This window comes from Heteronotia binoei, chromosome 15, assembly GCF_032191835.1.
Source record: "Heteronotia binoei isolate CCM8104 ecotype False Entrance Well chromosome 15, APGP_CSIRO_Hbin_v1, whole genome shotgun sequence".
Classification (NCBI taxonomy): Eukaryota; Metazoa; Chordata; class Lepidosauria; order Squamata; family Gekkonidae; genus Heteronotia; species Heteronotia binoei.
The window spans coordinates 16,709,889-16,762,083 of record NC_083237.1 but is presented as its reverse complement, the minus strand read 5'-3'; the positions used below and the strand labels follow the sequence as shown (position 1 = coordinate 16,762,083).

The 52,195-nt window shown below is 50.2% G+C and overlaps 1 protein-coding gene across 1 annotated transcript; it reads left to right on the top strand.

Annotated features, from left to right (window-relative positions):
* The first annotated feature begins 3,226 nt into the window (after positions 1–3,226).
* Positions 3,227–40,672, top strand: NFATC4 (nuclear factor of activated T cells 4). The gene is made up of 10 exons (XM_060256236.1): positions 3,227–3,340; positions 13,763–14,747; positions 22,138–22,300; positions 27,318–27,517; positions 29,352–29,524; positions 30,857–30,997; positions 32,049–32,104; positions 33,686–33,812; positions 35,387–35,914; positions 40,540–40,672. Exons 1-10 carry the CDS (start codon positions 3,244–3,246, stop codon positions 40,605–40,607), a joined length of 2,538 nt encoding a protein of 845 aa, XP_060112219.1. The 5' UTR covers positions 3,227–3,243; the 3' UTR covers positions 40,608–40,672.
* Positions 40,673–52,195: the final 11,523 nt, after the last annotated feature.

The following is a 52,195-nucleotide window of genomic DNA, read 5'->3' as shown; positions in this document are numbered from 1 at the left end:
GGGTGGGGCTGAGAGGCCTCTCGCAGCAGCTGTCCTTTCATGGACAACTCCTGCGAGAGCTATGGCTGACTCAAGGCCATCCCAGCAGCTGCAAGTGGAGGAGTGGGGAATCACATCCGGTTCTCCCAGATAAGAGTCTGCACATTTAACCTCACCAAACTGGCTCTCGCAACTGGTGTGGTAAGTGGCTGGAGTGTGGGATGACCTGGGATGACCACCTTTGAGTCCCTTGCTCCACCACTGAAAAGTCTGCCAGGTGACCTAAGGGCTCTTACCATCTCTCAGCCTCACTTACCCTCAAAGGTCAAAGTTCAGTGACACCTTTAAGACCAACACCTTTAATTCTGGGTACTTCTGAAGTATGCATGCACACAAAAGCTTAGGCCAGACACCAAAGTGGGTGGGTCTTCGAGGTGCCACTGGACTGCTACACATGTCAATTGCAATCTCTGTTTCAGGAAACAGAGATTGCAATTGGCATGCATTGATCCCTGTTCGAATTATATTTACTGTGGCTCCAGAAGCAATAACAACAGGAAAGCTTTTTGCTGAAACACAACCAACGGCACCCATTGCGAAGTAGACTTTTTGGGGGGAGTGTGAAGTACCCTGTATTCCACTTTTGAGTGGTTACCAGTGACATGTGATGATTATTATTAATGCTGATGCATGTTTGTTGACTCAATAGAGTATGCATACACACTAGATGTGTGAAAGTATTATTATTATCTGGTGATTTTCATTGGCATTTTCCTTTGGAGAAGATGGCTGCTTTGAAGGGTGGACTCTATGGCAGGGGAGTCAAACATCCAGTTCGAGGGTCGAATCAGGCCCTGGAGGGCTCCAATCAGGCCCTGAGCAACTGGCTGTCATCTGCTTCCTTCTCCCTCTCTCTTGCTTCCTTCTGCATAAGAGCTTGCTTTGCAAGGCTTGCTCAATCACACAGGAACTACAGAGCAAAGCCTCTGTTTTCTCCATTGACTGAGGCTCCTCCTTTGGGGAGGAACAGCTTGCTTTGACAGGCTCTCTCAATTGCACAGCAGAGCTACTGAGCCAAGACTCTCTTCCTTCTATTGGCTGAGGCTCCCCCTCCCAGCCCCCTGGGGAAGGAAAGAAAGAGCCAGAGCTTCCTTTGCCCAGTTCCCTGGTTCCCATGGGAGAAATACAAAGAAAGCATCTTTAAGACCAATGAGTGCTAACATTTTAAGCATGTTTTCAGTTTAAAAAAAAAAGTGTTTGTCTGTGTTCTTTATAAAATGTATATCTCTGCTACCTAATCTTAAATGGGTATACACATGGCCCAACCCGACATGGCCCAGCCCAACAAGATCTCATTTATGTCAGATCCAGCCCTCTCAACAAATGAGTTTGACACCCCTGGCATTGTCCCATGCTGAGGCCCCACCCTAAACCCCACCCTCTCCCAGATCCAGCCTCTAAGTCTCCAGGGATTTCCCAACACAGACCTATCAACCCTGTTCTCTTGCTTCAGACTAACATATGAAGCTGCCTTATACGGAATCTTGGTCCATCCAAGTCAGTCTTGTCTACTCAGACTGGCAGCCGCTCTCCAGGATCTCAAGCTGAGGTTTTTCACGCCTACTTGCCTGGACCCTTTTTACTTGGAGATGCTGGAAATTGAACCTGGGACCTTCTGCTTACCAAGCAGATGCTCTACCACTGAGCCACCGTCCCTCACCTGACTGGCAGCGGCTCTCCAGGGTCTCATGCTGAGGTTTTCCACGCCTATTTGCTTGGACCCTTTTAGTTGGAGATGCCGGGGATTGAACCTGGGACCTTCTGCTTCCCAAACAGATGCTCTGCCTGCTCGCCTGAATTGACCCTCAAAGGGTCGTCGTGGGAATTGAGCAAAGGAACGGGGAACAATATGAAAAGCCACTCGGGGATCCCCCTAGTCAAGGAGAAAAGGGGGATTTATTTTTTTTTAAAGACATAATAAAATAAACTTGGTGCCTCCTCCCCAAATGGTGTTGCCCTTTGCCCTCCCTAGCAATTGGCACAGAACAAAATAAAAATAATAACTGTTGCCAAACATCACCAGGGCGGCATTAAAAAAGAATTAAGCGTGGTTAAAAGAAACAAGGAAACTAATTAATACCTCATTCCTGCCCGCTGGCGTGCCCTGGCCAGAGGTAGTGTCACTTCCAGACATCTTGAAGCGGCATCTCCCTTTCCTGCAAATTAACCTGCTGAAGTCTACAGCAGGGGTGGCCAAACTTGGGCTCAGGGGCCACATGTGGCTCTTTCACATATATTGCGTGGCCATTGTCTGGCTCAGAAAAGATAGTTGTTTCTTTTCAATCACTTCTCCAAATTTCCCCAAACCAGCAGCTTGGAGAATGCATTTAAAGGTAAAGTTGCTTTCTTTCCACCTCTCCCTTCTCTTCCTTCCTTCCCTCAAGCATCTGACGCTCACATCTTGTGGCTCTCAAACATCTGATGTTTACTCTTATGGGGCTCTTGCGTTAAGCAAATTTGGGCACCCCGGGTCTAGAGCATCCCTCCTGCTAAAGCAGCCTCCGCTCCCCCTAAGAGCTGCCGAATTGCACCATCTCCCGCCCCCACGCATTTGTCGTATGGCTGGGCTGCCCCACTCCTCCTTGCCCTAAATGGCAGCGTGCGTAATGCCGGCATTCACGTGGCTCTTGCAGCGCGCACGGCCATTATCCATCTATTATTATTATTTGCCATTTGCGCCCCGCGCCTTTAAGCGCCTGCCTGGGCGTGGCCAACCCTCCCGAGCAGGCAGACCAAGGGGAGGCGGGTCTCCTTAGGCAGGCTTCCAATGGGCTTCAAGTAGATTGTTCCATTTGGGAGAAACGGGAGGGACCGAGGTTCCTTCCTGGGGGCGCGGGGGAAAATGGAACCGCCCAGGAGCCCCCGTTCTTTCCCCCCTTCTGGGTGGGTGTGTCTTCGTGTGACATAGGGGCAGGGCTTGGCCTTTTGCGACAGCCAATCAGCAGGGAGAGGGGGAGCGGGAGGGGGGCGTTTGGAGGAGAGGGAAAAGTTTGTTTGGGAAAGTTTGGGTTTTAAAAAAAAAATTAGTAAAGAGAGGAGGGGGGAAAAGTGGAAGGCAGAAAGAGGCATTGAGTTAGAAGGGGGGAATCTGGGGAGAAGTCCCCCCTCCCCGGCTTGCTCTTCATCCTGGAATAAGGGGGTAAAAGAATTATTTGCTCCCCCCCCCCTTCTTGACTGCATTCCCCCCCCCCTCCCCCAGAAAAAATGGGGGCTTCAAACTGTGAAGATGAAGATTTGGAATTTAAGCTGATTTTTGGAGAAGAGGAGAAGGAATCCCCTGCCATGGAGGTCCCCTTGGAAGGTGAGGGGCTTTGCCTTGGGGGGGGGGGCTTATTTTTCGGCTGGGACGGGGCTCTGTTTTAAGTTATTCTGAAAGGAGGGGGATGGAGAGTCTCTCTTTCAAGAAAGCATGTGTGTGAGATAGCCCCCCCTTTTTAGGATGAGGGGTGGGTGGGAGATGGCATGAAAGATTCCACCATTCTGCAGTGCATGGGGGGGGGGGGAGGGAAGAGAGGGTTGTCTGTGACTAAGGATCGTAAAACCAGCCACAAGAGTTGATAAGAATATTCGCAAAAAGGTTGGTTGTTTATTTATTTATTTAATTCCACTTTTATCCCGCCCTCCCCGCCGAGGCGGGCTCAGGGCGGCTCACACAGACATGCGTGTGCGTGATTCAACATAATAGTATAGCATTAAAACCATCAAACATAGAGTAAAAGAGACATAAAATACATTTTAAAAAAAATGTTTCAGTGCCATGATCTTACATTTTCCAATTTTATAATTCTCTGCATAGCAGATCTTAAGTTCTCCTCTCTGCAGCTGCTGTACAGGAGATTGTTGGTGGTGGTTCACATGTTGCTATAAACTGTAGTGGCCAACAGCCTAGTTCACAAATGCCTGGTGGAAGAGTGCCATCTTACAGGCCCTACAGAACTGTATGGGCTCTCGCAGGGCCCTGACCTCTTCTGGCAACTCATTCCACCAGCTTGGGGCCACTACAGAGAAGGCTCTGGCTCTAGTTGACATGAGCCTGTCCTCCTTAGGGCCAGAGATTGTAAGTAGATTTTGTGATATGCACCGAAGTGCTCTCCGGGAAACGTGGGGAAAGGCGGTCCCTCAGGTTGTAAGAGCGGCTTGCTTCTTCTCATGGTGCCTTTAACAGCACATGGGAGAAAGATGCAGTTTTAGGGTTACCAGATGTCCTTTTTTTTGGTGTTTGCCTTCTTTTGAGTTCTTTAAAAAAAATGATGAAAATGCCCCCTTTTGGGGGGTTGGAAGATTTAGGAATGTTCCTAGTTAGTAGCAATTGCCACAGTTTAAACAATAGGAGAGATTTGTCATAGTGATCACTTGTTTCAAATAGTCGGGAAATAGATCTTTTTTCGTTTCTTTTTCAAAATCTTGTAACCCAGTCCAGTTTACATGAGTTTCGCGTGTTGACCAAAGTTTGTGTTTGCAAGTTTATGGAACCCACAGAACTTCATGCAGAAGGTAAATTGTAGCTTTGGCTTCCCCAGGATTGATAACTGACTATCTTTATGCTATATCGCAGAGGTGGCCAAACTTACTTAATGTAAGAGCCACAGAGAATAAACATCAGATGTTTGAGAGCCTAAAGACAAGAACGTCAGATGTTTGAGAGCCGGAAGGAAGGAAGGAAGGAAGGGAGAGGTGGGAAGAAAGCAACTTTAAATGCATTCTCCAAGACCCTGGCTGGCTAGGCTTGGAGAAGTGTTTTAAAGAGAGAAATGCCTTCTCCAAGCCGGCCAACAGGGCGGTGGGGGCTTTGAGAGCCACATAATATGTGTAAAAGAGCCACAGTTTGGCCACCCCTGCTATATAATAATGATACATTTTTTAAAAGTAACCAAAAATAGAGGCGATGTAGGTTTGTGTTGGAGTGAGGATCCAGGGGGGAAAAAGAGTCGCAGCTCTGCACTTGCACAAGGTTAAACCACAATCCTCTAACCCTGGCCTTGTCGATTGTGAACGGAGATTTGGCCTGCCTCGTAGGTCTTTTGTGAAGCTGATGTGCGTATGTGTGTGAAGAACTGTGAGCAAAGAGGAACAGTGTTCTTCCATAGTTAGGAAGATGATTCCCCGCCCTGCTAACTCGAGTAACCTAGAAAAACATAGATGGGCGGAGTAAAGACGGCTGGAGAACCAGTAATGAACTTCAGGTAGAGTGCGTTTTTTTGCCTAGAACTCATTTTGCCAAATACAATCTTCAAGTGCACATTGCTTCACCTGAGGTAGGCCACAGGTGATGCAATGTGCACTTGAAGATTGTATCTGGCAAAATGGGTTCTAGTCCGTGAAATTTTAGGATGGAATAGAAAAGCGGTTTATTTTTAAGATACCGCAGGCCTGTGAGCCTTTTAAAACACGAGTTCCTGGACAGTCAAAACTGGGTTGTGGTTACTTCATTAATACACACAAGGAGGATGAGGCAGGTTAGGAGGCAGTGTTCCCTTTAAGCTGAGTTAGTGTGAGCCAGCTCACAGGTTTTTAGCTTCCAGCTCACGCATTTTTGTCTTAGCTCACAACTTTAACGCCAGTAGCTCACAAAGTAGAATTTTTGCTCACAAGACTCCACACCTTAGGGAGAGCATTGCTAGGAGGTACCCTTGGTTATTGCTGGCCAAAATCTGTGGTAGTCTAACAGGTTTGGTAATAGGGTAACCTCTTGTGACAACTATGTTTTTTAATGATAGATGGTGTGTTCTTAAGGACTAGCACCAAAGGCATAATTTGGTTCTTTCCTTTCTTCTCATCAGTTCTGACTATCCAAAACACTTCTCTTTTCTTGCATTTCTCTCAGGCAGTTGTTGTTCTTATTTTTTTTTTTTTTGCTATCTTCCCCAAAAGCTGACTCCACCTCCTGAAAATCAAATATATTAATTCAGAGAAATTTCCAGAAGGACAGGCTGTTGGAGCAAAAGTAACCTTTAAAAAACAACATTTGTGGGGACACAAGCTTCCACGAGTCGAAATCTGTTTTCTCAGAAGTGGTCCCCTCGGAAGAGCTTAAAACACAAAAGGTCGCATCTGGTATTCGAAGCCTGGCTTTCCAAAATAGAAAAGTGTGGTTTGCGTGACACACATATTTGAAAAATAGACGGCCCAGAGGGGCGCCCTGCTTTTTTGTGATCTGATTTATGACTCCAGCCCCATCTCGGCATCCACAGTGGGAACGTTCATGGCCCCCGTTACTTGGGGAAGAGGACACGTTCTTCCAAACGCATCCGTAGGGCCCGAATAAATCCACATTCTGGCCGAGACCGATTCTTGGAGGGAGCTGGCAGCCCCAGAGGCGAAGGTAGGAAACTGGGTTCGTTTCCAGAGAGAAAGGTCAAACCGTCTCTGGGCAGGCGGTGTCTGGTTCGAATGAAATCCAGATGGGGAAGCAAAGTAGGCCTCGGGATCCCGCTGCATCCAGCCCTTCCAGACTGGCCTTGGTCCAAGCCCTTCCATCCGTGGTGGAGGGGGCGGGGAGGCGTGGCGGCAAGGGGGGGGGGGCACGTCTCTTGCCCGCCTCTCACATACGGTTTCAACTATCTCCCTTGCAACACTGCCATTTTCCCTTTCGTCCTTGGCCCAGGCCCCGTTTCCTTGACAACGGGGGTCCCTGCCAGTGGAGCCTGGGGCTTTGGGAAATGGCCCTATAATTGGGTTCAGATGGTGGCCCCTCCTAATCCCGGGCTTGTCTCTGGCCCACAAAACAGGGTGGAGGCCCAGAGAGGGCTTGGCTAAGCTCGAAGGAAGCTTTCTGAGCCCCCCTTCGCTTGCCAAAAAAACCTTCCCGGATCCTTAAGGTAGAGGAGGAGGCCTGGAATCTTGCTCCTGGCGTAGCCCGTGAATGGAACCGGAACAGGGGGGGCAGAGGGTGGCCCCCTTCCTCCCTGTGGAGCCAAGGATGCACAAGCCCTTACTGTGTTGGACTGCGGGCCCGGTGTCCTGCTTCTGACAGAGGCTAGACTGATTTTCGTTGATTTCTTCATTGTGTTTTTAGCCCACCCTTCCGCCAAGCAGTTCACTTGTATTTATTTACTTCATCGATGCCCTGCTTTTCTTCCTAGTGGGGATCCAAAGCATTTATCCTCACAACAGCCTTGTGAGGTAGATGAGGTCAGGCCAAGAGGATGTGACTGGCTCAAGCGGACCCAGATCGCTTCCATGCCAGAATGGGGATTCACAGGGCTTTTTTTTTTTTTGTACCAGGAGCTCCTTTGCATACAAGGCCACACCCCTCTTATGTAGCCAATCCTCCAAGAGTTTACAGGGCTCTTAGTCCAGGGTCTACTGTAAGGTCTTGGAGGATTGGCTGCATCGGAGGGGGGGGTGGCCTAATATGCAAAAGAGTTCCTGCCACAGAAAAAGCCCAGGGGATTTGAACCTGGATCGCCGAGATCCTAGTCCTTCACTGCAATCACTACAGCACACTAGCTCAGTATGACACTGCAGTATCATATGTGATTCTTCCTTCCGCCATTTTGTCCTTACAACACCCTTGTGGGATAGATTAGGCAGACAGACCATGGCTGGCCCAAAGACAACTGCCAAGCTTCATAAGTGAAGGGCGGATTTGAACTCAGTTCTCCCCAACCCTAGCGCTTTAACCAGTATGCCCACTGGCCGTAATTGGTTTTATGCTGCTGAGAAGCTCAGAAGCAGGCCCTGATGCCAGCTGTCCTTTCCAGTTGCATATCGCTCAATGCCTGCCGCTTGGAGGTATATTGCCTCCGGACATGGAAGTTTTGCTTTAGCGAGGATAGATTCATTTCTCTGGGTTACTCCAGTCCAGGGGTGGCCAAACTTGCTTAATGTAAGAGCCACATAGAATAAACTTCAGATGTTTTAGAGCTACGAGACACGAATGTCAGATGTTTGAGAGCAGGAAGGGAGGCAAATAGATGGGAAGAGAGGGAGAGGTGTGGAAAGGAAGCAACTTTAAATGCATTCTCCAAGTCGCTCGTTGACTGCCTCGACTTGGAGAAGTGATTTAAAGAGACAAAGGCCTTCTCCAAGCCGGCAAACGGGGCGGTGGGGGCTTTGAGAGTTGCACAATATGTGTGAAAGAGCCACATGTGGCTTTTGAGCCACAGTTTGGCCACCCCTGCTCCAGTTTCAGCTGGGAGGTTTGAGTTTCACCCTCCCCCCAAAAGGGATAAGTTGAGGAAGTAAATTATGAAGATGTTCATGGTAGTATTGTAACCCTAATAAAATGAATCATACAATCATCGAGTTGGAAGGGACCTCTGGGGTCATCTAGTCCAACTCCCTGAACAATGCAGGGAATTTACAACTACCTCCCCCCACCCCACCCCCAATGGCACCTGCTCCATGCCCAGAAGATGGCCAAAACCAAAAACAAGCAAACCAAAAAACCCCTCCAGAATCCCTAGCAATAATAGCCTGGAGAGGAATTGCTGCAAATGGCGTTTCCCTGGAGGTGTAAGAAAAGGCCACGAGCATAAAGCACCTTTGCGACCTTTATCACATTCGCAACGAAAAGAGAATTGACCATCGTGAATGATGACACGTTTATTGTTAACTGGGGAGGTAACGGCAAGCAAGCACTGATGCAACCCTTCATGCATTCGCAACAAAAAGGGAATTGACCATCGTGAATGATAACGTGTTTATTGTTAACTGCAGGGCTTTTTATGTAGCAGGAGCTCCTTTGCATATTAGGCCACGCACCCCTGATGTAGCCAATCCCCCTGGAGCTTACAGTAGGCCCTGCACTAAGAGCCCTGTAAGCTCTTGGAGGATTGGCTACATCAGGGGGTGTGGCTTAATATGCAATGGAGCTCCTGCTACAGAAAAAGCTCTGGTTAACTGATAGGGTTGCCAAGTCCAATTTAAGAAATATCTGGGGACTTTGGGGGTGGAGCCAAGATACTTTGGGGGTGGAGCCAGGAGACATTAGGGGTGGAGCCAAGACCAAGGCTTTGACAAGCATAACTGAACTTCAAAGGGAGTTTTGGGCATCACATTTAAAAGGACGGCACACCTTTGCCTTCCTTCCATAGGAAATAATGAAGGATAGGGGCACCTTCTTTTGGGGCTCATAGATTTGGACCCCCTGGTCCAATCGTTTTGAAACATGGGGGATATTTTGGGGAGAGGCAGTAGACGCTGTACTGAAAATTTGGTGCCTCTACCTCAAAACACAGCCCCCGCAGAGCCCCAGATACCCACGGATCAATTCTCCATGATTTTCTTTGGGAATAAATCTCCATAGGGAATAACAGAGTTCCCAGCAGACATTTCCCTCCCCCCCCCCGCTTTCTGATGACCCTGAAGCGGGGGGAGGGCCTCCAAACCGGGGGATCCCCTGCCCCCACCTGGGGATGGGCAACCCTTGTTTATTCATATACTTGTTTGGTTTCTCCCTTCTCAGCCAAGGGAGTGCCAAAATCGAAGCAGTAGACACTGTTTTTATTTAGCCTTGACATGGATAGTCCAGGCTAGCCCGGTCTTGTGTCGGATCTCAGAAGCTACGGAGGGCGAGCGCTGGTCCGTACTTGGAAGGGAGACCTCCAAGGAATACCAGGCGTGTGACGCGAAGACAGGCAATGGTGAAGCCCCTCTGAAGGTCTCTGGCCTTGAAAACCCTGCAGGGACGCCGTTGAGTCAGCTGTAACTTGACAGCTCTTTCCACCACAGCATCCTGTGAAGGGGATGAGTTTTGACCTCAAACGATCTGCTTCAGGGCTTTTTTTGTAGCAGGAACTTCTTTGCCTATTAGGCCGCACCCCCTGATGTAGCCAATCCCCCTGGAGCTTACAGTCAGGGCCGGCTCGCCCACTAGGCAAACTAGGCGCTTGCCTAGGGCGCCAGGAGGGTAGGGGCGCTGACTTGGGCTCCTCCCGGTGCCTCAGGCAAGTGCCTAGTTTGGCCACCGCCCACCCCCTCCTTTCCCTTCTCGGCCCTTTGGCTGCCTCCCCCCACCGGTGCGATCAGAGTGCGCCACACCTGGGCCCTGCCAGCCGCGATGCAGTGTGCATCTTATCTTTCAAAGAACACACCAGAGGAGGCTTGGCTCCCGCTCCCTTCCAGTTCTGGAAAGGAGGGGGGAGAAGCCTCTAGTGAGCTCTTTGAAAGAAAAGATACACACTGTGTTGCAGCCGGTATGGCCCAGGCAGGCACGCTCTGATCACGCAGGGGAGAGGGGAAGGGAGGGGGCGGGCACCGCCCTGTGCCTCGGCGTGCTCGGGGTTGTGTGTGCGAAGCTGCAGGGGGGGGGCAGCAGTGGGGGTGCCTGCCTGCAGTGCCAAGCGCCCTTGGGCCAGTGCAGCTTACAGTAGGCCCTGTACTAAGAGCCCTGTAAGCTCCAGAAGGATTGGCTACATCAGGGGAGTGGGGCCTAATATGCAAAGGAGCTCCTACTAAAAAAAAAAAAAAAAGCCTCCTCTGCTTCAGACTTTATGTCTGCGGATGACTGAGTAGATAACAGGCAATTTCCTGCCTTTCTGCTTGAGTTTGTGAAGAGGGGTGAATCCTTGGAGCCTCCCTCTCAAGGCTGTTGTGCAGACAATTGAGGAAATGAGGGTGAAATGCTTTGTGCACTCCAAGACACCCTTACAGAGGGCGTTTATGGATCTCCCCTGATTCCTTTCTGGCTCGCCATCCTCTTCCTTCATCCTACCTTCTGGGGGATGCCAGTTTTCTCATCGTGCCTCTCCACAAGCATGCGGTCTGTGAATTTCCCGATGTGTTTTCCTGCCCCAGCCACGAGGCGAATCATGGATGCTTGTTCACACTGGATGGCGAGTTCGGAAAAGACCAGGGTTGGGTTGCAGGAGCTTCAGGCTGCCGCTAGGGGGAGTCGTGAGTAAGGGGGCAAGCTGAGCTATGACAGGGTGGGCGCCATTGGGGCGCAAGGCGGGGGACCACCCGCTGCTGAGAGAGCAGCTGGCAAAAATGGGGTAAGCAAAAAGGACGGTAAATTAGAAGCAGGTTTTGGGGGGAGGAGAGGGGGAGGAAGGAAGTCAGAGCAAGGGAGAGCAGGGAACACATCGACTTTCATCTCTCCCTCTCTTTTTGTTTGTTTAACTTTGTTGGTCCAAATATTTGTTTTTTCTAGGAGAAAGAATCTCGTCCCTATTTACTTTTTATCTTGCCGCTAGTCACTTTTTAAACTGACGTTCAGATCTCTCTGATGGGGCAGGAATGCTCTGACCGGCTTCTTTGAATGGACGGAATTGTCATTTGGGGGAGGGGGGGCGGGAAGAGGAAGGGCACGAAGCTGGATCTTTCCAGGATCCCTTAGGGGCAAGAGTGGAATTCTAGCAGGAGCTCCTTTGCATATTTGGCCACACACCCCTGATGCAGCCAATCCTGCTGGAGCTTACAAAAAAAGAGCCTTGTAAAAGTTCTTGGAGGTTTGGCTACATCAGAGGCGTGTGAACATATATGAACATATGAAGCTGCCTTATACTGAATCAGACTCTTGGTCCATCAAAGTCAGTCTTGTCTTCTCAGACTGGCAGCGGCTCTCCAGGGTCTCAGGCTGAGGTTTTTCATACCTATTTGCCTGGACCCTTTTTTGGAGATGCCAGGGATTGAACCTGGTCCCTTCTGCTTCCCAAGCAGATGCTCTACCACTGAGCCACCGTCCCTCCCAATATCGCCTAATATGCAAAGGAGCTCTTGCCAGGATTCCACCTCTGTTTACGGGTAATCCCACTCGAAATCCTCACCGTTTGGGAGGATAGTTAAAGGAGGCCTCTTAGCCATCGCTTGCTTGAATGCCTCCCGTGAGCAGACACGTTCTCCGAAGTGGTTACCTCGATTTCCTGCTTCTTTCCGCATGCCCTTAATTCCTAGTGTGGCGAGACAGGAGCATAAGAGCTGCCGGGCCTTTTTGTGGACTAGGAACTTGATTTATTTTAAGGCTCTGAGGCGGACCAGCTAGGGTCGCCAAGTCCAAGGAATATCTGGGGACTTTGAGGGTGGAGCCAGGAGCCATTGGGAGTGGAGCCAGGAGCAAGGTATGTATTATTAAGATTCTTTATGTAATTTTTGAATTGCAAGATTTGCTAGCGATTTTTAATATTTCGTTCACGCAGCTCATAGACGCCTCATGTGAAACAGGGCAATTAGCGCATCCCTGTTGCGTCCTTTTTGCCTTGCTGCTTCCATCTTTTCCACTGGCTAGAAGTGGATTTGGAGCACTGGACTCTGTTCTACTCGACGGCTCATTATACCGCATCCCGGATTTTGAAACTGAAAGAGAGAGTATTTGAACTGCACATGGGAGTGGTTCCGACTTGCGCTTTATTGATGTTCTTTATATGTGTGTTTTGACTAGACGTAACTTTTCATTCTATAAATCCTTTATATTATTGTGGTTTCTCTTGACGTGGATGCCTTTGGCTGTATACCTATCCCACCTGGGGATTGGCAACCCTGTGGACCGCTGAGCGACCCCTCCTGGGAAGTTACTACTTGTCAAGGCAAGGTGGAGAGGTAGAGGGCAAATTAGAGCATAAACTTATCATTTTGTGCCAAGTCGACAGAACGGGGCACATTAGTGATGGATTTTGTTGAATATCATGGTGTAGAGTGGTAAGTTGCAGTATCGCAGTCCAAAAAATAGGTGGTGGAGCTTATTAGCGAAGCTCATTAGCGTATGCCGCCCTCCCACCAGCCAAAAGCAACCCTAATGCAAGAAAGGAGAGCCCCAGGCGAGCGTTAAATTAGAAGCATTTCTCAGATCATTTATCCCTTCACCAGCTTACGATTCCGCACTCAACAGAAGCCTAGTGTCCAGATCACATGAAGCGATGGTATTGTTTCACTTTGCTCTGGTTAGACTTCGCCTAGAGTATTGTGTTCGGTTTTGGGCACCGCAATTTAAGAAAGATATAGACAAGCTGGAAGGTGTCCAGAGGAGGGCAACAGAAATGGTGAGGGGTCTGGAGACCAAGTCCTATGAAGAAAGGCTGAAGGAGCTGGGTATGTTTAGCCTGGAGAGGAGACAACTGAGAAATTATATGATAACCATCTTCAACTCCTTGAAGGTCTGTCATATAGAGGATGGCACGAAGTTGTTTTCTATTGCCCCAGAATCAACAGGTTGAAATTAAATCAATATAGCTTTCAACTAAACATTAGGGAGAACTTCCTGGCAGTTAATGGAGTTCCTCAAGTAGAACAGGCTTCTTCCTTGGGAGGTGGTGGGCTCTCCTTCCTTGGAAGTTTTTAAACAGAGGCTAGATGGCCATCTGAGAGCAATGCTGATCTTGTGAATTTAGGGGAAGGTGTTTGTCAATTTCTTGCATTGTGCAGGGGGCTGGACTAGATGACCCTCGAGGTCCCTTATACAGATCATGGGAAGGAGGACAGGAAGGTTTGCATCAGTGCTTAATTTTCATTGCCCTTTCTTACATGCCCAGGGAAATGCTAATTGCCACTTTGGGGTCAGGCGGCAATTTTTCTCCAGGCAGTTTGGCCAACTTCTGGGCATGGAGCAAGTGTCACTGGGTATGTGGGGGTATTTGTGAATTTCCTGCATTGTGTAAGGGATTGCACTAGATGACCTTGGGGGTCCCTTCCAACTCTGTGATGCTATGCTTTCTTTCCTAGCAATGTATCTTATAGCTTTTTTATATATATAAATAGAGTTGTATGTGAAGTTTGGGAATAGGGGTTCATAAACCTTTGCCATCAATCGACAAAAAAATTAAATGGTCTTTTTTTTTTTTTACAGATCTAGAAGCAGACAGCCTCCCCGTCTATTGCTCACTGACGTTGGGGGACCCCCCTCCCTACGCTTCACCTCTGGGCATCCCATGCCCGCTGCACCCAGGGGGAGGACGAGCTGGCATGCACTCTCCCCCTCCCCGTCCGGCTGACTTAGATGGAGACACTTTTGAGAGTCAGCCGGCACGGCGCGTGCGTCTCGGAGGCTCTCGGGTGCTCGAGTGCCCGAGCATACAAATCACTACCATTTCCCCGGGCCGACGGACTGAGGAAGACGACTGGGACTCTTCGCCGCGTGATTATCTCCTCCTAGAGGCCTTTGGAGGATACCGCGAGGCACCGCCGGCGTCCGGCTTCTTCACCCCTAGCCCTGCCAGCAGCGGTAGCGCCTCCCCATGGAGCTTTTTTTCGGATGACGAGGCACCCACGGGGGATGACGTGGAACACGAACTGAACGAAGCTGCAGCGCGGTTTGCCCTCACGTCTCCCTTGGGCTCCCCGCGGGGTTCCCCCAAGCCCTGGTCATCTGCCGATGAGTCATGGCCGATCTACGGCTCCAGTTATTCTCCGAGCCGGGGGACGGAGGACGGGTGGATGCTTTTGGGCCCACGCCCGGCTTCTCCCTGTGGCAAGCGGCGCTACTCCAGCTCGGAAACACACTCGTCTGCGTCCCCTTGTCTGTCTCGGCGGGGGAGCCTCGGGGAGGAGGCCCCGGGGGAATCCGTGGAGGCAGGGGGCGATCCAGCCCCCTTTAACTGCGCCGGCACTCGACCGGCAGAGAGCATTCCCCAAAAAGCCCGGAAGACCTCAACAGAGCAGACCGTGGCTCTGACCCGGAAAGAAGAAGGGAGCTGCAATGGAGAGGATGGGGGGAGTACCCCTGGGGGCTTTGGACTCAGCATGGCACGTAAAGAAGGGATGGATTACCTGGCTGTACCTTCTCCATTAGCTTGGTCTAAGGCCCGTATTGGAGGCCACAGTCCTGTGTTCAGGTAAATGGAAACGGAGGCACCTCCAATAGAGAGGAGCGATGTTGGCTTCTAGTTTCTCCTTCGGAATGTAAAAATGGCCATCGTGGCTCAATAGTTCAGGCTTCTTCGTCTGTGTTCACACATGCATGAGAACCAGCGTGTAGATCGGGGTGGCCAAACTCGCTTAACGTAAGAGCCACATAGAATAAACATCTAATGTTTGAGAGCCACAAAACACGAACCTCAGACGTCTGAGGGCAGGAGGGCGGGAAGGAAGGAAGGAAAATAGAGGGGAGGGTAGAAAGCAACTTTAAATGCATTCTCCAAGCTGCTTGCTGGCTAGGCTTGGCAAGCGATTTAAAGAGACAAATGCCTTCTCCAAGCCAACTGATGGGGTGCACAATATGTGTGAAAGAGCCACATGGGGCTCCTGAGCTTCAGTTTGGCCACCCCTGGTGTAGAAGGAAGGAACTCTGAATTACTTTTGCTTTATCGTTCTCTCACAGGGGTCTCCGGTTGGTGCCTGTGGGCATCTCAGCACCCGCTGACCCCTTCCCTGCTGCCCGCCAAGGGTTTATAGAAAGCCGGTGGGGACAGGTGGGCCTTTTGCCCAGCAAGGTTTCTGATTGGCTATTAGAGATTTGTCAGGCTGTTCACATTTTTCACATTGATGCTTTGGCAGCAGCCGTCACCACAGCACAAGGATCTTTGCTGGGTGACTGAGGGTAAGCTGGGGCAGCCGTAGCGTAGCCGGCTCCGCCTCCTGCGGCGGCCATTTTGTCTCCACACCCACCAAACAGTGTCAGAATTCCTTAGATGCCTGCCGGCTCAAGAAGGTTGGAGACCCCTGTACTCTTTCATGTGTCAATCCGTCTATGGGCTGGCTGTTTCCATTTCCGTTTATTCCGTTACGCCTCCGCCTCCTCCAGTCTTCACCTCCCATATCCAAAAATGCGTATGCTTTCTCGCTCTCTCACACACATTACCTCTCTGGGGACCTTGGCAGCTGGACTAAGGGGGCCGAGAGGAAGTCATCACTCCACTCCCTCCGGCGTCTCTGTAGCCAGGAAATGGGAGATAGATCGCCTCTCATTGGACCCATCATTCTCGCTGCCGCCTCCTATCGCCCTTCCCATCAGGAAGGGAGAGACCATCCCAGAGGCCCTTGAGGCATCACAGCTTTCTGGTGGGAAGGTTGCCTAGAGGGGGAGAAGCCGCCTCCCCTGGAGATTCCCTTTCCCTCAGGAAGTGGGAGGCCCCTATGACGTTGCAGGAGCCTCTAGGGCCGTCTCCCTTTCCCTCGTGGGAGTGGATAGGCCAAGGTCTCCGGTTGCTCATGGGCCTCGGTTCCTTGGCTTCTGGCCTGCCATCGTGACCCCTGGCACCACCCCTACAGAGAGGTTTGGCTTGGCTGCCCTTGAGATTCTGCCTGTCCCTTTGAAGAGCTTGGAACCAGAACGCCAGAGGAACTGAAGAAGACAACTGCAGATTTATACCTCGCCCTTCTCTCTGAATCAGAGACTCAGAGCAGCTTACAATCTCCTTTCTCTTCTTCCCCCACAACAGACCCCCTGTGAGGTGGGTGGGGCTGAGAGAGCTCTCCCAGAAGCTGCCCTTTCAAGGACAACACTGCAAGAACTATGGCTGACCCAAGGCCATTCCAGCAGCTGTAAGTGGAGGAATGGGGAATCAAACCCGGTTCTCCCTGAGAAAAGTCTGGACACTTAACCACTACATCAAGCTGGCTCTCCTTCAGAGCTGAAGGAGGAGTATGGTGACCGGTTCTTTGCCTGCTCTTCTGTCGGTTGTAGCAGGAGGGAGGGATTGTGGCAGTAAGTTTGTCATCCTCTAGGTGGGGCCTGAAGCAGTTTTCCCTCTAAGCTGAGTTAGTGTGAGCTAGCTCACAGGGGGTTTTTTGCCTCCGGCTCACACATTTTTGCCTTAGCTCAGGAAAAACAGCCCCAGAGCAAACTAATCGATGCAGTAACTCACAAAGTAGAATTTTGGCTCACAAGACTCCACAGCTTATAGGGAGCATTGGCTTGAACATCTCTAGTGTTACAACAGTCTCCTGACCACAGTTCCCTTGAAGAAAATGGCTGCTTTGGAGGGTAGATTCAGCGGCCTTACACCCAGCTGAGGTCCTTCCCCTCCCCAAACCGTGACCTTCCCTGGCTCCAGGCCCAAATCTCCAGAGATCTCCCATGCCAGCGTTGGCAACCTTACATGGCAGGCAGGAAGAAGATGGTCCAAGACAGGGGTGGAATTCTGTCAAGAGCTCCTTTGCTGATTAGGCCACATACCCCTGATGCAGCCAATCCTCCAAGAGCTTACAAGGCTCTTTTTGGTAAGCTCTTGGAACACTGGCTACATCAGGGGTGTGTGGCCTAATATGCAAAGGAGCCCCTGCTAGAATGCCAAGCTCTTGGAGGATTGGCTACATCAGGGGTGTGTGGCCTAATAGGCAAAGGAGCCCCTGCTAGAATTCCAAGCTCTTGGAGGACTGGCTACATCAAGGAGGTGTGGCCTAATAGGCAAAGGAGCTCCTGCTAGAATTCCAAGCTCTTGGAACACTGGCTACATCAGGGGTGTGTGGCCTAATATGCAAAGGAGCCCCTGCTAGAATTCCAAGCTCTTGGAGGACTGGCTACATCAGGGGGTGTGGCCTAATAGGCAAAGGAGCCCCTGCTAGAATTCCAAGCTCTTGGAACACTGGCTACATCAGGGGTGTGTGGCCTAATATGCAAAGGAGCCCCTGCTAGAATTCCAAGCTCTTGGAGGACTGGCTACATCAAGGAGGTGTGGCCTAATATGCAAAGGAGCCCCTGCTAGAATTCCAAGCTCTTGGAACACTGGCTACATCAGGGGTGTGTGGCCTAATATGCAAAGGAGCCCCTGCTAGAATTCCAAGCTCTTGGAGGACTGGCTACATCAAGGAGGTGTGGCCTAATATGCAAAGGAGCTCCTGCTAGAATTCCACCCCTGGTCCAAGAACAGCAGCGGCTTCATACTACCCCTTTTGACTTCCCTGTTGTTAAAGGTAAAGGTAGTCCGCTGTGCAAGCACTGAGTCATGACTGACCCGTGGGGTGATGTCACATGATGACATTTTCTTGGCAGGCTTTTTGTTACGGGCATTAAAGAGAGACGTATTCTCTGCAGAAGCATCTAATGCCTGTTTAGTCTACACAGGGGTGGCCAAACCGGCTACCCTCGAGGGGGAAAAGCCAACTCCCTTGGAGATTCCCCTTCCCTCAGGAAGTGGGAGGCCCCTTTGACGTTGTCATGGGTGCTGGGGACCCTGCAGAAGAAGCTGAGCCTGCAGAAGAAACTGTGCCACTGCCACCTGCACCAGTGCCCCTGCCTCCTGCTGGAGAAGACCCAAGCCCCCCCCCCCACCTCGCCCTCTTGGGTGGCTCGTGTGCGTGACCGCCTTCGTCAGGACCTCAGGGATCGGAGGAGGGCGGCACGCTCATGAGCAAGACGCTCCCTGAGCCCTGAGTTCTAAAAGGATCCTGGACCCTCTAGGAGTGAGGATGCTTGAGTCTCAGCAGGATCCTGGCCGCCCTCTGACCCAGCAATTAGTCCAAATGGGCAACAGACAGCAGAGGGCTATATAGCTGTGGGCTTTGGGAGAAGGCTTTGTGGAAGCAACTAGTCACTTACCTGACGTTCTAGCATCCACTTCGGCTTCTGACTTTGGCTTCTGAACCTCTGACCTGCGATACCTGGACTGTGATTTGGTTTTGGTGCTTTGAACCCTCTTTGCTCACCAGCTACAGACCTTGGACTGCCCCTGGATTTCGCCTGGCCTGGCCCCAGCTCGTGACAGACGTTGCAGGAGCCTCTGGGGCCGTCTCCTTTTCCCTCGTGGGAGTGGATAGGCCAAGGCCTCCAGCCTAGGCAACCTTCCGAGCCACAGTTTGGCCACCCCTGTGTTAGACTAAAGAGACCTTGGTCTATCCACATGTGGCTCTTTCACGCAGGCTGTGCAGCTCTCCAAGCCCCACTGCCCCATCAGCCGGCTTGGAGAAGGCATTTGTCTCTTTTAATTACGTTGTCAAGCCAAACCAGCCGGCAGCTTGGGGAATGCATTTAAAGTTGCTTTCTTTCCACCTCTCCCCCAATTATTTGCTTTCCTTCCTTCCTTGCGGCTCTCAAACCTCTGACGTTCACGTCTTGTGGCGCTCAAACATCTGGCATTTATTCTATGTGGCTCTTACATTAAGCAAGTTTGGCCACCCCATCTAACATTCCCCATGGGGGTGCAAACTCAAGCGTTGTCATGTTGTAGCCGATACGGTGATCCCACCGGGTTTTCAAGTTAAGAGGTATCCAGAGGTGGTTTGCTGTTGCCTGCCTCTGCATAGCAACTCTGGGCTTCCTTGGTGGTTTCTCGTCCAAATACAAACCAGGGCAGAGCTAACATGAGCTAACAAGACCAGGGCAGCCTGGGCCATCCAGCTCAGGGCTTAACTGTTGCTTATAGTAGGGGTGGCCCATCTACAGCTTGGGGGCCACACGTGGCTCTTTCACACATATTGCGTGGCTCTCGAACCACAGGGTTGGGTGGAGTAGAACCCCACCCCATTGGCTGGCAGCTTGGAGAGTGCATTTAAAGTTGCTTTCTTTCCACCTCTCCCCCTACCTACTTGCTTTCTTTCCACCTTCCAGTTTGGTGTAGTGGTTCAGTGTGCAAACTCTTATCTGGGAGAACCGGGTTTGATTCCCCACTCCTCCGCTTGCAGCTGCTGGAATGGCCTTGGGTCAGTCATCAGCTCTTGCAGAGTTGTCCTTGAAAGGGCAAATTCTGTGAGGGCTCTCTCAGCCCCACCTACCTCACATGGTGTCTGTTGTGGGGGGAGGTAAAGGAGTTTGTGACCGCTCTGAGACTCTCAGATTCAGAGTATAGGATGGGATATAAATTCAATATCTTCTTCTTCCTTCCATATCGCGGCTCTCAAGTATCTGGCGTTCATGTCTTGCGGCTCTCAAACATCTGATGTTTATTCTATGTGGCAAAAGGTTTCGTCTGCCTTAAGCAAGTTTGGCCACCCCTGGTTTATAGCAACCGGCTATCCTTTTCCCCCAACTGCCAGTTTTGCCGCCCTGCCCATCTATTCCTCACTCCCTCACATCTGAACTCCTCTCATCCAAATGTGCCAACCTCATCTGGAGACGCTGCCCATTCGAGGCAGGGTGGAGGAGCAGCTTTGCATATCACCTTCCTAACCTTCACACAGCCCGGTCGGAATTTGCCAGCTGCGCTGTAAGCTCTTTGGTTTGGTTGCCAGAGGTTGTATAAAAACAAGTTGTCAAGTCGGACCAGGCAGAAGGGCTGGTGTCTCCGGTTACACATGCCAGACCCCGGCTCTGCCCGCCTTCCACGCTGGGGATGGCCGAGAGGGGGGCGGGAGTGGGCATAAACATCCCCTGGCGCCTTCCCTCTTAAGGTAAGCAGTTGATTCAGAAGGCTCTCTCTCGCCGTCCACACCGTTTGCCGACACAATTCATAATTCCGAAATCCATAGCTTGTACCAACCCTCTGACCTTTACTATAGTTAGTTCATGTCATGAATTACCTTGTAGAATGAGTCTTATCAGACCTCGGAGCAAACTGGTCTTTTGTTAGATTGCATCTTTGGTAACTTTGGAGGTGACTGAGGTGGGGGGGTTCTATTCCAGGAGGTTTCCAAAGCTGGTGGGGGGCGGGATATTGGGAATTAAGAGGAGCCTTATGAGAGCTGAGCTGCCAGACTAAGCAACTGAAAGGCTTATGCCCAGGGTTATTTTGTAGCAGGAACATATTAGTCCACACACCCCTACAGGGCCTACTGTAAGCTCCAGAAGGATTGGCTACATTAGGTCTAATAGACGAAGGAGTTCCTGCTACGATAAAAAGCCCTGGCTATGGGTTTGTTCCCTCTAAGCTGCAGAGTTTTGTGAGCAAAAATTCTACTTTGTGAGCTATCGGTATTAAAGATGTGAGCTCCTGCATAAGTTATTGTGCTCTTGGGCCAAGAGAAAAATGTGTGAGCTGGAGGCTAAAAATCGGCAAGCTAGCTCACGCTAACTCAGCTTAGAGAGAACGCTAGGGTTGCCAAGTCCAATTTAAGAAATATCTGGGGACTTTGAGGGTGGAGCCAGGAGACATTAGGGGTGAAGCCAAGATCAAGGCTGTGACAAGCATAATTGAACTCCAAAGGGAGTTCTGGCCATCACATTTAAAGGGACGGCACACCTTTTCAATGCCTTCCTTCCATAGGAAATAATGAAGGATAGGGGCACCTTCTTTTGGGGGTCATAGAATTGGACTCCCTGGTCCAATCTTTTTGAAACTTGGGGGGTATTTTGGGGAGAGGCACTAGATGCTGTACCAAAAATTTGGTGCTTCTAACTCAAAAAACAGCCCCCCCCCAAAGCCCCAGATACCCACGGATCAGATCTCCATTATTTTCTATGGGAATAAATCTCCATAAGGAATAACAGAGTTCCCAGCAGACATTTCCCTCCCCTCCCCCGCTTTCTGACGACCCTGAAGCGGGGGGAGGGCCTCAAAACCGGGGGATCCCCTGCCCCCACCTGGGGATTGGCAACCCTAGAGAACGCTGGCAAGTACTCCCTCGAAGCTGTGGAGTCTTGTGAGCCGAAATTCTACTACTGCTACTGCTGGCATGAAAGCTGTGAGCTGTTGCGTAAATTAGTTTGCTCCGGGGCCATTTTTCCTGAGCTCAGACAAAAATGCATGAGCCGAAGGCTAAAAAAAGCCGTGAGCTAGCTCACACTGATTGGAGCCCCGTGGCGCAGAGTGGTAAAGCTGCAGTCCAAGCTCTGCTCACGACCTGAGTTCGATCCTGGCAGAAGCTGGGTTCAGATAGCCGGCTCAAGGCTGACTCAGCCTTCCGTCCTTACGAGGTCGGTAAAATGAGTAGTCCCCAGCCTGCTGGGGGTAAAGTGTAGATGACTGGAGAAGGCAACGGCAAACCACCCTGTAAAAAGTCTTCCAAGAAAACATTTGTTATGTGCAGGGCTTTTTTTTTTTTTTTTAGCAGGAATGCAATTCCGGCTGGCTTGGCATCAGGGGGTGTGGCCTAATATGCCAATGAGCTTCTGCTGAGCTTTTCCTGCAAGAAAGCCCTGTGCTAAACAATGGGGATGTCAGGGGGCGTGGCCTAATCCGAAAATGAGTTCCTGCTTGTCTGTTTCTACAAAAAAGGCCCTGGTTATGTGACATCACCCCATGAGTTGGTAACGACTTGTGCTTGCACAGGGGACTGCCTTTACCCTTTTTAGTTCACGCTGACTCAGCTTAGAGGGAACACTGGTTATGACCGACCTGATCGGCTGGGATGGGGTGTAGGTGGGAGGCTGACGGGTGTGTAATTAAACAATTCTTCTCTTCGCCTTCCCAGGTCTTCTGCTCTTCCGCCTCTGGACTGGCCCCTCCCCAGTCAATACGAGCAGTACGAACTGAAGATCGAAGTGCAGCCTCGGACGCATCACCGAGCCCATTACGAGACCGAGGGCAGCCGGGGCGCGGTGAAGGCCACTCCAGGAGGGCACCCTGTGGTGAAGGTACAGAACCAGAGCTGGCGCAAGACAGGGGTTAAGAGTTTGTAAATTCCCAGTTTGCATTTTCCCCAACTTGCAAAGCTGTTTCCTGCAAGATAGCAGAGCGTTGGGGTGGCGTGCACAAAGTCGCCTGCGCGCTCCTTGGCATCATGGGTTACGCATCAGGTGTCGGGAATGACCTTTCAGCCACTGCCAGTGTTAGAGGAGATAACGCAGCGCTTGACGGAGCAGTGGTCTAACTTGACATAAGAGTAAAGTTATCACCTTCGGGGTGTGGCCAGAGTTCTCCTGGAATGACAACATCTCTAGACTACAGAAAGTCCCTGGACTTTCCCTGGAGGAAAAGTTAGGGTATACTTTTATACCATAGAGCAGGGGTGGCCAAACTGGCTTAATTTAAAAGCCACATAGAATAAATGTCAAATGTTTGAGAGCTGCAAGACATGAACATGGAAGGAAGGAAGGAAGGCAAACAGATGGAGAAGGGAGAGGTGGAAAGAAAGCAACTTTGAAGATATGAAGAAGATACTGGATTTATATCCTGCCCTCCACCCCGAAGAGCCTCAGAGTGGCTCACAATCTCCTTTACCTTCCTCCCCCACAACAGACACCCTGTGAGGTAGATGAAGATACTGGATTTATACCCCGCCCTCCACTCCAAAGAGTCTCAGAGCGGCTCACAATCTCCTTTACCTTCCTCCCCCACAACAGACACCCTGTGAGGTAGATGAAGATATTGGATTTATACCCCGCCCTCCACTCCAAAGAGTCTCAGAGCGGCTCACAATCTCCATTACCTCCTCCCCCACAACAGACACCCTGTGAGGAAGATGAAGATATTGGATTTATACCCCGCCCTCCACTCCAAAGAGTCTCTGAGCGGCTCACAATCTTCTTTACCTTCCTCCCCCACAACAGACACCCTGTGAGGTAGATGAAGATATTGGATTTATACCCCGCCCTCCACTCCAAAGAGTCTCCGAGCGGCTCACAATCTTCTTTACCTTCCTCCCCCACAACAGACACCCCGTGAGGTAGATGAAGATACTGGATTTATATCCCGCCCTCCACTCTGAAGAGCCTCAGAGCGGCTCACAATCTCCTTTACCTTCCTCCCCCACAACAGACACCCTGTGAGGTGGGTGGGGCTGGAGAGGGCTCTCCCAGCAGCTGCCCTTTCAAGGACAACCTCTGCCAGGGCTGTGGCTGACCCAAGGCCATGCTAGCAGGTGCAAGTGGAGGAGTGGGGAATCAAACCCGGTTCTCCCAGATAAGAGTCCGCACACTTAACCACTACACCAAACTGACTCTCCAGTTTGGTGTAATAGTTAAATTTTAACTTTAAATGCAGTCTCCAGGAGGCCAAGATGATGCCGTTGGTGGAACTTGTGCCGGTCGATCCCATAACTTAATTGTGTATCTTTTTTTTTCCCTTGAGAATCTTGGATGATCTGGTTCCTGTTGATCTGGGATTGGGTACAGGACTGCCAGTCCTAGGCTGAGAATTCCCGGAAATCTTAAGGGGAAAGCCTGAGGAAGACAGAGTTTGGGGAGAGGAGGGAACTTGACAGAGAGGCCACCCTCCAAAGCAGCTGTTTTCTCCGAAGGAATTGATCTCTGTAGTCAAAACCAGTTGCAGTTCCAGCAGATCTGAAGGCTAGGACGACCACCTCTGGGTTGGGAAATACCTGGAGGTTTTGGGGGTGGAACCTGAGGAGGGTGGGGTTGGGGGAAGGGAGGGTCTAATGGGACATAAACACCATGGAGTCCGCCTTCCAAATTGGCCATTTGCTCCAGGTGAACAGAGCTGTCACATCAAGAACAGTTCTAATAGCGTGAGATCTCCAGCTACCACTTTGAGTTTGGCAACCCGACTAGGCCCCATTTGGAAATTAGCAACCCTAGTTGGGTGGAGTAGAAATTCTTTTCCCTCAATGCCATTCATAGTAGTTGTGGCAGATGTGCCAAGAATACTTCTGAGCGTGTGTGGAGTGCCTTTCTATTGGCACGGCATAAACCGCAGCTTCAAAGGGAGAATGCCGGCTGGGCTCTCCGCGTTGTATTTTTAAGCACAGTCCTGTGCTTTTCTTTAGGTTTTAGCCAGCGCCAGGCTCTGGCCCCTGCCTCTCAACATGGTTTATTGGCTTCCTGGATGCTCTTCTTTCCACCTATTTTCTCTCCCCCCCCCCACCTCCGCCTTTCCCCAAACTCTATTCCAAATCTATTTTTACTTGGCATTTCCAGCCAGACAGATCCAACCGGGAAGTTTTTCAGGGGAGGTGGTGGCTTTCAAGCTTCTCTCCAAAAAATGCGAAAGATGAAAATTATTCCCACTTCAAAGGCTCGCGTTACTGTGCGAAAAAAGACTCCAAATGTCACAGACTTCATCCCCCAAAAAGTGAAATAGTTGCCTACCAAAACTAGATTTCTGCGTTTAAATAAAGGTTTTCAAATGTGAATGCGTGGGCGACATTTGGCCAGCTTGCCTGTCAAAGGAAGGTGCAGCGCAAGTCTTTTACGAGAGATGTTGTGGGAAAGGGTGGGGAATTGTGGGGAAAGGATGGTAGTGGGCTTGCCAACTCCGGGTAGGGAAAATCCTAGAGATTTGGGGTCAAAACAAAGAAGAAGATGAAGAAGATATTGGATTTATATCCTGCCCTATACTCTGAATCTCAGAGTCTCAGTGCAGCTCTCAATCTCTTTTCCCTTCCTCCCCCACAACAGACACCCTGTGAGGTGGGTGGGGCTGAGAGAGCTCTTACAGCAACTGCCCTTTCAAGGACAACTCCTACGAGAGCTATGGCTGACCCAAGGCCATTCCAGCAGGTGCAAGTGGAGGAGTGGGGAATCAAACCCAGTTCTTCCAGATAAGAGTCCACGCACTTAACCACTATACCAAACTGGCTCTCAGAAAGGCAAGACTTGGGAAGGAGAGGGTGTAATGATGCACAGGCCACCCTAAGATTAATTCCCCTCTGGCCACCATTGGGGTGGGTGGTGGGGTTGCCAGCTCCAGGTTGGGAAATACCTGGAGATTTGGGGGTGGTGCCTGGGGAGGGCAGGGTCTTCAGTGGGGGAAAGTGTCATCGATACCACCCTCAAAAGCATCCATTTTCTCCCGAGGACCTGATCTCTGTACTCCAGAGATGAGTTGCAATCAGGGTTTACGATAGGCCCTGTAATAAGAGCCCTATAAGTCTTGAAGGATTGGCTACATAAGAGGGGTGTGGCCTAATATGCAAAGGAGTTCCTGCTACCAAAAGAGCCCTGGTTGTAATTCCAGGAGATCGCCTTGAGGCCGGCATCTGTCGTCCACCCTCCAAGGCAGCAGTTTTCACCAGGGGAACCGATCTCTGTAGTCTGGAGATCAGTTGGAATTTTGGGAGGTTCCAGGCCCTACCTGGAGGTTGGCAACCCTAAGTGGTGGGAAGGTGTTGCCGCTTTGACAGGCCCCTAACAAAAGTAGCTCCCATCCGCGCCTGGCTGCAGCAGACACTGAAAGGAGCCTTGTGACTACTCAAGGGCCTCACAGATCAATGGCGACTGAAGCTCTCGTGCGGCCTTTTGTGGGTAATTCTCACTTCTTCAGACATCGTGGACTTCGGTCCACAGCAGTTCATGCCACAAGATATCTGAGAGCCTGTTAAAGTCCTGCAGCCCATCTTCACAGTTCTGGGTGTCTCCCGATTCAAGGCAATTACAAATGTGTGAGTTCTGGACGCAGCTCTTGCAGTGTACTTCAGACAAGAAGACTGAAATCTTCCTCTCCCCACTAGAAAAGGCCGGGGTTTGTGTGTGTGTGTGTGCCTCATCCTCCTTCCCTACCACATTCCCCTGTAACTGGGATCTTGGGTCTGCTCTTTCTCACGCTCTCTTCCTAGCACCACAGGGCTGCTTTCCTTCTGCAGCCATTCCTCTGCGTCACTCATTGTGAATGGTAAAGGAGGGGGCCACACGAGGGAAATTCCACCACAAATGCTATCTGGCAAATTCCCTTTTTTCTTCTCAAAGGAAGGTCCCTCTCCTGCATTTTAACTTGTCCCCTCCTTTCTCACTCCCCATCCCCCCCCCTCCGCTTCCCTGAAACCTGGCAGATCCGTATGGGCCTAAAGGCTGCTTCTCTTGACTGCTGTAGCCCTTTCTAGAATGTTCCGTCTTCCACAACGTGAGAAGAGGAGGTTAAACAAAAATAGGGTGTATTTCCCTTTAAGAGTCAAATTGACAACAGCTGGCAGTCTCAGCGTCTGATGGAAAACATCTGGGCCGCCTTGAGGCAAGACCACCGAATGGTTGACGTCTCCAGCTGCGGCAGCCCTTGCCAGAGAGAGTTCCGGATAAGAAAGCAGCAGCGGTAGTGATGGTAGTGGGAAATAGGGACGGGCCGATATACAGGAAACACCGGTATGACATCATTATTTCGGAGAATGGAAGTCCAATCCGGAGGTCTACAAAAACAGGGCTTAATCTTCTCTCCCAGAATCTATTTCAGATTTTTGAGCCTGGCCCCAAGAGAACTGCACGTGAGCGCATGATTACATTTCTTGACATTCCAGGGTTCCACAGCTGGACATTCCAGGGTTCCACAGCTGGATCAGCAACTTAATACTGTTTCTATGGCTGCATAGCCCTGCCTGATACACACAGTTCCGTGACTGTCTCCAGGCTGCCCGCTTGTAGTGAAATGTGAAAGACTTCTCCCTCTCTTTCCTCCATTGTCTCTTTTCGACCATAAACTCCTTGGGACAGGCAGCTGTCGGTTTTTGTCTGTCACACACCACCTCTCTGATGGAGCATAAGCAATTAATAAAAAACAGGATTGAAAAAAAATCTGTCCCCTGTCAGCTTTTACCAGTCATTCTTAAGAAATATTTGTTGTGTGGAGGAGGGACAGATTGGGAGAAGAACGGCATCGCAGTTTCTCATATCCACAGGTGAATCTGAAAAACTATTCTGTAGTTAAACCCGTTAAAAGATTAAGGACTAGAAGCTTATCGCGGTCCTTTCTTCTCTCCTGCGCAAGCTCTCAGGCTACGATGAGAAACCTCTGACCTTGCAAATGTTCATCGGCACGGCGGATGAACGGAATCTGCGGCCCCACGCCTTTTACCAGGTGCACCGCATCACTGGCAAGATGGTTGCCACCACCAGCTACGAATCCATCATCAGCGGCACCAAAGTCCTGGAGATGTCCCTGCTGCCTGAGAACAACATGGCTGCCAAGTAAGAGTTGACCAGGGGATTGGCATGCCGTTTGCTCACCGTTCATGGGCAAACTCCTTCCCACGGTCACAATCCATTTGCTTTAAGAAGCTGAGCTGGAGGGGGGGAAAATGACTAGAAAATGATCTCCCTAGAAACACTCTAGGAATTTCCCCATGTCTCTATGTGTCTTGACATTCTTGGGTTCCACAGCTGGATCTTTCCCCTCAGCAACTTTAACATAGATATTAGGGGAAATTCCTTCCCTTGGCCACAAGTCGTTGCCCTTAAGAAATTGAGCTGGAGAAAAAAAAATGGCCAGAAAATGGTCTCCCTAGAGACACTCTAGGAATTTCCCCATGTCTCTATGGACTTAAACATAGACATTAAGGGAAATTCCTAGAGCATCACTCAGAAGTGACTTCATAATGTCCCCGAACTCTGCCCAGGCAACTGCACTCAACATCCCCCAGCATGTGCTGAGGAAGTGCTGGCAACCCTACCAGGGTTGGGGGAATCTCCCCAGCGTGGAATGTATAGCATACATCTAACCATGCAGCGACATTAGGCACGTTATGAGTGTGCGTAAGCTGTGAATTAACACTGAGTGCACTCAACAGGGAATTGTGGCCAGTCTTGTCTCTTTGAGGAGCGTGTCTCCATGTCTTTCTGTAATATCCAATTGACTCTTTGATGTGTTACACTTAACAAAACCTTAGTTGCGCACATGGAAGCGTCATGAGTCTCCATGAAGATAAGCCAGGAAAACACAGAGGTTCGATTCGCGTCTGCACGCTATGTTTTTATCCTGCCCTTTCTCCAAGGACCTCTGTTCATCGCTTTCCCTTTTTCAATTTTATCCTCACGACAGCTCTGCGAAGTAGGTGAGACTGGGCGAAATTACAGATTGCCTAGAGACCTTCGGGACTCAGTGGGGTAATTCGGTGCTCTGTAACCATTTTGCAGCACATCTGTTCCTTCCCCATAGTTTCATGCCAGGCCACTCCTAATTTAATGGTTTTAAATAATTCCTACAAATGCTTTGGGGTTTAGAGTTCTGGGGGGGGGGGGTTGTTTTTACAAAAATATGTTGCAATATTTTCAAAGCTGTCCAAGTTCGTTTTCAAAAGCAAAGCATGACATTTGGGGGAAGAATAGAACTTGACATTTGAGGGGGAGGAAATGAATTCTGAAGTGTGTTCGGTTTTTGTATTTGCGTCTAATTATGCTTCATCTCCGAACTGGATTCCTGATTTGGCAGGAGATCTGAGTTGATGATGGATGGGTTGGTTCTAAATGTGTCACTCCGAGAATCCACTTCTGTTAGGAACATAAGAGAAGCCATATTGGATCAGGCCAATGGCCCATCCAGTCCAACACTCTGTGTCACATAAGAACATAAGAGAAGCCATGTTGGATCAGGCCAATGGCCCATCCAATCCAACACTCTGTGTCACATAAGAACACAAGAGAAGCCATGTTGGATCAGGCCAATGGCCCATCCAGTCCAACACTCTGTGTCACATAAGAACATAAGAGAAGCCATGTTGGATCAGGCCAATGGCCCATCCAGTCCAACACTCTGTGTCACAGTGGCCAAAAAGCCCAGGTGCCCTCAGGAGGTCCACCAGTGGGACCAGGACACTAGAAGCCCTCCTACTGCCCTCCCATCACCAAGAATACAGAGCATCACTTGCCCCAGACAGAGAGTTCCATCTATATCATGTGGCTACTAGCCACTGATGGACCTCTGCTCCAGATGCTGATCCAGTCTCTTGTTCAATATGTTGTCCATCTCTTGGTGGTCCCCCCACCAAGCCTTGTCGAATCTCAACTTTCTCCTTTCCCTCCCCAGCATTGACTGCGCGGGGATCCTGAAGCTGCGGAATTCAGACATTGAGCTTCGGAAGGGGGAGACAGACATCGGGCGCAAGAACACACGGGTCCGCCTGGTCTTCCGGGTCCACGTGCCCCAAGGCAACGGCAAAGTGGTCTCCATCCAGACTGCCTCAGTTCCTATTGAATGCTGTGAGTTGGGGGGTCAGAGGCGGAAGAGAGGGAGGTGGTTTTGGCTCTGCTGATGCCTTCTCATGAATCCAAAGATGGCTGCTGTTGTGTCAAACCCCCCCCCCCGCAAAGTGAGCCAGGCTACTAATGGAGCTTCCCCGTCAGGAGCACATTCAGCCTGTGCTGAGAGCACTGCACTGCCTGCCTGTTGCATACCAAATCCGTTTCAAAGTCCTGGTATTAACCTTCAAAGCCCTATATGGCCTAGGACCTACCTATCTGCGGGACCGCCTTGCCCCACATGTTCCCCAGAGAGCTCTGCAATCAAGCTCTCAAAATCTTCCCGCTGTCCCTGAGCTAAAGGAGGCTAGGCTCAACTCCATCAGAGCAAGAGCCTTCTTGGTTGCAGCCCCAATACTTCTTTGGAACACCCTTCCAGAAGCCATCAGGGGCCTGCGGGATTTATCGCCGTTCCGCAGGGCCTGCAAGGCTGAACTGTTTCAGATGGCATATAACATCTAATGGGAGAGGGCTGCCACCACATCTGGATCCATAGCGCTTTGATTACTAACTGCCCGGGATCTGAGTGCGTGAGAAAGAAAATATTGCATGACCCGCCTGAAGTAGCACCATTGTCGTTTATCTGATTGTTTTTATTGTTTTAATATTGTTTTTGTTTACTGTCTGTTTTATGCTGTCAGCCGCCTTGAGTCTGTACGGAATGGGCGGGATATAAATATCATGTAAATAAATAAAAATGGTTGAGGAACACGCACAATCCCATACAAAGTCATATGAACGTATGAAGCTGCCTTCTACTGAATCAGACCCTTGGCCCGTCGAAGTCAGTACTGTCTACTCAGACTGGCAACAGCTCCCCAGGGTCTCAAGCGGAGGTTTTTCACGCCTATTTGCCTGAGCCCTTTTTAGTTGGAGAAGCCAGGGGATTGGACCTGGGACCTTCTGCTTACCAAGCAGATGCTCTACCACTGAGCCACCGTCCCTCCCCAAAAATATAACTAGTCCTCATTTTGCGGAGGAGCTCACAGGAGAGTGGAGCTCTGGAATGTCTAAATTTTATTGTGCTCTTTCTCTCTCCCCCTCCCCCCCCAAAAATACTTGCTTCTGGGCTCAGACCTAGCCAGCAGCAGCGCTAAATATAGAGCTCTTTGTAACAAAGTCTGGGACTATGCCAGGTCGTTGTTGAGCACTTGGTGAATAAACTGCACCTAGCATAGAGCTTGGTCTCCGCTTGGTCCTTCGCAAGTTGCTCTTTAATAAACGCACATAATGCTGTCTCTCTCTCTCGCTCTCTCTCCTTATTCCCTGTTCCTGTCCCTTGTTTGCTTCCAGCCCAGCGCTCTGCTCAAGAGCTCCCCCAGGTGGAAAGCTACAGCCTCAGCGCATGCTCCATACACGGGGGCGAGGAGATGGCGATTACCGGTGCCAACTTCCTGCCTGAGTCCAAAGTTGTCTTCATTGAGCGAGGCCCTGGTAAGTGAACCGGCATTAACTTGTGGCAACAGTCACCAGTTTGGCCTTAGACGCTTTGGCACGAGTTAAGAGTTGGAGTGTCCGTCGAGCTTCCCCATTACTTGACTGACAGCATTGCAACTGATAGTGTCCGCCTGAGATACTGATGCCGTTGTGATGTGTCAAGAAAGGAGCTGCGACTGAGGAGGGGAGTAGCATTGCCGTGTCCCTGGGGCTCACAGGTATTTGCTGCCCTGTGGTGCCAACCTGCTGTGTCAAGCCTCCGTCCCCCACAACCCCCATAGTTGGTATAAGCACAGGAGTTGCCACTGTTGAAGGGCAGAGTGACCCGTCCTGGGGAAAGGCCTCTTCAACCCCACCCCCCCTGCCCTTCTATCTCAGCCTCTTCAGCACAGCCAGCTTGATTTGCAGGTCCTTCCCTAGTGACAGCTTCAACAGAGGTGATGGACAACTCAGTTTTGCCTCACCATACCTATGCTGGCGTAAAGAATGGAGCCACCGTGTGCAGTGGCACGATATCACTCGTTATTGGTTATCGGAGGCCGAAAATGGGTCTGCTGTTTCTGGCATGACTTTCCTGTAACCTTCCGAGAGCCAGCTGGTAGGTTTTAGCCTGAGACATCAAGACCCATTCTTAAACTGGCGGAAGATTTGCCGCTTAAGGGGCAGAGAGAGGCTCCGATATCACTTCCTGTGTTACCTGGAAATGACCTCACTGTGTTGCTGGGAATGCTTTAGCATTCGGCCCAAACTGTGGTTGAACCACAATGTCCCTGGGAACACCCTGACGTCACTTCCAGTCTGGTTGGAAGCGACATCTGTGCATGGGGCACCGGCCATTGCCTCCCCGTCCCACCCCCACCCCCCCACCCCCATTTTTCTCCTGCTGAGCAGCAATGGGAAAGGTCTTCTGGAGGCGGGAGATCCCCTGCCTTCCGTGGGATCTTGACAACCCTGCCCGTTCTCTTTTCTCGCCATCCTGATCCTCCACTCACTGTGCTGCCTCTGGGCCCCTCCTATCTGTGGTCGCTCAGTCTCTTTTTGATTTCAGATGGAAAGCTCCAGTGGGAAGAGGAAGCGAGCATTAATCGGTTGAAAAGCACGGAGGTGAGGATCCCAGATGGGGATTCCCCCCCCCATCCCATCCCAATGCAATGTGTTTTATTTCTCTTTGAAAATGAGCACGCTGTGTTTTCTTTGCTCTCTCTCTCTCTCAATGTCTTTTTCCAGTTGCTGTAGAGCAGGGGTGGCCAACGGTAGCTCTCCAGATGTTTTTTGCCTACAACTCACATCAGCCCCAGCCAGCATGGCCAATGGCCGGGGCTGATGGGAGCCGTAGGCAAAAAACATCTGGAGAGCTCTAGAGCAGGGGTGGCCAAACTACACGTGGCTCTTTCACACACATTGTGTGGCTCTCAAAGCCCCCCCTGCAAACAGCTTGGAGAAAGCATTTCACTCTTTAAGTCGTTTCGCCGAGCCAGCCGGCAGTTTAGAGAATGCATTTAAAGTTGTTTTCTTTCCACCTCTCCTTCCCCTCCATCTATTTGCTATCCTTCCTTCTTGTCTTGTGGCTCTCAAACACCTGACATTTGTTCTGTGCGGCTCTTGCATTAAGCAAGTTTGGTCACGCCTTCTCTAGAGATTACCATTGTCTTAGCTTTCTCTTAGGCAATGACCGAAATGTCACACCGACTGTTGCCCAATATATATCTGCGGCTCTGAGATTTCAGGACAATGCTCAGCTTGAGTTTAGATAACTGTCTTGGAACCCGCGACGCCTTCTTTGAGTGAGATGCTTATAATCAAGGCTTTTTTTGAGCAGGAACTCACAGGAACACAGTCCCGGTTAACTAAGCATATGGGAGCGTGGCCTAATATGCAATAGAGTTTGTGTCGGGCTTTTCTCGCAAAAAAAACTCTGTGCGAACCAATGGTGGTGTCAGGGGTGTGGCCTAATATGCAAATGAGTCCCTGCTGGACCCTTTCTACAAAAAAGCCCTGATTTGTAACGTAGTCGCTTTCTTGATTAGTCATTCATTTCTTTTCGTGTTAAAGTCTGTAGGAGTGTTTACTATGTTTTTTTTTCTTTTCTCCTGCTTTATTTTAGAAATCTATGTCTTATGTATATTTTTGTTCCACTTCAATGCGTTTGAGTTACGTAGGTGGTGGAAAGTGCCATCAAGTCACAGCTGTGGGTGAGGCCAAGAGGCGTTCAGAGGTGGTTTGCTATTGCTTGCCCTCCCCGTCACGATCCTCATATTCCTTGGAGGTCTCACCTCCGAATACTAGCCAGGGCTGACCCTATTTAGCTTCCAAGATCTGGCAAGATGGGGCCAGCCTCGGCTATCAGGATAGGGCTGAGTGACATGGACATGCCTGGTAACCAGTGTTCTGTCTAAACTGTGAAGTCTTGTGAGCAAAATTTCTACTTTGTGAGCCACTGGCGTTAAAGTTGTGAGCGACTGCATGAATCAGTTTGCTCTAGAGCTATTTTTCCTCAGCTGAGCCAAAATGGTGTGAGTCGGAGGCTAAAAAATTGTGAGCTAGCTCACACTAATTCAGCTTAGAGGGAACATTGCTTAACACGAGGAGCGGCTTCTGGGGCTACAGACGTGCAAAAGAAGGGAATATGGCCAGTGAGGCTGGCTGAGGACTTTGAAGAGCAGGATGTCTCATTCTCTGCTGCAGATCTCACTGACCCTCACAGTCCCAGAATACAACAACAAGCGAGTGTCGCGGCCGGTTCAGACGTACTTCTACGTTTCGAACGGACGACGGAAAAGGAGTCCCGCTCAGGCCTTCAAATACTTACCTGGTATGTAAAGGCACAAACCAGGGGCAGGGAAGAAACGCGGGGGTCATTAATGTAGGGTTGCCGGGCAGCAACTGGTGGGAGAGCTGTGCGTGGGGTTATTGTGGGGTGGGCACAGAACTAGGTGCGATGTCACGTGACTTCCCAAAGAAAAACAGAAAATGACATATGATGGCTGAAAGATGTGATTGGAAGTCTTGTGGTTAAACCAGAGTTTCCAGTGATTCCTAGAGCTACCAGGAAAATCCCTAGAGCTACTGGAAAATCTATGGTTTTTTCATAGAGCTTCAGGTGACTCCTAGAGTAATCCTGTGTTATTTGCATTGTTGTTGTTTTTTACTGAAAGGGATGGTGTAGGTTCCCCCCCCCCTTTTAATTTTTTTTTTCTTTTACTTTTTCTCCCACCGCCACCCTCGGGGGAATGGGAACCCTACATTAATTTAATTTTGCTGATCCCGCTTCCTTCTCTGTTTCTCCTGTTTAAAACAATTTATTGTAATATACTGTAATGACATATAATCATTTGTCATTAAATGTCGATACACATATATAACATTTTCTCCATCCCACCCCCCCTTTTGTGGCCCCCAGCAGTGCATGCCCCCTGATCAAACGTCCCCGTATTTTTAATCTAATTTGTTATAAGGTAATAAGCTCTGTCCATTAGAAGAAGAAGAAGAAGATATTGGATTTATATCCCGCCCTCCACTCCGAAGAGTCTCAGAGCGGCTCACAATCTCCTTTACCTTCCTCCCCCACAACAAATAATAATAATAATAATAATAACTTTTAATTTCTATCCCGCCCTCCCCGCCAAAGCAGGCTCAGGGCGGCTTACAACATAAAATACATTATACATCAGATTACATAAATTGCAAATAAAATCCAAGTTAAGACAAATTACAAGTTAAAATTTACAAATTACAATGGTGCTAAAACATTCGATCTTCAATAATTCCATAAAATTCAGTAACCAAGAGCAATTTTTTTAGAGGCATTTCCTAGTTTATCATTGGTTGAAGGCTAGTTTATAGAGGTGGGTCTTACAGGCCCTGCGGAACTGTTCCAAACTCCGCAGGGCCCGCACCTCTACCGGGAGTTGATTCCACAGCAGTGGAGCAGCAATAGAGAAGGCCCTATCTCGGGTGGCCTTCAATCTGGCCTCCCTTGGCCCAGGGACGGTCAGCTGGTTTTTTCCAGCCGACCGCAATGCTCTTTGGGGCTCATATGGGGAGAGACGGTCCTTCAGGTAGGCAGGTCCTCGGCCATATAGGGCTTTAAAGGTGATAACCAGCACCTTGTAACGAACTCGGTATCCCACTGTGAGGTGGGTGGGGCTGGAGAGGGCTCTCCCAGCAGCTGCCCTTTCAAGGACAACCTCTGCCAGAGCTATGGCTGACCCAAGGCCATTCCAGCAGATGCAAGTGGAGGAGTGGGGAATCAAACCCGGTTCTCCCAGATAAGAGTCCGCACACTTAACCACTACACCAAACTGGCTCTCATTAGAAAATCTTTCTCCGAAAAAACTCAAAAGTTATAATCCCTCTTCATATTATTTCTTCTCTGTTTCTCTATAGTGATCTTCAAGGAAGAACCCCTTCCGGATTCACCACTCCGTAGTTTCCCCCCTGCCTCTCAAAGCGCCCCATTCCTTTCACAGTCCCTCCAGAGCTCCATGGATTTCTCTCCTTCTAGACCTCCCTTTCCTTATTGCCCAGACCGCTCCCCGCCCTGTTCCCCCTACAGTCCAGACTGGGGCCCTTGCTCATTTCCTACCCCTCCCCATTACAGCCCTTCCTTCCGTTTCCCGTCCAGTGAGGCCTATCAGGGCAACCACCTCTCTGTGCCCCTCCTCGCTCCGGGAGACCTGCCCCACTTCCTTCCTTTGGATTGCCACCCTCCTAATTTCCAGTCCCTCAGTCCTCAACTCAGCCCTCAGCCCCCAGGGCACAGAGAAGCCCACGGTGATGACAAGACTCCTGAGTGGACAGATCTTGAGCTTGAGCCTGTGGAGCTGAACACCAAAGACATGGAGAAATCGGGATTTGGCGGCAGTGGCGGCTTCCGGGCTAACCTGCCTGTCCATGGGATCACGCTGGAGGAAGGTAAAGCAGGAGTCGGGCATTTTGCTTCTAATATAATAAATATTAATTTCAGGGGTCAAGAATCATATATTAAAAACAGAAACCTTTTTTGAGAGGAGAGTTTTTCCCCAGTATCAATCAGTCTAGGGATGCCCGTCTCCAGGCGGGGACTGGAATTGCAGCTCTAGAGTACAGAGATCAGTTCCCCTGGAGAAAAGGGATGCTTTGGAGGGTGGACTCTATAGCAGGGGTGGCCAGCGGTAGCTCTCTAGATGTTTTTTGCCTACAACTCCCATCAGCCCCAGCCAGCATGGCCAATGGCTGGGGCTGATGGGAGTTGTAGGCAAAAAACATCTGGAAAGCTACCGTTGGCCACCCCTGCTCTATAGCATTGTGCCTGACTGGGGTCCCGGTCCTCCCCAGGCTCCATCCCCAAATATCCAGGAGTTTTCCAACCTGGAACTGGCAACCCTACCCCCCATCCCCCACTGGTGGCCAGGGAGAAGAAGATTTATTTATTTATTTATTTAGGATTTATATCCCGCCTTTCCCACAAGTGGCTCAGGGCGGCTTCCAAAAATTGGTCAACATAAAATTAAACACTTTTAAATATATAGGCAATTAAATATTTAAAACAGTTAAAACCTTAAAACCAATAAACATTCCAGTTTCATATAAAACAGACGTCTGGCAAGCTACATTGAGTTCTCATCTTAGCTAGATGTAGGCTAACCGGAAGAGGGTCGTCTTACAGGCCCTGCGGAACTGAACAAGGTCCCGCAGGGCCCTCACCTCCTCCGGCAGCTGGTTCCACCATGTAGGGGCCATAACGGAGAAGGCCCTTTCTCTGGTGGATTTCAAGCGGGCTTCTTTTGGCCCAGGGATAGTGAGGAGGTTTTGTGTTCCCGACCTCAGTGCTCTCTGGGGAACATGTGGGGAGAGATGGTCCTTCAGGTAGGCAGGTCCCAGGCCATATAGGGCTTTAAAGGTAATAACCAGCACCTTGTACCGGACTCGGTATATCACTGGAAGCCAGTGCAGGGTCCAAAGACCAGGCCGAATGTGTCCCCACTTTGGGAGACCCAATAACAGCCGGGCCGCGGCATTCTGCACCAGCTGTAATTTCTGAGTTCGGGACAGGGGCAGCCCCATGTAGAGGGCATTGCAGTAGTCCAACCTCGAGGTGACCGTAGCATGGATCACTGTTGCTAGGTCGTCGCGCTCCAGGAATGGGGCCAGCTGCCTTGCCCGCCTAAGATGAAAGAACGCGGACTTGGCAGCTGCTGCTATTTGAGCCTCCATCTTTAGGGAAGGCTCCAATAGCACCCCCAAGCTCCTGACCCTGTCCGCCGCTATCAGCGGCGCACCGTCAAAAACTGGTAGGGGGAATCCCCAACCCCCCAGGCCGCGGCGACCCAAGCAAACGACCTCTGTCTTCGCCAGATTTAGCTTCAGCCCACTCAGTCTGAGCCACTCAGCCACGGCCTGTAGTGCCCGTTCGAGATTTTCCGGGGCGCAGACCGGCCGGCCGTCCATCAGTAGATAGAGCTGGGTGTCATCAGCATACTGGTGACACCCTAGCCCGTACCTTCGGGCAATCTGGGCAAGAGGCCGCATGTAGATGTTAAATAACATCGGGGAGAGAACCGCCCCTTGGGGCACACCACAATCGAGTGTGCACATCCAGAATAGTTCCCCCCCAATTGCGACCCTTTGTCCCCGACCTTCCAGGAAAGAGGAAAGCCACTGTAAGGCCAACCCCTGAATCCCTGCGTCGGCAAGGCGGCACGTCAGTAGCCGATGGTCGACCGTGTCGAATGCAGCCGACAGGTCTAACAGCATCAGCACCACCGAGCCGCCCCGATCCAGATGCCGTTGAAGGTCATCCACTAGGGCGACCAACACCGTCTCTGTCCCATGTCCTGGGCGAAAGCCGGACTGAAATGGGTCTAGGACGGAAGCGTCCTCCAGGAAAGTCTGTAACTGCATCGCCACTGCCCTCTCAATAAGTTTGCCCAAAAAGGGCAAATTTGAGACCGGCCGATAGTGTGCCAATTGGGCCGGATCTAAAGATGGTTTTTTTTAGGAGGGGACGGACCACAGCCTCTTTGAGCGGCGATGGAAAATGCCCTTCCGTCAGGGATCTATTTATGATATCCCGTATAGGATATCTGAGATCCCTCTGGCAGGATTTAATAAGCCAGGAAGGGCATGGGTCCAATTTACAAGTTGTTGGGCGAGCCGATAAGAGAATCCTGTCAACTTCCTCCAGGCTGAGGGGGCTAAAGCCATCCAGAGTATAATCCGAAGACAGGCTCGGGGCCTCGGTTTCGCTGACTGTCTCAAAACTGGCAGGTGGTTCGGGGCGGAGTGACGCGATTTTATCCACAAAAAATTTCGCAAAAGCCTCACAGCCTATTTCCAATTCAATAGAATTTGGTCTGCCTTGCGGCAGCGTTGTAAGTTCTCTAATTATGTCAAACAATTGTGCCGGGCGCGAAGTTGCGGACGCAATCTTAGCCGCAAAGAATACTTTCTTTGCGGATTTGATTGCCATCTCATAGGCCTTCAAACTCTCTCTATAAGATGTTCGGGTCACTTCGTCTCGAGTACGCCGCCATTGCCTCTCCAGTCGTCCCCGCTTTTGTTGCCGCAGCCCCTGGTTGAACCAGGGCGACGGCTTCGGGCGGGGGCTGAGAGAGATTTGACAGAAGCCGCCCTTTCAAGGACAACCTCTGCCAGAGCTATGGCGGACCCAAGGCCATTCTAGCAGGTGCAAGTGGGGGAATCAAACCCGGTTCTACCAGATAGGAGTCCGCACACTTAACCACTATACCAGACTGGCTCTCCTATTGAATAGAGACTATTGAATATCCTATTGAATAGAGACTATTCAAACGAAGTTTGGCTATATTCCTGATGAGTAGAGTAGCAGGTTTACATCTCCTGTATTACTGTCTGGTGCATTTTTATCCCAGTCTTGGAGCTTGGAGTGTCTTTGGTGGTGGTAGTGGTTCTTCTTCTTCTCAAAAGCTGTATGTGTGTGTGTGTGTTTGTGTGTGTGTGTAGTTGGCTCTGCCTCCTATGCGGGACATTTTGTAGCTGATTCCATCTCCAATGGCTGCCATTCTGTGATTGCACCCACTACAACGTGTGGGGTTGTCCGCCCCCAGTTGGGAGTAAAAATAAATGTATAAAGGAAATCCCATGTAAATAACTAAACCACCTTCTATAAATATTAATGTATTATGTTGATATTGTTAAAAGTAATACCTTATACAAGAATGTAAAGTGCTACCTCAAGGAATATCTGTGTGCTTATTTGAAAACTATAATTCGTATCGTAGAAACTTTTACATTGAGTCATTTAACCGTGTAACATCTTAGAAGTTTAAATGTTTAGTCACTTTAGTGAGAGCCAGTTTGGTGTAGCGGTTAAGTGTGCGGACTCTTATCTATGAGAACCGGGTTCGATTCCCCACTCCTCCACTTGCACCTGCTGGGATGGCCTTGGGTCAGCCATAACTCTCGCAAGAGTTGTCCTTGAAAGGGCATCTGCTATGAGAGCCTTCTCAGCCCCACCCACTTCACAGGGTGCCTGTTGTGGAGGGAGAAGATATAGGAGATTGTAAGCTGCTCTGAGTCTCTGATTCAGAGAGAAGGGCGGGGTATAAATCTGCAATTCTTCTTCTTTACAATGGAACATAAAGGCCTCAGTTGCCGAAGTTCCAAACGTATCACAAATTTGCTGGCTTCCTCAGAGGTAGCTAATGCCACAAACTGCCTTACCAAAAAGTCATAAAAGCTTGCCCAAGCCACCTGGGTGTCCTATTATATCAGGATGCGATTCATTATTGGGACCACTTTCTAAATATTTGGATTCGTTCCTTAAACCAGTTGTGAAAAATATGTCATCACATATACAAGATTCTTGTGGTATATCCCAGGGGTGGCCAACGGTAGCTCTCCAGATGTTTGTTGCCTACAATTGCCATCAGCCCCAGCCATTGGCCATGCTGGCTGGGGCTGATGGGAGTTGTAGGCAAAAAACATCTGGAGAGCTACCGTTGGCCACCCCTGGGATATACAATATACTTGTCTATATCACAAGCATCTTTTGGGTTTTGAGCAACTTGTGCATTGAGCAGCTTGTGATGCAATTAAGTTTGTGGCAACCAACCAACACTGTTCTCCAGCTTGTGACCACTGGAAATTTTGCTGTCAAGTGCTATGGATGGACCTCAACTCCATGAACGTGCCCACTCCTTTTTCAAAAGCCATCTCAGCTGTCGTCTTTGGAGGCCATGGCTTGGTTCATGCACACAGTTGGAGGAGGGTGGCAGAGAACAAACTGTGCCGCTTCCAACCTCAGGGGGGGAATCACTTGCTACCCAATATTCCAGGCCTGCAGACAGATGTGCCCAAATGAACCATTAAAGGTGTGGGGCTGGCCAGCCGTTCTTCTCTGCTTATGGGAGGGTGGGGCAGGGTAAACTGGTAGCAAAGCTCTTTTCCAGGTCCATTTCCCCCCCTTCCCGGTATGCCCTGGCATACACCACAGGTGCAAGGCAGAATTTTCCCAAGCTTCCTTAGGCTAGAAGTTTTGATGTCTTAGTTTACATCTCTTAACTGTTTCCTCTCCTCAGTGACCGAGATAATCGGCAGGGACCTGAGTGACTTCCCCAAGCCGTCCTGCGAAGGAGGGCACAGCTGAGAAACTGCCCCATCCCACAGCGCCCCGGATCCTCCCAGCCAATCGGAGGCTCAGCTCAGGCAGGCGACCTGGAGAAAGTTGTCAACAGCGAGAATGGCTTTGAGCGACATATTCTCTCATTTGAGGGAATCTCATATTGACCCGTCTGCCATCGAGTTTCCTGCCTATCGCCCCCCCCCCCCCCGTATTTTTATCCTTGCTTCTTTTCCTTCTCTCAAGGTTTCTGTAAGGACGTAACTCAAAAGTGGATGAAAGCAATGGTACATCCTGCAGTTTTTAATATCCTCCAAGGACTTCCTGCTAGAAGCCTCCGGAGATAAACGGGAATCTGATTGAAGACCAGCACTGCCTGTTCGCATCCTGAGCAGTGGAATCCTTCCTCTGTTCATCAGATCTCTTTTTCATGCTCTCGATGCTAGTGCATATGGCAGGATCCCGCGACAATGAGTTCCACTGGTTCTCTTGCTCTGCTCGGCCATCGAAATGAGACCATCTGGTCGACAGTAAATTGTGCCTGTCTGATCCAGGGGTCCCCAATCTAGGTGCCGGCTAGGTATTTAGATAAAGTGGGCGGAGCCAAGGGAGGCTTTTGCCCAGCAGGGTTTCTGATTGGCCACCAAAGATTTGATTGGCTGTGCGAGTTTTTTTTTTTTTTAAACATTGCTTCGGCACCAGCTGCCCCCACAGCCCAAGGATCTTCACTGCATGACCGAGGGGAAGGGGTGGCTGCTGTTCTGCGGCTGGCTCCGCCTCCTGGAGCAGCCATTTTGTGGCTGCACCCACCGCACTGTGTGAGAATTCCAAAAGTGCCAAAGGCTCAAGAAGGTTGGAGAACCCAAGGTTGGAAACCCCTGACGTAATCTTTCTTCTCCATCTGTCCAACCTTCCTTATCTCCCTCTCCCCCCCCCAAAAAAAAGTCACCGTGTTATCGAGTTTGTTCCCATCGAGACCCTATTTCCTTTGCCTTCTCTTCTGTGCTGCAGAAGGCGTCCAGGTGCTTCTCACCCCTGTATTCTAGATGGTTGGTTCCTAATGGCAGCACGAGAGAGGCATGAGAAACGAGATTTGTGCTTTGGCAAATTGCATCCTCAGTATGAAGATCAGGAACAGCAGAACATAGGGCTTTTTTTGTAGCAGGAATTCCCTTGCGTATTAGTCCACACCCTCCTGATGCAGCCAATCCTCCTGGAGCTTACAGTAGGTCCTGGAAGCTCTTGGAGGATTGGCTACATCAGGGGGTGTGGCCTAATATGCAAAGGAGTTCCTGCTACTAAAAAAAAGCCCTGAGAGTAGCATCTCCGTTGCTATCAGCCAAGCAGAGCTTTAGGGGAGTGCTGGGCACGCTCCAGAGCTGCGGGCTTCAGCCTTTACAAACCCACGACTCACCTTTTGAACCTTCCTGTGATGTGCTTGCGGGGCATCACAGCAGGGCTTTTTTTGTAGCAGGAACTCCTTTGCATATTAGGCCACACACCCCTAATGTAGGCAATCCTCCAAGAGCTTACAGGGCTCTTAGTACAGGGCCTACTGTAAGCTCCAGGAGGATTGGCTACATCAGGGGTGTGTGGCCTAATATGCAAAGGAGTTCCTGCTACAAAAAAAAGCCCTGCGTCAAAGGAAGCCACAGACACGCTACCTGCAGTGTTTCCCTGACAGATGCTCCGACTTCGCCAAGGTGCCAGCTCTGCGTGGAGAAGGCAGAAAGCTTGACACCAAGGGATCCCTTTGTATTTTGCCTCTATTAATGTCTCCCCATCCTTCATCTCTGCCGTGTTCTGTGGTGCAAAGAGCCTTCTGAGGAACATTCGCAGTCAATTCCGCGTTTCCCAATAGCCAGCCATCTCCCTCCAGTCCAGAAATGGTTTGGAATCGGGTCCCTGCTGAAGAAACTGCCATTGTGTTTGCAGGGGCTGCTTCTACCAGAGGTAGAAGGATGATACAGTGTGATAGGTTTTTTTGCATTACTGATTGTATTTTGTGGTTCTAAGTGAGAAGGCGGTGGGGTTGGCGTGTCTCTAGAAGACACAGTGCAGGGTGATTGTTGCTGGAGCTAATTGGAGGTGCTAGTCCTCGTGGACACTGCTTTTATTAGAGTTCAATGCAAGAGATAGGTTTCACCAGGCCTATGTGTATATACATACCACGGGTGCTTCAGGGTGAAAAGACGACTAACCTTTTTTTAAAAAAGCAGCAGAGCTGCTTTTGAAACATGGTGCCAAATCTATGTGGGTTTTTCCCCCTCCAGGGCTGAGCTCTGGAGAAGAAAAAGGTTCGGCAAACTGAACGGCAGAAGCTGGCTTTGAGCAGCGCTGATTGGCTGGTACCTGTGACGTCGCCAGTAGACCTTCCCTCAAGCAGATTTTTGCACATTGTAAAAGGTTTCTTTTTTATTAAGGCGATGAATGAACAGGTAAAAGTACGTGCAGCACCTTTTTACAAATGTAAAAGGTGAGCCGCCCTCTTATAGCATGGAGGGAAGACTATGAGTGACAGCCTAACCTACCTTTGACACGCTGATTCTGAAGTTGGAGGGAATCCGAACTCAGCGCTGCCGCTGAAGATTCTGCCACGAATTCTCTCTTTTTAACCTTTCTCTTGGCCCTGAGTTTCTCGGCTTTTATATATGTATATATATATTTTAAAATAACCAGTTTTTTAGCCCTTAAACCTGAGGAAATAAGCTTGAAAATATATGGTGGGGGAAAACTCAGAAGCCATAGCTGGCCTGAACAGGAATTCCAGTGACCAGAGGCCCTCAGTTGTTCCCAGGAGTCCACGGTAAAAGGTTCGAATAAGGCAGAAAGGACCGGATGTATGGGACTGGTGCATCAAGCACACAAGTTGCCACATTTCAACTTTTCTGGGCTTTCAGTCAGGATGACCTCGACGAGGAACTTTTCATTAAGTTGGTTCTGCTAGGGTTGCCAACCTCCAGGTGGAGCCTGGAACATAAGAACATAAGAGAAGCCATGTTAGATCAGGCCAATGGCCCATCCAGTCCAGCACTCTGGGTCACATAAGAACATAAGAGGAGCCATGTTGGATCAGGCCAGTGGCCCATCCAGTCCAACACTCGGTGTCACATAAGAACATAAGGGAAGCCATGTTGGATCAGGCCAGTGGCCCATCCAGTCCAACACTCAGTGTCACATAAGAACATAAGAGAAGCCATGTTGGATCAGGCCAATGTCCCATCCAGTCCAGCACTCTGTGTCACATAAGAACATAAGAGAAGCCACGTTAGATCAGGCCAATGGCCCATCCAGTCCAACACTCTATGTCACATAAGAACATAAGAGAAGCCACGTTAGATCAGGCCAGTGGCCCATCCAGTCCAACACTCTGTGTCACATAAGAACATAAGAGAAGCCATGTTGGATCAGGCCAATGGCCCATCCAGTCCAGCACTCTGTGTCACTTAAGAACATAAGAGAAGCCATGTTAGATCAGGCCAATGGCCCATCCAGTCCAACACTCTGTCACACAGTGGCCAAAAAAATTATACACACACACACGCACATACACACTGTGGCTAATAGCCACTGATGGACCTCTGCTCCATATTTTTATCTAACCCCCTCTTGAAGGTGGCTATGCTTGTGGCCGCCACCACCTCCTGTGGCAGTGAATTCCACATGTTAATCACCCTTTGCGTGAAGAAGTACTTCCTTCTATCTGTTTTAACCTGTCTGCTCAGCAATTTCATCGAATGCCCACGAGTTCTTGTATTGTGAGAAAGGGAGAAAAGTACTTCTTTCTCTACTTTCTCCATCCCATGCATTATCTTGTAAACCTCTATCATGTTATCCCGCAGTCGATGTTTCTCCAAGCTAAAGAGCCCCAAGCGTTTCAACCTTTCTTCGTAGGGAATTTTACATGTGATCTCCAGGTACAATGATCAGTTCCCCTAGAGCAGAGGTGGCCAAATTGTGGCTTTTTCACACATAACTGTCTGGTTCTCAAAGCCGCCACTCCCCCACAGGCCAGCTTGGAGAAGGCATTTGTCTCTTTAAATCACTTCACCAAGCTAGCTGGGGGCTTGGAGAATGCATATAAAGTTAAAGTTGCTATCTTTCCATTTCTCCCTCCCCATTTTCTTCCTCCCTCCCTCAAACATCTGCCATTCTTGTGGCTCTCAAATATCTCATGTTTATTCTATGTGGCTCTTATGTTTGGCCACCACCGCCCTAGAGAAAATGTCTGCTTTTTAGGAGGGGGATTACATGGAACTGCATCCCCATTCAGCTTCCTTTCTTTTCCAAACTTCACCCTCCCCAGCTTCCACCCCTCCTGCCATCTCCAGGAATTTCCCAAGCTGAAGTTGGCAACCCTAGGAAATGAGCCTCTAGCTAACTGCCTCTGCGAACTAGCCACATCCTGTTAAAAACTCCCAGTTGGGAATTGAGTACACAGGTGAGGTACCAGCTAGTTTTATAGCTCCCTTCCCCGGAATTCTTCTGTGAGAGGCTTGTAAATTAAAGATAGGGAAGGATGAAAAGGGAATGAAATGTGTCACGGTGGTGGAGAAGTACTGGGAAGGGTGCACAGAAGGCTGTGCCCCTCCCCACCACACACATTTTGGTCCTTGGGGGGGGGGGGAATTTGAGGCTCAGGAATGAAAATTACGTGTGTGGGGAAACAATGAGTTCTGTAATCTTGATGGAAGGCGGAGTTGGTGTTTATATTTTTTGGGATAAATATATGTGGGGGGGGGTTCTTTTTTTTTAATTAAATGCATAAAATGTAAAGAAAATAACACTTCTTGTGCAACTGTGTGTCACTTTTTGTGTGTGGTTTGGAGACCTCTTAGAAAACGGGAAGTTTCTACAAAGGATTTGGAGAAATGTGGAAGTAATCTTTCATTTGGATATGTTTGTTTGTATGTGTGTGTGTGAGAGAGAGAGTTAAACTTCTTCCAGCCCTGTTACTCATCACCATCTTAATATAGAGCAGCCTCCAATTTTTCTCTTTCCTGACAGTGCTAGCTGAGCTGTTGTGAGGTCTTAGAATGCTTCTAAACATTCTAACCTCTGTAGGTGAAGAATGAGGGTGAAACTGATACAATGATATTTAAAAGCCACACACTCATGTTTATTTTTTTTTTCATTGTCCCCTTCCTCCGAGGAATGCAGGGCAGCATATGTACCGCCCCCCACCCCCCTGCTTTCTATCCTTATGCTTGTGAGATTGCTTGGTGTGAGAAAGTGACTTCCCTAAACTCATCCAGTAAACTGCATGCAGTGTGGTAGTTCTGAACTCATATTTTATAGTACTGCGCAGAGTGGTAAAGCTGCAGTACTGCAGTCCTAAGCTCTGCTCACGACCTGAGTTCGATCCCGGCGGAAGCTGGGTTCAGACAGCCGGTTCGAGGTTGACTCAGCCCTTCCTTCTGAGGTCGGTAAAATGAGTCCCCAGCTTGCTGGGGGCGGGGAGTGTAGATGTCTGGCGAAGGCAGTGGCAAACCACCTCGTGAAAAGTCTGCCATGAAAATGTTGTGAAAGCAACGTCACCCCAGAGTCAGAAATCATTGGTACTTGCATAGGGGACTATACCTTTTTGGGTGGGTTGGGTGGAATTTTCCAGATGTGCTATTGTTACCCAGTTTGCTGAAGTGTCCAATCTTATTTATTTATTATTCCTATATGCCACCCTATCCCATGGTGAGCTCAGAGTGGCTTACAACATAAATAAAATACAATACGGGTAAAATGGGGGTATGTTAAGGGTGGCTTATGTGGGATGGAACATACATGCAGTGCCTACGTGGACAAGGACTTTTGCGTTGGCTGTGCCAGAGATTGGGTGTGAGGACTGCCAATCCCCAGTTGAGGCCAGGGGATCTTCTGGTTGGGAGGTCCCGCCCCTCCCCTTCAGGAGGGGAAGGATGTCTACTGAACACTCCATTATACTCTGTGGAGACCAGTCCTCATAGGGTATAACAGAGGATAGATCTGTGGGTCTCTGGGGCTTTGTGGGGTTTGTTTTTTTGAAGTAGAAGCACCCAGTTTTCAGCATAGTGTCTGGTGCTTCTCAAAAAAAAAAAATCCAAGTTTCAAAAAGATTGGACCATGGGGGTCCAATTCTGTGAGCCCCCAAAACAGGTGCCCTCATCCTCCATTATTTCTAATGGAAGGCATTTCAAAGGCGCCAGAACCCCCTTCAGGGTTCAATCGTGTGTGTCACAACCTTGCTCCTGGCTCCACTCTCAAAGTCTGCTGGCTCCACCCCCAAAGTCCCTAGGTATTTCCTAAGTTGGAACTGGCAACCCTAGAGCCAGTCATAGAATCTGATAACCAAGGCAGCTGTTCTGTCTGATATGAACAGCTATGTGGCTGGAGGGAGGGAAGTGTGTGAGAAAGAATGAGTGAGTGTGTGGTAATAATTGCAGTGCCGTGGTTAGTTAGAGTATCAGACTTGCATTTGGGAGACGCAGGCTGGAATCCCCACGCTCTGTCCTGGAGGCTTGCTGGTTGACCCCAGCAAGGTTCCCTTTGGTGACCATGGTTTGTGGCCGCTCATGAACCTCTCCTCCACACATCTGGCTAATCCCCTTCTAGAGCCATCTTTGCTAGTGGCCATCACTACATCCACTTAAGGCTGACATATTCTTCCTGGCCGCCAGCAGACGATGGGCTGGTTACGGTTGCCAGCTCAAGGCTGGGAAACTTTAGGGGAGTTGGGGGCGGAGCTAAGGAGGAAAGGGACCTCAGTGAGGTACTATGCCACAGATCCCACCCTCCAAAGCAGCCATTTTCTCCAGGGGAACTGTTCTCTGAAATCTGGAATTCTGGAGGATCCCCAGGCCTCACCTGGAGGCTGGCATGCCTGCTCCCTGGGAGGAATAAATTATTGATCAGAACAAAGCGCATATCTAGCCTGGTCTGATGTGCAGATCTATTTAGGGCTCCAAGTTCCTGCTGAGGGCAGAGGATCCCCCGGTTTGGCAGGCCCCAACCCACCGGCAGGGAGCAGGCCGCTGGGGGCGGGATCCTTGCCCCCCAAAGAGTCCCATTGCCACATGGCATGTGGCACCTGGAAGTGATGTATCGCGCTGGGCATGTTGCACGGGGATGCTCTGAATTTGTAGGAAACTCGATGGTTGGTTTCCCCCCAAATTGCTAGAGTGTCTCTGTGCAAAGCCATAGCATTTCCTGCAAATTCCTAGAGCATCCCTGCGCAATGTGCCCTGCATGATACATCACTTCCGGGCGACGTCACTGGTGTGTGTGCAAAAAAGTCCCCTGCTAGCAGCTGTGGGGGACTTGGAACCCATAGGGTCTCCAAGTCCAATTCAAGAAATATCTGGGGACTTTGGGGGTGGAGCCGGGAGATATTAGGGGTGGAGCCAAGATCAAGGCTGTGACAAACGTAATTGAACTCTAAAGGGAGTTCTGGCCATCACATTTAAAAGGACAGCACACCTTTTCAATGCCTTCCTTCCATAGGAAACAATGGATAGGGGCACCTTCTTTTGGGGCTCATAGAATTGGACCCCCTGGTTCAATCATTTTGAAACTTGGGGGATATTTTGGGGAGAGGCACTAGATGCTGTACTGAAAATTTGGTACTTCTACCCCAAAAAACAGCCCCCCCAGAGCCCCAGATACCCATGGATAAATTCTCCATTATTTTCTATGGGAATAAATCTCCATAGGGAGTAATAAAGTCCCCAGAAGACATTTCCCTCCCCTCCCTCCGCTTTCTGATGACCCTGAAGAGGGGGGAGGGCCTCCAAACCGGGGGATCCCCTGCCCCCACCTGGGGATTGGCAACCCTAGATCTATTAGACACACTGACACATACCCAGGAACGAATCGGCCTCTCCACTCCCTCTGTGATATCTTCAGCGAAGCCATTGAGCCTTTTCAAGTCCATGTGAAAAGTTAGACATTTGACTGCTGAAGCCGTTCCTCCCACCTCAAAAAGCAAAATCAGTGGCTGGTGGTGGCACTCCGGGCCAGATACACTGCCTCTGAAGATGGGGCTTCCGCTCTCCGGCTGTATCTCCTTTTGCCCTAGGCTTGCCAATCCCCAGGTCCCAGCGGGGGTTCTTCCGCTTTCCCAGGCTGCTTCCTGCCTCCAGTCAGCTGGCCGGCAGGGGGAAGCCCCACCCCCAGAGGACCATGTGCCTTTGAACCTCTGGAGGCTTCAGACTCCGATTAAAAGGCTTCCTCTTGGGATGGGGTGTCTGTGTTGCTTTGAAGAAGCTGGCAGCACCTCGTGAGTAGAGAGGCCAATCCCCTGCTTCAGACTCGTTTCGGGGGCTCTGGGGGAGCTGTTTTTTGAGGTCGAGGCACCAAATTTTCAGTATAGTATCTAGTGCCTCTCCCCAAGTTTCAAAACGATTGGACCAGGGGGTCCAATTCTATGAGCCCCAAAAGAAGGTGCCCCTATCCTTCATTATTTCCTATGGAGGGAAGGGATTTAAAAAGGTGTGCTGTCCCTTTAAATGTGATGGCCAGAACTCTCTTGGAGTTCAATGATGCTTGTCACACCCTTGTTCCTGGCTCTGCCCCAATGTCTCCTGGCTCCACCCCCAAAGTCTCCTGGCTCCACCCCCAAAGTCCCCAGATATTTCTTGAATTGGACTTGGCAACCCTATTTTGCGCAGCCTTCTTCACCCCTGCTTTTGTCACAAGCAGGATCCTCCCAGAAAGGGGGAGGGTGCGGAGAGGAAATTGAGAAGAGAAGCAAAGAGATTGTGAAAGAGAAAGCCGGCAGAGGGATCTCCTCCTGCCAGCGCTGGGCCTCTTTGACCAGGAAGGGAAGTCAGATTAAAACCAAGAAATGTCGACCCACGTCGAGGCCTGAAGAGAAAACTCTGTCGTCTGCTGCAAAGGAGTCTGCCGGAAGACAAAGGTATGGGGAGTGTGTGTGTGTTGACACAACAGAGGAAGGAGGCAGGTGCCCCTGGCTATGCCTTGGGTGTGGGCCCTGACCTTCCACCCAGGAGGAGTGCCCTTCTGGATGAGGTCAAAGACCGATTCTCAAACTCTGCCCTCCCCATCTCTTCACATCGTTCCTGTGCCTCCCTGACCGGGATCAGGTGCCTCTTAAACGTCAGATACGGCATTTTCTGACTGTTTGAAATGGGAGAGGAACGCTGAGGACTGCAAGAGAAATGTGTTAGGAAAGATGCAGGAATCTATCCTGGCAGGCAGTGTTCCCTCTGAGCTGAGTTGGCGAGAGCTAGCCTCACAGATTTTTACCCTCCAGCTCACACATTTTTGACTTAGCTCAGGAAGGATGACCCCAGAACACACTCATTGATGCAGGAGCTCGCAACTTTCATGCCAGGAGCTCACAAAGTAGGATTTTTGCTCACAAGACTCTGCAGCTTAGAGGGGACATTGCTGGCAGGTGCCATGGATTGCATCCTTTACCCTCCGTTCCATTCACTGGAAGCTGCTTTGCTTTCCCCAAACTTGCCAGGCTGCAACTAGGCAAACTAGGGGATTCCCTAGGACACTGGCCTTTTGGGGCACCAAATTGGGCACCCCGTAGGGTTGCCAATCCCCATGTGGGGGCAGTAGGGTTGCCAAATCCAACCCCAGAAATATCCGGGGACTTTGGGGGTGGAGCCAGGAGACACTGGGGTGGAGCTAGGAGGGAGGGGGGAAACGGCGCCGGGGAGCGTGGTGAGCCGCCCCGCAGCTGCCGCCTCTGCTCCGCTCGCCGTGGCTGCTCCTCTGAGATTGGCTCTGGGATGGAAGCGGGGGGGGGGGGTGGAGGCGGGCCGGGAGCGTGGCGAGCCGCAAGTCCGGGTCCTAGAAGGGCCCGGATTCGTGGCTCGCCATGCTCCTGGCCTGCCTCGCCCTCCCCTGCGCTGCTGCTGCCTCTTGGCTGCTTCTCCGAGATGGGCTCAGCCCATCTCGGAAGCGGGGTGGGGAGGGGGGCGGCGTGGCGGCCTCGCCGTCTCCAGGATCCGGCGGCTCGGCGCCGTTTCCCCCCTCTACCCCCCCGCTTCCATTTTTGGGGGGAGCGGGGGAAGAGGGTGGAAATCCTGGGGTCCCCCGCCAGGGCGGGAGGGTTGGGAAGCCTAGGGGGCAGGGGATCCCCTGTTTTGGAGGCCCTCCCCCCACTTCAGGGTCATCAGAAAGCAGGGGGAGGGGAGGGAAATGTCTGCTGGGTACTCTGTTATTCCCTATGGAGATTTATTCCCATAGAAAATCATGGAGAGTTGATCTGCGGGTATCTGGGGCTCTGGGAGGGCTGTTTTATGGGGTAGAGGCACCAAATTTTCACTATAGCATCTAGTGCCCCTCCCCAAAATACCCACCAAATTTCAAAACGATTGGACCAGGGTGTCCAATTCTATGAGCCCCAAAAGAAGGTGCCCCTATCCTTCATTATTTCTTATGGAAAGAAGGAATTGAAAAGGTGTGCAGTCCCTTTTAATGTGATGGCCAGAACTCCCTTTGGAGTTCAATTATGCTTGTCACAGCCTTGATCGTGGCCCCACCCCTAATGTCTCCTGGCTCCACCCCCAAAATCCCCAGATATTTCTTGAAATGGACTTGGCAACCCTAGCACCCCGCATGACTCAGTGCTGTGATCAGTGTGTGTGTGGGGGGGGGGGTGTGTGCCAGAAGTTAGCCTTACCTATGGTGCCAGACAGTCTAGGGCTGTGTGACTGTTACGAATCTGGTGGTTGAAAAGCTGGTGCTTGTAAAACTGGTCTTGGCTGCGGGATTCAGCTTTTTGAGTATCTTGGAACTCTTTTTTAAAATCAAGTTTCTAGTCCTTGTATCTTATCATTGTGGGGTCAGTACCTGCCAAAATCTTCGAAGCCAGAATAGCTGGCATGTAGCTGGAGGCTTTTTGCTCTCTCTGGGTCTAACCGGAGTAGAATAAATATCACACACACACACAAATGCAAGGCCTCTCTCATTTCCTTAATTTTGCAGCTTGCAAAATTCAGCTTTCGGTGTCACTGGATCTGGGTTCTTTTGGTGCTGCTGGGTCCAGCGCTTTTTAACTTGTTTATGAATGATCTGGAATAAAACACTGACGTGGCTAAATCTGCAGATGGCACAAAGTTGTTCAGGATGGTGAGAACCAGGGAAGACTTGTGAGGTGTTCCAGAGGGATCTGTCTAGGCTGAGTGAGAGGGTGTCAACATGACAAATGAGGCTCGACTTAAGCAAGTGCAAAATAATGCACTCTGAAAACAAAAAATCCTATCTCTAAATATACGTTGATGGGGTCCGAACTGGTTGTAACTGACCAGGAGAAGGATCTTGGAGTTGTGGTGGATAACTCTCCGAAAATGTCAGCTTAGTATGTGACTGCAATAAAAAAGGCAAACGCTACGTTGGGGATTGTTAGAAAGGGGACCCGAAACTAATCAATATCATAATGCTCCTGTATGAATCTGTGTGTGGCCTATGCACAGTTTTGGTCACAGCACCTCAAAAATGATAATATAGCATTGAAGAAGTTGCAGAACGGGGCAGCTAATATGATTAAGGAGATGGAATACCTTTCTATGAAGAAAGGTTAAAGAGGATAGGGCTCTTTGGCATGGAGAAATGAAGATTGAGGGGTAACACATTAGAGGTTTCCAAAATTGTGCATGGGATAGAGA

What these genes read in the sequence shown, in the direction of transcription:
- NFATC4 (XM_060256236.1), top strand. Translation starts at nt 3,244, where the DNA reads ATGGGGGCTTCAAACTGTGAAGATGAAGATTTGGAATTTAAGCTGATT. An exon ending in GAGGGCACCCTGTGGTGAAG is followed by an intron (nt 22,301 to 27,317) that starts GTACAGAACCAG and finishes CTCCTGCGCAAG; the next exon opens with CTCTCAGGCTACGATGAGAA. An exon ending in ATCGGTTGAAAAGCACGGAG is followed by an intron (nt 32,105 to 33,685) that starts GTGAGGATCCCA and finishes TCTCTGCTGCAG; the next exon opens with ATCTCACTGACCCTCACAGT.